Source organism: Pongo abelii, chromosome 10 (assembly GCF_028885655.2).
Source record: "Pongo abelii isolate AG06213 chromosome 10, NHGRI_mPonAbe1-v2.0_pri, whole genome shotgun sequence".
Classification (NCBI taxonomy): Eukaryota; Metazoa; Chordata; class Mammalia; order Primates; family Hominidae; genus Pongo; species Pongo abelii.
Window position 1 is genome coordinate 5,052,064 of NC_071995.2, and position 71,872 is coordinate 5,123,935.

Consider the following 71,872-nt stretch of genomic DNA (forward strand, 5'->3'; position numbering starts at 1 on the left):
CTGTTTCCAAAAAAAAAAAAAAAAAAAAAAAAAAATTAGCCTCAGTTATTCGGGAGGCTGAGGTGGGAGGGTCACCTGAGCCTGGGAGGTCAAGGCTGCAGTGAGCTGAGATCACGCCACTACACATCCAGCCAGGGTGACATGGGGAAATCCTGTCTCAAAAAAACAAAAAACAAACAAACAAAAAAGAATTTGACCAGTGGGTGTTTTCCCCTGTTTTCTAGATGGAGAAGCAGAATGGAAGATGCACTCAGGAAATGACTGGAGAAATATGACCAATGTTATAGCAAATACATCTACAATTACTCACAGGAGTCACTAAAGCAGGTTTTACTCCTTTGTAAATGTCTCTTCCTTGTAGCTCAAAGCATCAGTTCCTAAAGTTCCTAAAGGCATATGTCTTTCTTCTTTCATCCAATATACCTTGAAAATAATAACAGTAGTAGTTTCAGAAATACCGAATTACATTTACACAATACTGTAAAATTTACAAAGTTGAGCATAGGAATTCATGCTTGAAAAAATATTAATTCTGGACAAGTGATTAGTCAGGTAGGATGACAGGATTTGGAAATGAGGGAGTGAGTATTGGTCATAAATGAACAAATATCTCATTGGGCATGTTGGAGGTCCTGCTCTTGGAGAAAAGCTGCCATTCCACACTGCAATACTCTGGAATGCCTCGGAACCTTCCCTTGCAAATTAGAACAGGGATTGAGGGAAGGGTCATTCAGAATTTGGAGCTAATTAGATCATCTAGCCAATAGGAGAAATGTTAGAAAGAACGGGCACTTTTTTGGTGATGCTAACTTGCATCATGCACTGGTTTTGTGAACGGGCCCAAAGAACTCCTTGAAGGGAACATGACACAAACCTCAGTGGAAGCTATTTAGCCCTGTTCCTGGGACCGGGCCAACAGCCTAGTGCCAGCGAAAACTGTCTCTGTCCCCACAAGTCCAGCACTTGGCAGGCGCCACCTGACCTTCTGCCTTGAGTTCAGAAAAGATTTTTTTTAATTCACATACTCTAAAATGCACCTGTTTAAATTGTACAATTCAGTGGTTTTAGTATATTAACAGAGTTATATGACTATCATCATTATCTAATTCCAGAACCTTTTTATCACCTCAAGAAAACCTCATATCTGTTGGCAATCACTGCTAATTCCCTTCCTTCTGCCCTCTGTGCCCTGGCAACCACTCATCTTTTTGTGTCTACAGATTTTCCTATTCTGGACATTTCATATAAACGGAGTCATACAATATGTTGTTTTGTGCGTGTGGCTTCTTTCCTTTAATGTCTTACCATTTATTCATGTTGTAGCTTATGTCAGTACTTCATTCTTTTCTACAACTGAGTAATAGTCCATTGTATGCATATAGCACCTTTTGTTTACCTCTTCATCTGTTCATGCTTTCAGAAGGATCTTGGTACTAGTCTGAGCTGAACTTGAAAGCTATAGACAATGAGTTTTTTTTCCATCTCCTAACATAGTAAAAATTAGTGTTTTAGGAAGATTATTGTGGTGGGCCCATAAAGACCAGATCTATGGTGAGGCAGACACGGAGGATGATGAAATTTGGAGCCTCATTCTATTAAATAGGAGAGAAAAGTCAAGGTCACCTAGGGAATCTTTGTGCGAGAAACAGGACTCATTCTCTCTCTCTCTCTCTTTCTCTCTCCCTGTCTGTCTCCAGTTCTGACCATAAAGCCATAAGGCCACAGGCTTTAAAGAGCGGCTATCCTGGGGTTGAGGGCCCAGTGGTGGTTTCAACCTTGTCTCATATTTCTCCCGGCAGCTCTGTTGAAAATCAGCCGACCACACTCCTTCCTGGAACATGCATCGCTGATAATTGCCTCTTGCACAATTATCTGCCAAACCCCGTTGTTAATGAAATGAATGATTTAGTTATCCTTGTTAGTAATGGCCCACACTGCACAAAGACCCATTATTGCATCCATGAGGCTGGCAGGAGTGCCGGCCAAGGCACCTGTGAGCCATTCTTACAATTAGCTCTCTTAACAGCTTGATTGGAGAGGAGAAGGCTGCCAGTGACCACAGGGGTGCAGCCTGTCCCCTGCATGGTCCCCACGATGCATCAGGAGCTGGGAGCATCTAGGGGCAAAATAAGAAATGAGGCCAGGACTGAGCTCTTCGTTTGCCAATTTTGACCTGCAAAGCCTGGGGCTGCTTCCCCCTAGCACAGGGGAAGGACAGCCTGAAGGACTGTGGGGACATGCATCACGTCAGGTTTCCTTGGGTCCAGGGAGCAGCTCGGCTGACCGGCAGATGAGGTACCTTGAAGCATATTGGGGTGTCCTATTAATAAAACACCTCTCCCCATCACACACCATGGCACAGCTCCTCCCCCTCCCTCAACTCCTCTGTCAAAGAGAACATCTTTCCTTTGCTGGTAATACTGGGCGTTTTCTCCCCTCCCTCCTCGCTCCCCAGTAGTGGCTGTACAGTACTGCTCCTTCGTTTCCTGTTAGGCCCGATCTTCCTCTAGTACTCATTCCTGCTGCTTTTCAAGGGAAGGGAGAACACGAGCAAGAAAAGTAGACAGAAATGGGCATGACTGGAGCAAGTAGAACTGATCAAGGTAAATAGAGACATAAACAGAGAAAGTAATTTGAAGGACACTGTGTTAACACACACAAGAATGTGTACACACACACACACACTTGCACATACATATTTCATCTTGTCTTCTGGACAATGACATTCAGGAATAAGTTCTTCAGTTTGGGAAATAGCTGCCCAGAGTTGTGACTGAGAAATGTGTTTCAGCTTAAAGAGACTAGACTAACATGTGGTTAAGGGACTCTTGCGAAATGAGCAGAACCAAGTGTGCACTGAGTGTGCACAGAGGCAGGCATTAGAGGCTGTGTAACAGGGTGGGTGGTCTGTGCATTGACCTGGCTTCACTCCTTCGACTGGTTGTGACTCTGCATAAGCCATTTAATCCACAGCAAAAGATAGATGCTTGAAAACTGTTCATACATACAGATTTATTCATGTTGACAACCTCTGCATGCCACTCAGTAAAAATTTCCCGGCTATTTACAATAATAGCGAAACAGAAGGATAAAGTAAATTATGTCAGAGGAACATAATATGTAAAAAATATAACAAAACTAAAGATGAGATTGGCACCTGAAAATCTCTCTATTATGACTTGAAGGCCTACTAATTTGGCCCTGAGAGGTATGGCCCTTCCTAATTTTGACAGTGAGAAATATATCGCCATGGGTCTTGATATAGAGGACCTGTGGAGGCAGAGAGCAGTGCCCTGGATAACGCCCCTCCAGTGGAGAAAAGACCCGATTATGACTGCTACATCCCTCACGGAAGATGGCAGGGGAGGCCAGCACTCACGCCAGTACACGCCAAAGTATCGTGGCCCAAATTATCCAGCTTTGTCTTCGCTGTCTATACCAGTCATGTTCAATGACTTATAAAAAGCAGTGATACTCTTCTAGTCCAATAAAATCTTGCACAAGCACAGATAAACCAGGGCGGGTGGGTCATTGTTTCAGAGGGGGAAGGGCTGACCATTTTCTTAGGGCCTCTCTTTCCCCACGCAGAGACTGGTGAGGCCTGATGGGGCACCTTTGCTCTGAATCCCAAGCATCTGAAAACTCCTTGTCCAATCTAGGTGAAAGGATGGATATCAGAAAGGAAGGAGGGAGGGAGGGAAGAAATAGAGGAATGAAGGGAGGGAGGAAAGAATGTTGGTTTTTATTGCCACTTGCGCAGGATTCTTGTGGGAGCCAGTAGGGAAGTTGTTATTTTGAATCAGATAAATTGGGGCTTCCTCTTCTTGTTCATCAAGACCACTCTTTGGCTCTTTTCATCCCAATAAAACAAACCACCATACACTAAGAGACTGAAGAGACCATACGGTGCACTCTTAAGCGTCTGGGCTCCAAACCAAATTGCCTGGGTTTGAATCCTGGCCCTGCTACTTATTGCTGTGTGATACTGGACAACTTACTTAACCTCTCTGTGCCTGTTATCTCATCTGAAGAAATAGGTGCTGATAGTACCTACCTCGTGGGATTATTGTGAGGAGAAAATGTGTTAGCATGCGTACGATGTTTAGAATGGCGTTTGCCACATGGTCTGGGAATAAATGTCAGCCGTCATTATGTTGTGGGTGTATAAATACACTACTCCTTGCAATGTCAGTTTTTGCTCACACAATTTCCAGCCCTCTGCCCTCAGGTGAGCCAGCCTGTCTCATCTCAGGGCCTCACGGTGGCTTAGTTCCCCCCGGCAGTGGGAGCAGGTGGCTGAGCTGCAGCCAGGGTTCTGAGAGCGTGGTGGGTTGGGGAGGGAAAGGAGTGAGGTTTGGAGTCCTTTTGCTGTTTTGCTTGGGTCAGAAGGAATCTGTGGTAGCATGCAGTCATGATCTTATTTTACAGCTGCAGGATGTTGGGAGACAAACTTCTCCCTAATCTATATGATCTATGAGCCCAAACGGCCTTTAAGAGGGGGCAGTCGCAGGGGCTCAGTGACCTCCTCCTTCACAGCAGCTATGTGATGTGGCTGAGCTCTGAGAAAGAGCACTTGGCTATGGTGCAACTGGCTTAAAATTCCTAGCCCCATTCTCTTGATCTGAGTTGCTTCTGGGGGATGAGCGTGGCACCACGCCGTCTCAGGTGCTATATAGGGGACTTCCCAAGAGTTTCCCGTGTCAGTTGTAAGGTGCTGTCTATACATGAGGGGACGGTTTTATGAAGACACAGGGGAGAGTTACCAGCAGAGTGATGGCCAAAGCTTTGAGCTAGATGGTTTTCATCTTCCTGAAACATCACCCTAGGCTTTTCCTGATGTTTCCATCAATCTGTTAGGTGCAGTATGTGGTCGTGTCCCTCAGGGAGTTTCCCATTTACTCTGGAAGACCAAACTTATAGGCTACACTCTGGGTGCAGACAGTGCTAGTCCTGTGGGGAGTTGGGAAAAAGGAGTGGGAGGCTTTGTGGCTGAGGAGGGGCTTCAGGGCAGCAAGGATGATGGTTGGGTTTGAACAGTCAGTGGAAAAGGAAGTGTGGAAAAGCCAGAGAAGTAGACACGGATGTGTGCATGCCAGAGAGGGCAGGGAGACAGGGTTCATGGAGCGGGCAGAAGCAGCACATTGACCTCTGCTTCTGCCAGAAGATCAGAGGGGATATCGAGGGGGTGGTCTGGTCAGAGTAAGGGCAGCCTTGAAGCCCCAGCAGAATAATTTTGACTTGATTCTATGGAAAATGACATACAACAGTGTAGGAGGGCTTGTCTTCTAACTGAAACCAGCTGGGAATCTTTCCCGATAGAGTCAAGGGCAGGGCAGAGCAAGGGCCTTTGTCAGCATGTGCAAATGTACACGCATGTAACCAGTGTGTGTGGCCCACCGTGCTTCTAAACCTACCTCTACCTCTTCTAGTTCTTCAAATCCTTAACCTTCTTGTCTGTGAGCATCAACAATCCAGGGCTCACACAGACAAGACCACAGTGTGCCATCTTGTCAGAAGGAGAAACTGAGGCACTCTATTCTAAAGAGGCTGGTTCTAGGACCCGGCCTTGAATCACTGTGGAGTAAGACCCAGAGTGTGGGCTGCCAGGCCCTTTCCTTCAGGTATCCGGCTTCTAAAGTTGGTTCTTTTCCTGTATCTCATAAAGAGGGAAAGGATGGGCCTAAGAGAGGTTATTTGGACAAATGGCCATTGTAATTGCCTCCTATCAGGCACAAGTGGATAGAGGCAGGTGTGGGGAAGAGGGCTGCCTGGATCTGGGATTCCCAGTCCCCCATACTCCTTGGCCTATTGTTGAAGGGGAGCTAGAGGAGGGGTGTGGACTTAGCAGATTAAGAAAGATAAATGCTTACTCTTTAACAGTGGGAAAGAGGGATGGAAGAATAAGATTGAAATCTGAGGCAATAGGAGTGGCCTAGCCTGGTGGAGGCAGGAGAGGCACGTGTGCTCTACATGCCCGTCCACGTCTCTGGTCTCTGGTAGGGTGGTCCTTGCTCTGAGCGAAGAGTGTGGGCCACAGGCCACGGGGACGCTGCTACCATTGTCCTCTGCCCTCGGAGTTCTCTCCTCCCAACCCCACTGCCTCTGGTTCTCTTTCTCCCTTGGGCCATTAGAATGGCAGGGAGCCCAGCCAGGGCCTGGACAGCGGCCTCAGCTCCCTGTTCTCAATAATTGTGTGTGTGTGCATGTGTGCGTGTGTACGTGTGAGTGCCTGTGTGTGTGCGTGTGTGTGGGGGCTGGGGCTGGGGTCAACAACAGATCAGAGCACAGGAGTAGAGAGCTTCTGGGAGGGTGGGGTCACCCATGAGTCACGTCCTGCACCTTGGAGCCCAGAGGACCCTTCGCTCAAACCCACCACCAGCTGGCAACACCAGAGCAGCCACAGCCGCTTTCTTTGCTGCCCAGAGGAGCCTGGGAGAAGCCAGAAGTGTAAGTCAAGCTGCGGGGGACTGGGTGTGGCTGAGCCCCATGACAAGTAAGAGGAGCCAGGGATGCTTAGGAGGGGCAGGCACTGTGCAGCGAGAGAGGAGGGAAAGGGGAAGCGTTTGTGCCTCTCTGCCCTCTGTCCGCCTCTTGCTGCATAGTAGCCACATCCATGTCTCTTGTACCCTGCAATCTGGAGGCCACTGCCAGAAGCTGGAAATCCCAAGTACAGCAGCAAAAGGTATGAGGATTGGCACAAACTTATGGCCAATGGAGGCTCCCCAAAGTGCATGGAAGGTGGTGGTCCAGTGTCTAAAGTCAGGAGTGCTGAGGCAACCCCATAGCTGGGGGTCCTATGGGAGAGACTGAGGAACTTCAGTTTCTGGACTCTCAGTCAACTGTGTTACCGAGGAGGGGAAGGGGAAGTAGATGGGGTGGTGGTTTGAACAAGACCCAAATCCTGCTTCTACTTATAGGTGCTCACAATGGCCAGTACCCTGGAAAAGCTCTGGAATAAATACACCTGGGCCTTAGAAAGCAGAGGCAGGAGATAATGCCATCCAGTGGGAGCTTTCATTTGTTTCCTCAGCCAGCCTCTGTGTCAGGCTTTTTGGGAACAAGGGCTGGATGAACAAGGCCTTGGGAGTTCCTGTGGGGAGGGACTGGGGATGAATGGGCAGTGTGGCTGGCCCGGTGATCACTTGACTCTGCTTGTCTAGGCTTGAGGATGGATTCTTGGCTACTGGTGCATTGCCACTCCCTGCGACCCTCCTCCTTGTCTTCTATCTTCTCCTGGTGGCATCAGGCCTTGCTTCGTGTCCCAACAGGAGCCTCTGGGGCTGGCACAGCCCTCACCGCCTACAACCTGGGCCTGGTGGTTCTCCTAGGGTGCCTCTGGGAGGTAAGGCTGGTGGGCTGGGCTTCCTGGAGAGTTCTAGGATCTTTTTTTGGAGGGCTGACCAAGGGATAAATAAAACCATGATATTCCTACATAGAAAATTGAAAAGCCTTCTTGATGGGGTCACATGCAGAAGCTGGGATTCTGGGCCGTCTTTGGCTGCTCAATCCCTGTTACAAACTTTCACGCTTCATTTCCTCACATGAGAGAGTACCGGTCAGTGGCAAGCCAGAGTTGAATTCCTTATCCCTCCCACCTCGTGTGGATCCCCAGTCTCCTGTTTCTACCTGGGCTCTGTTCATCTCTGCCTGGTTTTCTGATCCCCAAATCTGGTATTCCTTTCAGACCTTGCAAACAGTCATTCAGCAGGTGTATATCAAATATATGCTTTGTGCCAGGCTGTGCTTTGGCCTGCAGAATCCCTGTTGGATAAGGCCCCCCTGCCATCCAGAGGCTCACAGTCTGGAGGGGAGACAGGTGTGGGCACAGGCAGTTGCAATGCAGTGTGTGTTGAGTGGCCAACAGAGAGGATGTATCACGCACCAGGGGCAGGCAGGATGGGGCAGCAACCTGCTCTCTGGTCCAGGGGTGAGGGTGTCAGGAAAAGCTTTTCACAGGTGATAATGATCATCACAGATGTGTTCCCATGTTGATTACAGGCGAGGAATTGGTGTCGGCACTTTATGAGGATCGGCTCATCTAATCCTCATGATAGCACTGTTTGAGGCACAGAGGGGTTAAGTAACTTAGCAGGTGGCAAGGCACAGAGGCAGAGTGCAAACCAGGCACCCTGACTGAACAGCTTGCAGCCTCCTCCTCTATCTCTTCCGCCTGTTTGTGAGCTAGCAGGGAGGAGACAGAAGAAGCAGGTCTGGACCGCCCCACCTCTTCCAACTCCTCTTCGTCTCTTCCTTTCTTATTGCTCAGCTACAGTGCATCCTTCACCCTACTGACACAATAATCTACCCCAAGCACAGGGAGGGTGGTGCCACTGCCTGCTAGGAGCCTCTGATGCTTCCCATCCTGCACAGGCTGAAGCTAAACCCCCTTCATGGACACATGAAGCCCTCTAGAGTCCTCTCTGGCCTTGTCTTCCTCTCCGCCTCATCTCCCTCTAAACGCTCTCAGCAGCCTTGCACACCACCCTCATCCAGCACAGGCCTGCTCGCCAGCCCACACAGCCATGCTCAGCAAGTCCTCAGGCCTGGGCACATCACTGATTTCCTGCCAGAATTGCTCTTGTCCCCCAATCTCCTGACAAATTCCTGCATATCCTTTAGATTCAGGTCAGTTGTCGCCTCACAGGAAGCCTCCCTGACTCCTCTGAGGCCAGGTTATTTGTTTCCTTGCTTAGCCATTCCCAGCTCTGGGTACAGTCCTGGACTCTCTGAGGTGGGCTGGAGCCACTCCACCCGGGGGTGAGCACCAGGTGTGGGTCTCCCCGCAACTTCATGTTCGGTGACTTTGTGCGAAGTAACTTGAAGTCTCTCTACCATGGTGGTGGTATTTACACTATTTACACCATAGGAACTGGCAAACCCTGCAGACACCTCCCCCACCTTGGGAGACTATTAAGGATATACTGACCCCCCCCACTGACTGTGTTCTTTCTCCAACTGTGTCACCATTTTCGTATGTGTCTTTCTCCCTTCCCAAGTGGCAAGTGATTCAAAGGCAGGGCCTCTGTCTTATTTATCTGTTTAAAGACAGAGCCAGCATACTATCTGGTAGCACAAGAGGGCTGCCAATAACTCATGAGACGTGAGACATGCCCTAGAGAATTTGTCATTTAATTATGGCAACCAGGCACTCTCCTGCCACCCCAATCCCTTGAAAACTCTGCCACGCCCACGGTCAGCTTCCTGCTCAGAAACCTCAGTAGGTACTTTTGCATATATGGCCAGAATGCCACATCCCACAAGGTAGGGATTTGTATCTGCTTGGTTTTATCAATGAGATCCAGTGCTCAGAACAGTGCCCAGCACGGAGAAGTGCTTAGCACCTTTCAACACATTATTGTCAAATAAATCAATAAATGATCAAATTCAAGCTCCTTACAACAGCCTTGAAGACCCTTTATTCCAGTTCTGTGGCCTGCTTCTCCTTTGGTCAGAGCCTCCGCACCAGTCCCGCTAATCTCCTAGTTAGCCCCTCAGGTCCAGGTACCACATACTCTTGCCCTGGCATGAAACTCCCACTCCCTCCCCTCTGTCTGCCCAAAGCCTCCTCATTCTTTGATCTGACTCCTGGAACACCTGCTATTTTCTACTCTCCCTCTAGCACCAACCTGTAAGGTTAGGATTTTTTTCTACATCCTCAGCCAGGCTTTGAGCTCCTTGGGGCAGGGCTGGTGTATGGACCGTCTTGGTGTCTCCAGTACCTATCTCAGGCTTTCATGCATAGTAGGCACCCTGGGTGGGGTTGTAGCCTATATTTGCCCACATTAAAAAATTAGAGACCAGCAAGATGTATGCAAGTTGCCGCCTCTGATCTTGCCACCCCATGGAGTTTCATTTTAGCAGTTGTTCACCAAGTGTCAGCAGAGGTTGCATTGGGGTGGTGGTGTTCAGGAGCCCGAGCCAGTCGGGGCTCACCATGGTGGCAGCAGGCTTTATGACTTGGTCTTTTCCTGTTTCCTTTTCCTCTCAGGTTGTGGCCACCCCGCTGCTGGCTAACTGCAGCTACTTCTGCCAGCCAGTGGACTAGAGATGGAGCAAGCATGGAATGAGGGTATGGCAGGGAGCAGGAAGCAAGCCTGGAGAGGGTTAAGAAGAACAACTTCATAAGAATCAGAGGGCAAGGAGGTATCACCTGAGCCTTTTGATGAGCGGCAGGGGACTGGCTGATTTTGGAGTCAGATAACCTAGGACCTCAATTTGGATCTCAGCTCTGCCAGTTACTTGTTGTGTGACTTCTGAGTGGCACACCTAACTCTTCTGGGACTCAATTTTCTTATCTATAAAATTGAGATAATAATACCTATTTTATAAAGCAAAATGATTGAAAGACGATGGACTCAGATAATATATGATAGATAATATATGAAAGTGTTTAGCACAGGGGCCAGCACACACTGAGTAGTAGCTAAGTGGTAGTGATTTCATCACTGTTAGCTGTTCTCTGTTTCAACTGGAAGCAGAACAAAAGACTCTAGCTGAAGCCTGTCTCCAGGTAGCTAAGGCTTGTCACCAGCTGAAATGGATGTTGAGTCACTGGATGTTGGTGATGGGCTCATGTCCTGTGACTCAAAGTATGATCCTTGGGCTGGCAGCATCAGCATCATCTGGGAGCTTGTTGGAAATGCAGAATCTGTGCTCCATCCCAGGCACACTGATTAAGAATCTTCTTTTCAACAAACAAGATGCCCACACGCTCATTAGATTCCAAGGTTCTGGGCTGGGGCACATTTGGAGAGTCCTTCTGTGGTCACTCCAGTAGCTTCTCCCCTTCTTTCCTGTGCGAACAGGCATCTTCCTGGAGACAGGTAGGCACTGTGGAATCAGCAGTGCGTAGAACAGTGAGGAATTAGGGCTGAACCCAGCCCAGGTGGGACAAGCCCTGGCACCAGCCGACTGCAGTCTGATGGAACTTCCCCTTCCTGCCCAGCAGATGGCGAGCGTGTGCTGCTGGTGCCTCTTTCCAAAGGATGTTGAATTGTTTGACAGGTAAGATCCCGGACCCATGGGCTCCTGTATATCCGTCAGCCAAATCTGGGGTGGTGTCTGACTCTGCCAGCAAGAATGCTCTCCAGGTTTGCCCAGGCAGCCATGCCAGAGACTAATTTCAAAGTAAAGCCTTGGTCCAGTACCTGGCTGAGGGAGGACGCTCAGCCACTGAGGTAGCATCCCCCTCTGCCAGTTCCCCTGGTCCCTGCTTTCTATCAACAGAAGTAGGAGTAGGCATTTGCCCCATTAGTATCCAGGTTCCAGGTAAAATTAAAATGGAAAATTACACAAATTTTAAAACTGACATGACATAGCAAGGGTCATCAGACAGCAAAAGCCATCCTTCCATGTGAATAAGAAGAAACCTTGCTGGTAAGGCCAGGAGGCTTGTGGGATTAAGCAGGATGGGGCAAGAGCATAATGTTGGTGTGGTTGGTGATGAAAAGAGCATGCTCTTTCTTCTCAGTCTCTTGCCAAAACGGTCTGAGCAGAGATCACATGGGAATGTGTTGTGTGGGTGTCCGGATCTTGGGCTGACTGTTCAACACCTGAATTCTTACCCCAGTGCCCTGGGGGGGGCCAGGATCGGACATTGGAAAGAACCCAGTCTCTGAAGACAGACTGTTGTGATCCCAGTTTGGCCACCTATTAGTTGTGTGCCTTTGGGCAAGTTACTTAACCTTTCTGTGCCTCCGTTGTTTTTTGTTTTTTGTTTTTTTCCTGAAAAATGGAAGTAGTAGAAGTATAAACTGCACACAATTATGTGGTATTTAAGTGATTATTTTATACACATAAAGTAGAATAGTGTTCTCTTCCCTCCTCTTCCCACCACACATCCCTGCCCAGCATCTAGAAGACCACCTGAAGCTTTCACATTATGAGACCTTAGATCCTGCGAGGGTTTGAATTTCAAAAGCCTCAATTAAAGCACACAGTAGGTCATAAATTGGTGTTTGACTGTTGTTATTTCCGTTTAGTTTTACTCTCTCTTGCAGTAAAACAGGTAGAATTACCATATCCCACTCTAAGGGGTAGTTGAGGCCCCTGGAGAAGTCTGAAGAAAGGAGACCTCCAGAGTTGATGCCATCTCTTCCTCCTCTCCAGGTGTTCTTTACTTTATGAATGAAACCAGAGCAGCCCACCTTCCTGCATCTCTACCACCATGGCACCATGCCCTGTGAAGGGTGAGCTGGAGTCAAATACGTAGCAGGCAGCCAGGTAAGTGATGCGCTCCGTGGACGGCCCTGCTCCAGGCCCTTGTAAGGCAGGTCTACTAGGCTGGTCTGCTGGGCTGACTCCCAGCTCAGGAGACCTGCATCCCTGGAATGTCATGGCTGGTCTCTAACTTTTCCCTTCCCTGAGGCCATGAGACCAGGCCTCTGCTCCCATTTGTCCCTGTGGCTCCTCAGAGCTCTCGGGCTACCCCTCTCTGGGATGGGGAGGTGGCTGCTGGGAGATGCTCATAGCAATCAGCCCAGAGAACAAAAAGGTAGTAGAAACATTCTCATTTAGCATCTCAATAACTCCAGCCCTCCATCATCACGATCTCAGATGGCTCATGCCGGACCTCTGCAAGATAAGGTCTTTCCAGGGATTCTCTGTAGAGATTGCAGAGGTGCTCTCTGCAGCTTGGAGGATTGAAACATCAAACAGAACTCCCACACCACAGCTAAGCCCAGCTCCACTTATTTTCCTTTATCTCCCCACACCCCACTCTGCAGCCTTCTTCATAGGGATGCTTAATTCTTTGGTCCATGTCTTCATGTATCTGTATTATGGACTGGCCAGGTTGTGGCCGCCTATGTGGCCCTACTTCTGATGGAAATGATATCTTACCACCCTACAGCTGGTAAGGAGATCTCATTGGCTCCAGGGGCCTTGGCTGAACCCTTGGTTCTATTCTTGGCTTGTCACTCTATACCAGTGACTTGGCATCTGCCCATAAACCAGCCCTCTCATCCTTAGATCTTCCTTAGCTTCCTAACTTGCAAGGGCCTCGGTAGCCATCTCATCAGATCCTGGAACCAACCCTAACTCACTGACACAGTGTGGAACTTTGAGCAAGTGGCTTCCGTGCTCAGGTCTCAATGTCATTATCTATAAAATGAGGGCCTCGGCCAGATGACCTCTAAGCATTAATGTCCTGTGAGTCTGTGATCACCGATTGCACCCTCCAGGTGCCTGGATGTCTTGCAGTTTTGGGAGCACCACTGCCCCCCAGATGGCGATGACAGCCTAAAGTGTCCCATACGGGGCTCTGGATAGACTGAGTTTATCATCAGGGCCACCATGACATGGCTGGATGGGGGAATTGGGGAAACCAGGACCAGGAGAAGGGTCAAGAAGATTCTTGGGATCATAGGGTGGAAAAAACTGACTGCTCTCCCTTCTCTTTCTTCTCACACTTTCTTTTACCCAGGGTCAGTTTGTGGCCACTGCTGCCCCCTCTTCCTACAGTCTCCTCACTGAGTGCCCCTTCCCTGTTGGGTTCAACATGTCTATGCTCCTGTAAGCCCTCAGCCTCCTCGTTCTCTTCCTCAACTTCTACCACCAGACACACCTGAGAGGCAAGCAAGAGAGGCTAAACTAGGAGCAGGACCCAGGGACTGAAACCAGCACAGCATCCCCACAGAGAATTGGGTGGAAGGCAGCATGGCTTCCAGCTTACTGGTGCCGAGCAGATTCCTCTGGGTCTCCATTGTATCCTCTGAAGGAAGGAGGAGGATTGCCTTCTGTCCAGATCTCAGGATCAAACAAATAGGCCCAACTTCCTGTGCTCACTTCAGTTAGAGCACTTCTCATGTGACTTTGTAGCTTTGTGTGCGTCTCCTTCCTCTACTAGACCTAAGCCCCTCACTGGAAGGACTCTCTTATTCTTGATGTTCCCCACATCTGGAATTTCAATAAACATCTCAATAAACATCTCAATAAACGTGTGTGCTTGGATCCTTGGATCCCATGACTGCAGTCATAACCTTGGTGAAGAAGAGGGCTGGGAGTAGGAAAGAGGTCAAGGTTGGCTTGATCTCTAACCTTATAGTGGGAAATTGTGACGGAGAATATTTAAGAGTGGGTGTGGGTCTGTTTGATTTCAGGTGTGGCTGTGTAAATAGTTAGCCCTGCATATATTTTTGTCTATTCACAACTGCCTGCGTGTGTATTCATAGAGTTGTGCGATTCTGTGTATGTGCATGGGGAGTGGGAAAAGGCCATGTGCACATGTCTGAATACTTGTTTTCAAATATACATGCATGTTTCCACTTGGGTTTCTCTCCATTTGTGTTGTTTGCCTGTCTCTTCTGTAAGTCTCTGAAAGTGCCACATTGGCAAATAAAAGCCACTGGGATCAATAATTCTCCTGTCCTGATGGGAGACATGGAAGCCTACTGAGAAATCTCTGAATACATGTTCCACTAAGAGCTTCCAAAAAAAATGGGAAAAAAGGAGAAATGGGGCACACCCATCTTCTTCACAGAGAGGGAAACTGAGGACCAGCAAATGGGAATATATGACTGAGATACTATGGCAGAAGCAAATAATGGCTGAGCTGTTCAAACCCAGAATAGGATGGGTTTCTTGAAAGCAGTTTGCCAGGGAGCTGTCTCTATGTCTCCAGTATGATGATTTTTCTCCTTTATAATTGCTCTTCGGCTGTTTTTGATCCCTAGGTAAGTTCTTATTTTGCCATGCCTCAACAGTCAAGAAAATTAAAGAATTGCTGAAGGTTATGCAGTGCTATTTGGGGACTGTGTCTCCATCTGGCCTTTTAGTTAATCAACCCAAGGCCAGGCAAGGCTACATCCTGTGGACAGAATACTCAGAGAAAATTCCCTCTAAATTACGCAGGATGTGAGCACATTCCACACCTTTTCCATGCACTGGTTGAGTGCCTTTGGGCGGGGGGTGGGGGGTGGTGAGGTGCTTATTTTAAGGCAAACTTTTATATATTTTTTAAACACAGGAGTAAGGTTTGTTCATTTGCTTAGCAGCCAAGGGAAGGGAAAAATTAGTCACTTCACAGTTTAGCATTAATATTTGCCCAGTTCTTTGTGGCTGCCTCTGCCTGATAAAGCAGCGCAAAGGGAAATGATATGCTCCAGGTCACGTCAGAATGGAATGAGACTTTTGCTGGAGAGAGCCTGTGTTAGGCAGTGTCCCAGAGAGAGTTTGGGGAAAATTCTCAATGGACTGAAGGCCCTTCATTTTTCTATCCTGTACTGCTATGTAACAACTCCAGCTCTGATACAGGAGTGCTTTGTAGGTATTGTTCATCAGTGTAGGTTGATTGTGTGAATATTATAAGCCAGGTTGTTTATATTTAGCAAAAATACCAAAATTCTTAACTAATATTGTAGACGTTCAACTCTATGAACTGTTTAAGATAATGACAAGGAAGGGTGGTGGTACACATTTAAGTATATAACATAGCAGCGCTGGGCTACTGCTCAGAGACAAGGAGGCCCAGACTACTGGGTGGGAAGGTTCCAGAGACAGAAGTAGGGGGCAGGCCCCCACCCCCTATCTCCCATGAGCTTCCAACAACTGACGGTTTGGGCTCCTGGCTATCACCTCATAAATCAGAGTACATCTAATTGAGAGATAAAAACCACCTCCCAGTGGCCTTCGTTGTCCTCTTCCTGCTAAAAATTCTGTGGGGACCTGTCCTCCCCACCCACCCCCATACATACTCCACTGTCCACTCAGCTGACCACATGTCCCCAAGAGCTGCTGCAGCCTGACCAGTCCTCTTGGAGCCAGGAATCAGAAGAAAAGATGATTTGATTTGCTCCTTTCCTACCCTCCCTTTCTCTTTTTCTTGCAATTCTCCGTATACATGGAGGAACATCTTTCTAAAGAAGCGAGTGCTTGCTTTTTGTCCTCGGTCCCTGAGTACTCTTTGGGCAAAATGTTTGTTACAAAGGAAATGGAGAGCTTTAATAGGGCTTTTGAAATTCAAACCCTCCCAAACAGGATTTAAGGTCACCCAGTGTGAAAGCTTCAGCTGTTCTGTTAGATGCTGGACAGGGATATGTGGTGGGAAGAGGAGGGAATAGAACACTGAGAAATAAAAGACCCTGGTTTCAAGAATCTTGTATTTTAGTGGGGGTAGGGCATACAAAGGTGTCTGAATAAAATTAGGGGAGAGTGACTTAAACCAACCATGCATAACAGCCATTATAAAGTTAGAGACACACTCGCGAGGGAGGCAGTTCTGGATTCTCAGAACATCTGAGCTCAGAATCTACCTTTGTCCACTTCCTGGCTGTGGGAGGGATGCTGGGCCGTTCACATCATTTTTTTTAGTGCATTTTTCATGTATAGAATCAGGATAGGAGGTGCATTTGGCTCTAATAAATATACTTTGGTAGAATAATAACACAGTCATTACAAACCCTTCTTGAAAAATATTTAATAATTTAGCAATGCAATGTTAAATAAAAATGTAGGAAAATCTCTATTTTGAAAAGAATTATATATAAAATATAAACACGGAAATGTTCACTAGACGGTGAAATTATGGATGTTTTTTATTGTTTTGTATTTTCCTGTTTTCTACAAGGCCTATTTTTTACTCATAAAAATTTAATATTATAATGTGATGAATCCAGGATTGTTATTCTTTTTTTTCTGATGATTATTGAAGTATTTATTTGATCTGCTAATCAGGTCTTCATTATTGACATGAATGCATACTTGACCCCACTGTTGACCTCTCATGCATTCAACACACAAATATTGGGGGTTTGCTGCCTTCTAGGCACTGAGCTGGGTCTTGGGGGTCCAGACACAAAGACCAGACTTGATTTTCATTGTAAGGACCATGTAAATGCTTACAAAGTAAAGCCTTTAGCCACATCCACTGCTCTAGGGAAAGTAAAAAAGCCTGTCTGATCAGAGGGTGGGAGTGAAAGGATTTTGTGCAAAAAAGCAAAAAAAAAAAAAAAAAAAGTGAAAATGGGACTGGTTGCTAATCTCCCTGAATCAAATCTCCCTGTGGCAACCTCATTCTTGGGCTTGAGGTGAACTCCCAGAACATCTGAAGCATTGTGGGCATTGTGGCCAAGTGTAAGTGTAAAACCTCTTCTTAAAAACCAGTGAAATGTTGCACATTTTAAAACACCAAAAGCAATGGCAACAAAAGCCAAAATTGATAAATGGGAACTCATTAAACTAAAGAGCTTCTGCACAGCAAAAAAAAACTACCATCAGAGTGAACAGGCAACCTGCAGAATGGGAGAAAATTTTTGCAATCTACTCATCTGACAAAGGGCTAATATCCAGAATCTACAAAGAACTCAAACAAATTTACAAGAAAAAAACAAACAACCCTATCAAAAAGTGGGCAAAGGATATGAACAAACACTTCTCAAAAGAAGACATTTATGCAGCCAACAGACACATGAAAAAATGCTCATCATCACTGGCCATCAGAGAAATGCAAATCAAAACAACTATAAGGTATCATCTCACACCAGTTAGAATGGCAATCATTAAAAAGACAGGAAACAACAGGTGTTGGAGAGGATGTGGAGAAATAGGGACACTTTTACACTGTTGGTGGGACTGTAAACTAGTTCAACAATTGTGGAAGTCACTGTGGCGATTCCTCAGGGATCTAGAACTAGAAATACCATTTGACCCAGCCATCCCATTACTGGGTATATACCCAAAGGAATATAAATCATGCTGCTATAAAGACACATGCACACGTATGTTTATTGTGGCACTACTCACAATAGGAAAGACTTGGAACCAACCCAAATGTCCAACAATGACAGACTGAATTAAGAAAATGTGGCACATATACACCATGGAATACTATGCAGCCATAAAAAATGATGAGTTCATGTCCTTTGTGGGGACATGGATGAAGCTGGAAACCATCATTCTCAGCAAACTATTGCAAGGACCAAAAACCAAACACCGCATGTTCTCACTCACAGGTGGGAATTGAACAATGAGAACACTTGGACACAGGAAGGGGAATATCACACACCGGGGCCTGTTGTGGGGTAGGGAGAGGGGGGAGGGATAGCATTAGGAGATATACCTAATGTAAATGACGAGTTAATGGGTGCAGCACACCAACGTGGCACGTGTATACATATTTAACAAACCTGCACATTGTGCATAGGTACCCTAGAACTTAAAGTATAATTAAAAAAATAAAAAAATAACAAAATAAACATTATGCACCTCTAAGAACTAAATTTTGCACAGACCATGGACTCATTCCATGTTAATAGGGAGGTTTCTTGGAGTAAGAATCTAAGGAATGTTAAGGGAAAAAAAATTAATCAATGATATGTGTTAAAGCAAGATAAGGATGACTTTATTAAAGACCACTGTGAAAGGTATGGGGACCACTGCAAAGGGGTCTGGCTGTTGGGGAGAGAGATTGGGCTCAACTCTGAATATATCATGGACAACTGGAAATATATAGCCAAGGAACAGAGTGGGAGGTCAGTGGATGGAAAATTACTAAAAGGAACATCAGAGTACGAGGCATTCTGTCTAAAGTGGCCTCAAGGACTCTTGCTGAAGATAGGCCAGGGTGAACATACATTACCAGGGACATTTGAACTGAGTGCCCCCATTTTTTTCTAGGAAAAAGAGAATGAGTTATTATTATTTTTTATTATTTTCTCTTCTCTCTCCTTTCCATCAGTTCCCTGTTTCCTATCTAGTCCTTTAGGAATGCAAATATAACCTTTCCCCTCCCCCTCACCAGACATTCCCTGCAGGGCAAGTTCGTCTAACTGTGTGCTCCAAGATAGATCTCTCCTCCAGAGCTGACAGTGGATTTGCAGGCCAAAGCATACCCTCCAGGGAACTGTCACCTCCAGCAGGTGGCCTGGAACTGCCACCCTCTGGGAATTGCCTCAAGACTTTCATCCACTGGAAGGGCATATCAAAAGCATGCCAGCTTGACCCCTTTTCCAACTTATTTCTGCCCAGGAAGGTATGACTCAACGGTCTGGTAGATACAGCACCAAGCTTGCAGGAGGAACCCCTGCCCTTGCTCACTTTCCCCCGTACCTTGTAAAAGTGTCTGTTTTCTGCTCCAGAGGTGAAGCAGCACATTTAAAGGCAAGGAATTTTGTGCCCCTTCCCCAAGCTCACTTCGGAATAAATTCACTATTTTTGTACCAAGCCTTACTCTTGTTCATTGGATTCTGCATGTGGCAAGAAACTGGCCTGCGTTTTGGTTACAACATAGTGGAGGACGAAGAACCTTATCAGAAGTGAAGGGTGATCAGGTATCAAAAATGGGAGATTATTTGCTAAAACTAGACCTAGGAGTACACAGATGGACCTAGGAGAAGGTTGGAAGCCTGATTAAAATTTGGTCAAGCAGAGACTCTTTGTCAGGGGAGGCCAATAATAGTCTTCACATCTATACCAACAGTGCATTGATAGTACCGAGTGGTAGCTATCTTCGAACTACAGCTCTATCAAGTTTCAGATGACCTTAATATCTAATGACTCTTATTAGTCATTGAACAAAATGCCCTCCATAAATGAAGAGACTTGTCAAGAATTAATATATTGACAGAGCTAGGGTTGGGACCTCCGCTTCTCGACTCCCTATCTGGGGCTCTGTGTCCTAATGGACTGGGTCAAGATGAAAATAATTTCTTCTTATAGGGCAGTTCGCACACCCTGGAACTGAATCCTATCTTGTAATGTAACTTATCCTACTAAAAAAATTGATATTAGGCTTCTATATTCTACTATCTACCACCATCCTGTGTCTTCACTTCCCCTCCTTCTTTTACAAATAGAGTGCTTCTGTGGCAATCAAACTTACCATTCAGTTCTCTGCTTGCAAAATATCAAGATGGGATCAGGATGAGAAGAGGGGAAAAGGGAGAAGATGCAGAGAAAGAAAGGTAAAAATAGACTACTTTTAAAAGAAGAGGAAAAAAACGGTACGTATGCGTATTCAGATTCTCAAAGAGCCAAAAAGGAAACACAGGTGCGTCTTTCAGAGCTCCAGAATCAGATCTGAAGACAGAAGACTTCTAAAGACTGTCCGGCGGTCTCCACAATTGCCTACAGTCACGTTTCTGTAACTCATTCTTCATTATTGGTACCTCCTGGTACTTCTGCTCCACCATTAGCTGGTTTCTAGAACTGGCCGCAAGGTCACTGATGATGTTTATGACTTTCTTCTCTGCTCTATTGTGAATTTGGATGTCTTTTAGCTCTGCCTCAGATAGCAAGGATTCTTAGCCTAGTGTAGAAACACATTTCCTACATGTTCCCTAAAAAAAAAATCACAGTTACACTTCAATTAGACACCTAAATGTGTATGACTAGTACCTTAGTATACACTATACAGCCTCGTTCTTTGAAGAGCCTTTGCAGGGATTGAATGTGGCACAAAATAGATGAAACGGTTATAAAAAAGTTATGTTTTTATATCAGAGTTGAGAACCTTGCGGCTTGTGAATATGTGAACTCACTGTAAGGGGCTCGTCTAGGTTTTTAAACAATTTCTGTGGGGGCTTTATAACGTGTGAAGTGGGCTAGGCTGAAATATGTTTCCCAGAATTCTTTTCCCTACAAGTCCCCAGTTAGAGTGGGGAATAAGAGACATTTTTGCTTGAAATTTGAAGGACAAAAGTGAAGTGGCAGCTGTGTTACTTTTCACTGTCAGAAGGTGGGGCAGGTGCTTCTGCAGCTCAGGCACATTGTCACTCATCTGTGACTCATGCCCTTGGGGTGGCGGCAGGTGGGCCTGCACATGTTCTGCTTTTCTCTGAATCCTTCACCAGCTTCTCTGATTCCTGGACCAGGTATGTGTTTTAGCTCCATGACAGAGGGAGCCACCTTCCCCTTTAGGACCAGCACGTCATCAGGGTTGGAGGCAGTGAGGACAGAGTTACGGGCTCCATTCTGCCCTGAGGGGCCCAGGTTGTCTCTGCCTTCTCCCACATTACATCCACTTTCCCTTCTTTTTTTTTTTTTTAATTTACGAAAAGTAGGCTATGTTTATTAGAGTCACACACACTTGAGTATCTCAGTGTGACTCAAGACCACAAAAAACCCATTTCTCCTTCACTTCTGCGTCCTGGGGTTAAGACCTAGACCAGCAGGCATACTGCTTGAGGTCCATTCACAGGTTTACAAGTTTTTCACTGAGGGCAATCTGTGACTGTGTGAGGTTGGCCAGGTAGGTCACCATCAACAGGTCATTGATGTTACTGTTGAGCATGGTCTCGAAGTCATCGGGAACTATTTTGGGTACTTGGTTAACCAGGTTCATCAGGAAGTGGCCTACTGACACCTTTCCAGACAGTACATCCTCTGCATATTGCAACACTGTGCTCAGGGCATCCTGGATGTGAGCTGATACCCCTCCTACTTGCTGCAAGTCACCTGGGAGTCCAATCACTCTGTTGGGCTAAAGCAGGTCTTCATGATCAGGTCAACTCCAATGCATTCAGTGTCATAGTATGCATATTTCACTGTCAGAGGTGTGAACATCACTCCCATGGTCCTCCCAGGCTTTCTTTCTCGACAAGATGGCCACACCGGCGGTACCAGCAAGTTCTCCTCCTGCCACGCCAGCCCCAGCCCCGGCAGCGGCCCCAGCCTCGGCCCCAGTCTCAGTCCCAGCACCAACGCCAGCACCGGCTGGCTGCGGCTCCTGTTCCCACTTTCCCTTCTTGATGCCTTCCCAGGGGCCCTGGATTTCTAGCATCCAACAGAAAGACAGTAGCCTTATAGAGACTCTCAACCAGCTCCCAGGATTGCATAGGGTCAAATCCCTGTAACTGATTATTTACTACACATACCTCTTAGAGGTTCTGCGTTTCCTTGCACCCTGACCAATACAGCCTCCTTGCAATGTACACAAGCTTCACAGACTCACTGAAAACCTGGAGTAAGAAATGGGGACAAGGCCACTGCAGTTCAGCCCAGGCAACAAGAGTGAGACCTCATCTCTTAAGAAAAAACAAAAACAATGACCCGGACGTGGTGGCTCACGCCTGTAATCCCAGCACTTGGGAAGCCGAGGAGGGCTGATCACAAGATCAGGAGACTGAGACCATCTTGGCTAACACGGTGAAACCTCGTCTGTACTAAAAATACAAAAAATTAGCTGGGTGTCACGGCACATGCCTGTAGTCCCAGCTACTCGGGAAGCTGAGGCAAGAGAATCGTTTGAATTGGGGAGGCCAAGGTTGCAGTGAGCTAAGATCGCACCACCACACTCAAGCCTGGGTGACTACTCCATCTCAAAAAAAAAAAAAAAGAAAGATGTCCTGAGGCAGTACATGTACCTGCATGAAAACCGGAGTGGTGAGAGTAGCTGACAAAGGTTACGTGGTCTTCCTGAGTTTTCCTACTCGGTAGATGGACAGTGATAAGAATGATGGCAACAGAGCATACCCTAACTGGGGCTTGTGGGGTCCCAGTTACTTTTCATGTATCATCAATCTGGGTGATAACCTGGCGGGCTAGATGCTATCTTCTCCTCTTTCAAATGAGAGACATGAGGCTCAGAGAAGTTATAGGACTTGCTCTAGGTAACACAGAGCATAAATAGTGTCATGGGATCCAAATCCAGATTTTTCTACTCCAAAGCTTGTGATCTTTCCCTCTGCTTGTCTGCATAGCCCCTACAGCTTCCTAACTCACAGGAAATTCCTGCGTCCTTTGGTTGGCTCTATTTATAGTCTTTCTAAAGAGGAATGTGTTGGGCCCTCTTCCTGGCATGAAATCTATCTTTAAAATTTCATTTATTAATAAACACATAGGGCCTGTTTTGTGCCAGACACTGGTCTGAGCAGTTTACAAATATTAACTAATTTAATCTTTACAGCAACTCTGTTATATTACTACTGTTAATATAGTAGTAATAGGATTAGTGCCATTTTACAGAGAAGGAAATGAAGGGAGAGGGAAGCTAAGTGTTTTGCCCAAGGTCACACAGCCAGTAAGTTTTGCAGAGTCAGATTTCACACCCATCACCAAGTATTGCTGCCCTTTCCTTCAGAGATTCGGACTTCTCATCCTAGCCTGTCTCCTCTTTCCTGTGAATGCTGAGACGATCATGGGCTCAGGGGCTCAGAGTTCCCCTAAAGGAAGGCCCTGGGTGAGCCTGAATCTTTATAAATGTCCATAATGAGGCGAAAACTGGCATAGCTCAGCTGTGGCTTCTGGTGACTATCAGTTCTGTCTCAAAAAGCAAGCCCTTCTTTATTTCCAGTGTTTCTGAAGTGCTAATGGCCTCCACAAAGGCTCCTTCCTTTGAGACTGAAAATCAAACCTCTGACGTTCCACACCTGAGTCTTGGTGGCCTTAACTTTCCTTTCTCTCAACAGCTTCCTTCTTACCTCACTCCTTCTGATCTCAACCAGGCTGCACAGATCTGACTGAGGCCGGAGCCAGGAGGCAGCAGGTGGAGCTGTCTTGGTTGGCTGAGCAGCCAATAGGCTGCTCCCTCTTCAGAAGTCACATAGACGATCAGGGTCTGAAACTTCTGCCTCTTGAAGTCACTTGGGTTTGACAAGATGTAAGGCATTCCACCTTTTAGAGATTCTTGTGTATGAACAAGCAATGTCGTGGGAGCTCTTCAGGGCTCTCAGTCATTCATACCTTATCATTGGCTTTTCTCCAACTGGCCTTGAATAGTACTTGATGTAAGTAAGGCCAGGGTGGGAGAAGGGTATGGAGAGTTAGCAAGAGAACCTCAGTGAAAAACATCCTCTGCTGTACAGTCCTTCAGAGGAGATGCCTCAATAATGGCATAGCAGTGACCAGCAGCCACCAGGGCTCTGCCGTTTACTACTCAAGAGACCTTCGACAATTCGCTTACCTGCATTAGTCAGTTTCCATATCTACACACTAGAATTAACAATAACATCTACTCCTTAGGGCTGTTTTGAGGATGCATCATTGTGGAGTATGTGAAAAACGTAGTTCAAGGTTGGGCATATAACAACAGCTCAAGAAATGTTAACTATTATGATTACATAATAGGCCCCAGTTTAAAGGCAGTTTATTTTACACAAACCCTATTGTAACCATGAACTCAATGTTGTATTTCCCATTTTATAGGTTCAAACATTAGACAGGCTAAATTAGTTGCTCAAACCACATAGGTAGTGGTCGGAAGTGTAGAGTGGGACTCAACCATTGTTTTCTGCCTCCAAATGTCATGCTCATTGCATGGCCTAGAGAGGATGCTAGCAGCCAGGCCCTCCTCACCTCAGCCCAAAGACAGACAGACAGACACACACACACATTGCAATTTTGCCTTATTCCTGGGCTCTAGGAAAGCAGCCTTCATCCCTTGGTAACTGTTTTTCAATGTTATCCAGTTTAGTAGAGTAATACCAGGGAGCTGAGAGTCACTAGGCCCTTCACAAAGTCAGCCGTAGGTGCATTTGCCAGTCATTTCTTTGTCGGCAAAGACAAAAGCTTTGAAGCTCAGTCGAAAAATGCAATGGGTGGTGGCCAAGCCTCAGCTGAGAGTGTGAAAGTCCTTATTACGATCCTCAATATCATATTCCCACAATTGGCATCAGCCCACTACAAATAAGGAAGTTATTTCCCAAGATTAGTGAAAAAAAAAAAAAAAAGAAAGAAAAAAGAAAAGAAAGAGGGTGGGAGAGTGGGGGTTTCAGCATTGGGCTGGGGAGGGGCTAGGAAGACGGCAGACATTAAAATAGCAGCAAATGAATACCGTGTGCTTTCAGACACGCCGCGAGATTGGTAATTCTGCTGAGATAATTGCCCTTCCCCAGATTACTGTCTTTATCAGGGAAAGAAATGATTGCTATGTGTGAGAAATCACACTGTCTCTTGCTCCATGAGAAGTGGCAGTGATTAATGAGAGACCAGGCTTCCAATTCGCAAATATTCCGTGCATGCACCGGACTTCAGGAGTAGAAAGACAGCTTTCAGAGAATAAGCAAACACGATAAACTCTTCCTCCACAGACCCGGAGACTGAGGCACCTCGTGGTGTGACTCAATCTTCAGTATCACCTTTCATCTTCCTGGAAGTCCGGGTCTAAATTTTTATGACTTGATACTATTGGCTGCTTGGGGTCTTTTTCTCTACATCAGAGAGTTTGCCTGCTGGTGAGACCACTGGACTCCACAGATCTGGGTTTTAAGCCAGGGTCTTAGGTTGTTCAGCCTCTGTTCTTCCTCGAGAGCAAATCTCCAAATGTTTGCTGACAGTAAAATGTGATGATTTAACTAGCTGATCTCTTAGGTCTCTTGAGTCTCTGGAAGTCTCATCCTATGAGTCTCCCTGCATACTTCGGAGGGGCAAAAAAAACAGTGTGGTAGCAGAATAATGGTCCTCCAAAGATGTCCACATCCTGATCCCTGGAACATGTGGACATGTTACCACATGGCAGAAGGGATTTGGCAGATATAATTAAAATAAGGATCTTAAAATGGAAATTATCTTGAATTATATAGGTGGAACCAATGTAATCACAAGGGTTCTTAAAAGCTAGAAGAGGGAGGCTGGAGAGTCAGAGAAGGAGACGTGACAAAGGAAGCAGAGGTCAGAGTGATGCAGTTGCTGGCTTTGATGATGGAGGAGGGGGCCATGAGCCGAGGAATGTGGGTGACCTCTAGAAGCTGGAAAAGGCAAAGACACAAATTCTCCCCTGAAGTCTCCCAAAGGAACCAGCCCTGCTGACACCTTGACTTTAGCCCAGAGAGACCTGTTTGGGACTTACGACCTCCAGAATTGCAAGATAAAAATTTTGTGTTGTTTTAAGCTACTAAGTTTGTGGCAGTTTGTTACAGCAGCAATTGGAAAACTGATATTACCAGGAAGGCCTGGACCAGATGATGAGGGTCTCTTACTGTGACACCCACCACTTAGGGTATCTGCCATGCTGAGGCTGAGACCCAGGGAAACAGTTTGCCTCACTTTCCACTAAGCTAGAAGATCATGGCCACATCATTGGGTGAACAAAGATAGAGGCCACTAATTACCCCAGTGGTCACTATAGACAATTAATGCAGATAATTTGGGGACTGTGCATGTACTTGTCAGCTGTCAAATTGCACAGACTAACTAACTAGCATTAACAATACCAAGTATAGTAATTGAGTACTTATGTTCCATCAGAGCTTTAATACTTAGGGCAACTACAAGAGGTGGGTACTATTGGTGTCTATTTTACAGATAGAGAAACTGAGTTGTAGAAAGGCTGAGTTGCACATGAGTAAGGCATATTGCTGGAACTCTGGCTGGGTCTACCCCAGTCCATATCCCAAGCTCTTATCTAAGAGAATTTTTCTCCCAGCCCCAGAATTCCTTATGCACCATGGCATCCAGTAAAAAATCAGCCCTGTAGGGCAGTGTTCTAAAACTTTGACAGGCATCAAAATCACCCAGAGAACTTGTGGAAACAAATTCCTGGGCCCAGTCTCCAGATGTTCTAATTCAGTAGGTCTGGGGAGGGGATTAGGAAATTGCATTTCTGATACATTTATAGGTGACCTTGACACTGCTGGTCCATGGACTGCATTTTGAGTAGCTGGCCTCTAGAAGCCATTCCATCCCAGCCCCCAGGTCCAGTTACATCAAAACCGTGGTGGAGCCTTAATCCCATTACGTGACTAAACCTACTTTTTGCCAAATCGAAATAAAGAGAACTTAGTTTGATAGGACATTGGGAAAAATGGGTGCAAACGCTAATATTACGCACATCTTTGTCTGCCTGGACTGCAGGAATTGTGTAGCGACCACATGATTTTTCCCGCCTTAGAAGGGATGTTGCTTACATAATAATAAAATTGTCTTACGTTTGCTTAGCATTTTTAAAATAAAGTACTTTAAAAACTATGTCTCGATACATAAGTTAAATTCATAAATATATCTTTATACAATGTGGACGATAATCTAGCCAGAAAAGACATATATTCAACTGAATATTGAATATATTCAAAAGTAGTTAATGAATGCCTTCCTTGGTCTGGGCACCTAAGCAGAGAGTTAGAAAATAAAAGTTGCAGTTGTTCTTGAGGACACAGAAAACAATTCAAACAATGTCTAGCCCTAAACTACAAATGAAACCATTAGTTCATAATTTCACAGTTAGGTTTTCATGTTATGGGAGTAGAAACCTTTGAGATGTCTGAGGGAGGAAAAGATGGACAAGAGAAAAATAGAGTCTGAGAGAGGATGACAATGCACCTCTAACCCACCAGCCTGCCCGTGGAGGAGGGAAGGGAAGGAAAGGAGAGAGAGAAGAGCAGTACTCACAGGGCAAGCTGTCCCTTGAACCCCCAGCCCCTGTGTGTTTAGGATGCTTTATTTTCTATGTCTGGCCTTTGAGAATGCACTGGATTTAATGAATCCATTAATGAATTTATTCCTGGATTATATCTAGAGAGGGAGAGAGGAAAAGAAGAAATCAAGCTCCAGATGGGAGCCTTGATTTGTGTGAATGGGCTCTCATATTAATCTTTCTAAACAGGAAATCCTAGTAGCCCTCGGAGGTCTCTGTCAGGATCTGGGTCGGTTTAAGCATAATCCCCTGCTCTCCCCCAACCCTCCGCCTCATTCTTGCCCCTCCTCCCCGTCCTGCTTCCATCTCTCAACATGCAAGTGACCAGCCACCTGCCCCCAGCACAGGCATGCATGTTTTGTTTTTGTGTTTTGTTTTACTCCATCTTTGTCACTTCCGTCAAACAGGAAAGGAAGGTCACTTCCAGGGCTTCCTTCCCAAGGTGTTGGATTAAGGGGCCAGTGAGAAGGGAAGGGGAGGGAAGGGAAGAACAGATTCCCCCTTCATTAAAGTGTTTTTTGTTTGTTTGTTTGTTTTTGTTTTTGTTTTTCTGCAGATCTATGAGGCGAATGCATCCAGGATAGAGAATTAGGTGAGAGACAGCTTCACTCTTTTGCTGATTAATACACTATTACCAATTATTGCTTGAAAATCCATCTTTGCCATGCATTATGGAATAGTGATGTACCATGGAATTATAGACTCTGTGATATTTGGCAGTAAGACCCAGCCTACCAAGGACCGGTTAATCAAGTTCTCCTTATTTATGTATGTATGTATTTATTTATTTTTAAAGAAAGGTGCCTTAGTATGGTTTATTTTGACCAAGCTGTCTTCTCTTTGGCTCTTGCTGGCCCAGCCTAAGAAGTCCTGAGCCCTTGTTTCCCACTTCCAATGCCTCTATGTTGAGACCTGAGGTGACTATAGCTCTGTTTATTATATGAGTAACACATAGATGCTTCCTGTATCTATGAACCCCCTGCACCACAAAGGACGAAAATCAATGTCTGACAGAAAGACTAGTGGCATATTTTTTGCCTCCCTCTGTCCCTTTAAATGCTTTAGATGATGAAAGATGCTGGCCAAGGAATGGTGGGGAGGTTGGAGAAAACAAGTTTTCGCTAATCTGGGGGTGACAGCCTCCCTCATGGAGAAGATACAATGCTGGTTTTGCTCAATTTTCTTTTTTAATGGAGGGAAAACTTGGGGAAGTCAGGCACAGGTGTAATGGGGGTAAGTTGGAATAACTGGTTTACCAGAGGAATAAAAAAGAAGCTGGAAAAGCAGCTCCGAGTGCACTTCTCTTACTCAAGCTCTCTGGGCCGTGCCTGGGTTTCCTGGTGGAGCCCTGCCAGAGCTGGCTAGGGATGCTTTAGAGATGTGGTCCTTTCACCAGCAACCTCTCTTCCTATTGAAAGAAAGGAGCAGAGGGAGCCTGAGCCCCGAGACTTGGACAGACTGGCTAGTATCTTTACCTGGCTGGCAGGGTGTGTCAGACAAGGCCACTGCTAGGATCCTGTCCTCACATTTGGCTTCCTGCATCTATGAACCCCTTGCACCACAGAGGAGAAAAATCAATGTCTGACAGAAAGACTAGTGGCATATTTTTTGCCTCCCTCTGTCCCTTTAAATGCTGTCCAATGGGGAAAGTTTTTCCCTGACCTAGATGAAAATCCAGCAGGTCTCCTTGTTTTGTGTTACTCATATAATAAAGAGAGCTATAGTCACCTCAGGTCTCAAACACAAGAAATTAAACTGTACAGTCCAAAATATGAAATTGTTGCTTTTGCCCACAAAGTTGAAGTGGTCTGTGATAATGCAGTGGTATACAACCTGAACAAATGGTTATAAGTCTTCAGATGGTTAGGTCCCATCTCTACAACCACTTTGAGTACTTAGCTAATCTCAGAAACCACCTTTCAGTTCCTATCCCCAGGTTTCCCCTCCCTCCCTGCTCCAACAGCTGAATTTCTTTCCCCTAGTTCAATTGCATTCAGTACATATTTAGTGAAATGCATAATATGGACATGGCACCATGTTTGGTGTTGTAAAGAAAATCAAAGATCAATAAAAAAAGTTCCTTGAGTTCAAAATATATCTCTCTCTCTGTTAGCTCTCTCCCTCTCTCTCATCTACCTACCTATCATTTATAAATAGATAAATAGGTAACTAGAGAGTAGCTAGCTAGAAAGGTAGGTAGGTAAATAGACAGATAGATCAATGGATAGTTAGATATAGTGTGGTAGATACCATTCATAGATGCGATAGCTAAATAGCTAGATACATACATGCACACATACATACAGATAAAAATCTATTCTTATGGGAATGTGATCTCTAGACAGGTGCATCAGTATCACCTGGGGGCTGTGTGAAATGCACTCTAAGCCCTACCCTGGTTCAGAGTCTGCATGTTAACGAGATCCTCAGGCGATGGTGCACATTAAGCACTGCTATGAAAGAGTTAACCTCGTAGGATTAGATAGATAGTAAAGAATCAGCTTTCAGTTATATAATGTGCGCTCTGGGAAGAAGACAGAGATCAACTTAGGAGTGTAAGAGGTTTACTGGGAGATAATGAAGAAAGATAAAAGTGATAGGAAGAAGAATTCATTAGGGAAAGCATTCAGATTATGATGCTGATCTGGGACTTGTGAAAGGAAAGAGGGGAGGAAGAGGGGTTGGACAGAGTCTCAGAGTGCAATGTAGATCTTTCAAAGTCTTGGCCAATCTGCTGGGGAAATGCAGAGCAAAGATTGCCCGTTAGTGGAAATCTGCACTGAGTAGAAATGGCCAGGTCTTTGTAACCCTGCTGTGCTCAGAGGGCTACCCCGAAGGAGTGTGGCCCCTGCACTAAAGCTGAGGCAATGCCAACAGCTGGAGGCTGTCAGCTAACTGCACTCTGGCAGTTAAAAAGCAAATTCTTTCTTTAAGGGAGATTTGAGCAGTATACCTCCATGGCTACCACATGTGACATCTGCAGGTAATTTTGCCAGAAACCTATAAGAACTGGCAAATGCATGGGAAACAGATTTAAGGAAATACCACATTAAAGGAGGCCTGGGTTTTGTGCTTTTCCTGGACTGTTTATGTTGTACTCTTACTCTTCAGGGAACAATCTCCCAGAAAGCCCCCGAAAGACAAGCTCCAGAGAATTCTTTCCTCTGGGGAGCCTGAGGAGAACCCATGTGAACCAATATAGCATCCTTATATTTACAAGATGCATGAATCAGTAGACAAGACTGTCATGGGTCTCTGACCTCACTTTCTGCAAGCTCAGTAAGTCCCAGGCTCCCCAGGAAAAATACCTGATCCTGACTGGCAACCTCAGAGCCAGAGAAGAATAAAAGCCCACTGGAGATGAAGCAGGGAAGGCACAGATATGGGGAAAGGGAATGCAAGGCCCTGTGGTTAACCAGCGATGCCTTCACATACTGATTTTCATATTCATACCCTTCCTTACTCATGCACATCTGCAAAGACAGCCAACTATATGCACAGTCACACACAATGAAAATACTTATGTACACCAAATTCACATCCACCTTCACATATAAACTCTTAAAAAGCCATATGCACACATACTTCTCAAACCTTGACCCAAGTTTGTGTGTCTATGTGCTGCTATTGCAACACACACTTGTGCACCCAGGACCAAGTTTCCAAATCACACCCTTTGGATAGAGACATTCATTGACAAGAGGTCCTAACTTCATGCATATAAATCTGAAACAATATACAGAAACAATATACAGAAATAGACAATGAAAACAGACATTCAGAAACACAGCCACTTTATGATAATTTAAAACCAAGAAACTTCTGGAGACTGTGTCTGGCAGTTCCAGACACACACCTTGAAACAGATTTCTCTTGGTTACCAATGCCTGCTAAAACCCTGCAGGGGTAGAGACAGGGCAGGAGAAGATTTCCTAGTGTCCCAACCTAGAAAGATTAATACGTTACATCAGCCAACCTCCTGCCTCCTGCAGCAGGGAACTAAAGTTCTCAGGCCAGATGTTGCAGTGAGGGAGTGCTTGTATCAGGAAAAAGGATTATGCATTTCTATAAAGGAGTGAAATATAGGGGACAAGGGCCAAACTCTGATTGTTTGAGTTTGAGTTCCAGCATCATCACTTTCTACCTGTGTAAGCCTGGGTGAGTCTGTCAATCTCTCTGTGCCTCAGTTTCTTCGTTTATAAAATGGTGATGATAACAGTACTTACAAAATAGGTTGCTGTAGGAATACACAGAGACAATATTTGTAAAGTGCTGAGAATGGGCTGGTGCATAATAAGAGCCAAGTAAGTATTGGTTGTTATTATTCCACTCTTGGGAATTCTCCAGCCTTAGAGATTGGACAACCTCCCTGGCTCCCTCTCATAAGCCACCTCCACCCTCAGCCTCCTTCATGAACCTAGATGCAGTTGCTAGCTCCAAGATTCACCAGGCAGGATTAGCCCTCACCAGGATTGTAAAAATCGCTTCTCCCCTTCCCTGCTGTGGTTTTTGCAAATGGGATTCGTTGGAGCAGGTGGAGGGGTTCTGCTGGGTTGAGACCAGACAGCTCATCTCCTGACTAGGCTGCTTGCCTGGGCTGCCACTGGGTCTGTACTGGAAACAGGCTAGGGCATGGGAATCCTGCAAGGTTCCAACCCCCTCGTACATTTTTGAGGATCTGTAGGAAGACGGGAAGAGAGATGCTTCTCCATTGATATATGTATTTCAAGGTCCTTAACTACGTGGCCCCCCTCCCTTCTGTAATCCTTCCCAAAGAAATACCTTTATTTCTCCAAAATAAAAAGGACTGGTGTCTCCCGTCTCTGTCTCTCATACTCCGACTCAGCTCAAAGCCTCGTCCCTTTAGCCCAAGGCACTTCGTTCCCCCTGGAGTCCACTCGGCTTCCAGCGGGTTCCCAGGTGAACTGAAATCCAGAGCTATTCTCATCTGGTTGCCCTGGGAATTTCAGCGCTGTCGGTACAACCTGTTCCTCCATCCTCCCCACTCCTTCCCTCCCTCCGCTGGGCTGCACCCTTCTCAGCCCCTCCTTTTTCTTGCTAGGGGCCCCAGCTGCGCCCTCCGGGGAGACACTCGCTGCCACGAGACCCGGGAGGGGAAGCGGGAGGAGGGGGAGAGGAGGGGGAAGGCGGGGGAGGCGCCGAGGGTGGAGGCCAAGCGCGGCGCAGCCAGAGAGGGGCGGCTGAAGGTTGCATCTGCTGGAAGGAGGCTTTTCGGCTGCTTGGTAACGGGCTGCCAGAAGAGAGAGAGGCAGAGAGCAGGGCAGCGGCTTCTTGACGTCAGGGCCAAGCGAGGGGATCGCGCCAGCAACCCCAGCTCGCCCCAGAGAGGGGCCGGCCGACCGCGGGAGCGGAGCCTGACACCAGGCGCCCGCGGAGCGTGAGTAGGGGGCGCGGGAGCCGGTCAGCTGGGGCGCAGCATGCCCTCTGCTCCCGCGCCATGGAGATCGCCCTGGTGCCCCTGGAGAACGGCGGTGCCATGACCGTCAGAGGAGGCGATGAGGCCCGGGCAGGCTGCGGCCAGGCCACAGGGGGAGAGCTTCAGTGTCCCCCGACGGCTGGGCTCAGCGATGGACCCAAGGAGCAGGCGCCAAAGGGGCGCGGCGCGCAGAGAGACGCGGACCAGGGAGTGCGGCCCTTGCCTCTGCTGCCCGAGGAGCTGCCACGGCCTCGACGGCCGCCTGCCGAGGACGAGGAGGAAGAAGGCGATCCCGGCCTGGGCACGGTGGAGGACCAGCCTCTGGGCACGGCGTCCCTGCAGCACCAGCGCGTCCACATCAACATCTCCGGGCTGCGCTTTGAGACGCAGCTGGGCACCCTGGCGCAGTTCCCCAACACACTCCTGGGGGACCCCGCCAAGCGCCTGCGCTACTTCGACCCCCTGAGGAACGAGTACTTCTTCGACCGCAACCGGCCCAGCTTCGACGGTATCCTCTACTACTATCAGTCCGGGGGCCGCCTGCGGAGGCCGGTCAACGTCTCCCTGGACGTGTTCGCGGACGAGATACGCTTCTACCAGCTGGGAGACGAGGCCATGGAGCGCTTCCGCGAGGATGAGGGCTTCATTAAAGAAGAGCAGAAGCCCCTGCCCCGCAACGAGTTCCAGCGCCAGGTGTGGCTTATCTTCGAGTATCCGGAGAGCTCTGGGTCCGCGCGGGCCATCGCCATCGTCTCGGTCTTGGTTATCCTCATCTCCATCATCACCTTCTGCTTGGAGACCCTGCCCGAGTTCAGGGATGAACGTGAGCTGCTCCGCCACCCTCCGGAGCCCCACCAGCCTCCCGCGCCCGCCCCTGGGGCCAACGGCAGCGGGGTCATGGCACCGCCCTCTGGCCCTACGGTGGCACCGCTCCTGCCCAGGACCCTGGCCGACCCCTTCTTCATCGTGGAGACCACGTGCGTCATCTGGTTCACCTTCGAGCTGCTCGTGCGCTTCTTCGCCTGCCCCAGCAAGGCAGGGTTCTCCCGGAACATCATGAACATCATCGATGTGGTGGCTATCTTCCCCTACTTCATCACCCTGGGCACCGAACTGGCAGAGCAGCAGCCAGGGGGCGGAGGAGGCGGCCAGAATGGGCAGCAGGCCATGTCCCTGGCCATCCTCCGAGTCATCCGCCTGGTCCGGGTGTTCCGCATCTTCAAGCTCTCCCGCCACTCCAAGGGGCTGCAGATCCTGGGCAAGACCTTGCAGGCTTCCATGAGGGAGCTGGGGCTGCTCATCTTCTTCCTCTTCATCGGGGTCATCCTCTTCTCCAGTGCCGTCTACTTCGCAGAGGCTGACAACCAGGGGACCCATTTCTCTAGCATCCCTGACGCCTTCTGGTGGGCAGTGGTCACCATGACCACTGTGGGCTACGGGGACATGAGGCCCATCACTGTTGGGGGCAAGATCGTGGGCTCGCTGTGTGCCATCGCCGGGGTCCTCACCATTGCCCTGCCTGTGCCCGTCATCGTCTCCAACTTCAACTACTTCTACCACCGGGAGACGGACCACGAGGAGCCGGCAGTCCTTAAGGAAGAGCAGGGCACTCAGAGCCAGGGGCCGGGGCTGGACAAAGGAGTCCAGCGGAAGGTCAGCGGGAGCAGGGGATCCTTCTTCAAGGCTGGGGGGACCCTGGAGAATGCAGACAGTGCCCGAAGGGGCAGCTGCTCCCTAGAGAAGTGTAACGTCAAAGCCAAGAGCAACGTGGACTTGCGGAGGTCCCTTTACGCCCTCTGCCTGGACACCAGCCGGGAAACAGATTTGTGAAAGGAGATTCAGGCAGACTGGTGGCAGTGGGGTAGGGAATGGGAGGCTTGCTGAACATGGATATCTACATTATACCGCAGAGTATTTGAAGTCACACTGTAACCTCAGTCTACCCCTCTCCTTTCACTCGTTTCCTCCCTCCCTCGATCCCCCCATTTTCTCTATTCTTTCCATGACACCCAAGGGTCGCCTATTTTTAAAAAGTACCACATTCCATGACGCAGGAGCTGTTGAAATGGTGAGCGCTGTGAGATGGATGTATTTGTAGCCAGTCTCCTATACCCAGCAGAGGGATAACCCAAACAAAAATGACTCTAAATAGCCCAGATCCCAAGAGATTATGTAACTCTTCCATCCATGTGTTCCAAATTTGCTTTACATATGATTGTATTTGTGTATAGGGGAAAATATTATTTTTATGCCTGGTGAGTGGCTTTTTGTACTGTAGTTCAGATAGAGATATTTTGGATATATTGTCAAGATACATGTATTTATGGAAGAAAGAGTTGTCCTGATGTTTTTCTGTGTTACTTATATTAGAGTCAGAGATCTTGGTATGGGCTGTTCTTGTTCCTGTGTCTCCAAGCCTCTGTCTTTTCTGGGATGTGGTATTGGTGCTTTGTGTCTAGGGCAAAGAATGTTCTTGAAGAAAGGCAAATCTGACTTTTTCTGTGCGCCTTAAACAATTCTTGTAACTTTCCTCAAAAAGCATTTTAATGATATTGGAGGAATACTTCTGATAATTTATTGTTTTTATTTTTATCCCAGGAAATAAAAGGTTACCTTGTTGAGGCAAGTGTTAGTTTTTCTGCAGCTGATACATTTTCTGAAATTTTTAAAAATAGTCTGTCACTGGCTGTTTCTGGTTTTGACATCAGAGCAAACGCATTGACTGGGGTTAGAGGAAATCTGAAAAGCTCATGATTTGCTTGGCGACGTCTTTTCAGTGTACCCCTTGGTGCCTCATAGACAATGGTGGGTGAATTTTGTCCAGGCTGTTCATGGCACGGACATCCCTGTGAGATGCTCTCTGAAGCAGTAGTATTAGCCCTTATGGTCAGCCTGGAGTAGGGAGGGCACTTAAAGGAAAAAGGGGATCAGACCCCTGACAGTCTTGCTTGGTCTCCGGGCACTGGCTTTCATTCCTTTGTTTGCAGGTTTTCAGGCCTCCTCAGGGTGGCTCTCAGCAGCTCTGAGAAACAAGCCTGATTCTCACAGACATGAAGCAGTCCTGGCAGCCCCAGTGTGCGAGTCACAGAGGGACCTGCGCCGGTTGTTCACTGCCCTCTTGGCATGGCTGAGGAGCACGTAATGTCTTTATGGCAACAGCAACGGTGAGAGGCCAAATGGAAGGCTTTGCTTGCTCACGTTAAAAGCTGTTTTCTGCAGATTATGGCCTTGCCCCCAAGTGATCCCTAAACTCAGAACAAATCTCCTTGTTCCCTTGTCACTGAGAGGCTGTGGCAAAACATTGCAATTGGCATAACACTAGCTAGCATTTCTCTCTGGGATTAGCTATCTGCTGATAGGAATCCGTAGGGCTCTGGATTCCTGCTGTTGCTTTTTCTGCTGAATGATCCAAAGCTGGGACTGTTTTACATCCTCACCAGGGTGGGCTGGTGGGCTGGAATCACACCTCCTCCAGGACAACAGTGGGCTTCATGGCTAGTTCTCAGGGTGTGGCCAGGTCTCCCTGTGGGTGAGAGGAGATCTATAAATCAATGCCTGGGAATTGTGAGTTTAAATAAAATGGCCAGCACAGTAAGGAAAGCCAGGGTCTGTGGGTGCCCAAAGTCGTTTCTAGCCAGAAGCTTTTAACACCAAATCTGAGGAGGAAACAGAAGGATTGTGCAGACAGGGCTCTGTTGATTTTCACTGCATGCTAAGGCAAAGGAAGAAGAACAGAGACATTTTATTTATTTATAATTTACAATCTGCCTAAAAGCAGGGCATCTTGCCAGAGCTCAACTGTACACAGTCTCACCTCCAAGCCCTCTCTGCCTTTAAAGCTAATGTTTGTAGTTTAGCACACACCTAGTGATTGGGACAGGGAAATCACCCCTAGGGCTCCAGCTTTCCTTAAAAACAAGCGATGTCACCACCTTTGACCAGAAGGTTTATTCCTTTAGGCTCAAGCAAATACTGAGAGAGAAGCCCCCCAGGTCTTCCATGTGTCCAGGTGCCTGACAAGATATTAGTCCAATTAGAATGGACTGCATCTTTAAAATGTCCAGTAAATGGCATAATCTTATAGAAATCCTCAAGGATAGAGTGGAGGGAGTGAGAGAGTGAGGCTCCCTGTAATTTCTTTTTTTTTCGGGGAGGATATTGCGAAGCAGGTTTCCAAAAGGGAACAGAGTGGTTCCAGAGGGAACCCTGGAGTCCAGCATCTCAGTCCCCTGTTGTAGCCTTCAATCCTGGGGACCAGTGATGTGTGAGATCTGTCCTGGAGCACTGGTTAGGGGGGCACCCACTAGGCAGTTCAGAATATTTCCATCTTGCCATATTCTCAGTGCACCTGTTGCTGTGATTCTGGAAACAGGCTCCACTATTGCACTCCAGCCAACCTGCTTTGCCTTTTGATGCAATTAGCAGGGAAGGGCTCTGAGAGTCAAGACTCTTCCCCAGGCTACCTGAGGTAAGGAGCCCTTTCCTGCCGCCTCCCACCCTTCCCTGCTTCTCTGCTGTTATTGATTTCCATAGCCTTTACCTTCCTGAGGAGATTAAATCAAGGAGCCTCTGCCAAGCCCTTTTATCCAGATGTTGCTTCTGGGTTCCCATGGGAGGAAACCACTCCTGAGTTTATAATCTACCAGCTTTGGCAACCAAGGCCCAGAAAGCAGGTTGCAGTTGGGTATAAGGACAGCAAAACGTCTGGCTCCCTCTTTTTTACTCCCAGCTATTTTTCTTCTCCTGCCGAAATGCTTGCTAAACCTTAGGTAATTACAGGTTCAGGAAAAAAAAATTTACATACTTTAAAAGTCTCAGTTCCTCGTCTTGCCCTGCTGGGGACATCCCCTAGATGAGAGAATGAAACAAACAAGGAGCCCTGGTGGAGTTTTTCCAGAGAGTTGGGATTTGTGTTATTTTCGTGTGAATGATGAAAGCACTCCCAGGCTTAGCATGACACAGAGTGTTTCTCTTGGTGCAGGGACACCTTTCTTCAAGTCCCCTCCAGAAGTGGCAGATTTGTGCACAGTGGATATTGACCCTGGGTGAGGAACATGCGTTCTTCTCTTGTGTGACCTCAGTGGCACAGATCTGCTCAGCAGCTACTCTGGGCCCAGCACTCTCCTGTGTGTGGAAGGACATACTGGGAAAAATATTAGGATGTGATTCCTGCCTTCATATAGCTGAAGTCTCACAGGGGAAGCAATCAGTATAAAGCAAAACAAGTCATGCAAGATAATGTGTGTCCAAGTACCTTGTAGGGGGTTCCAAAATGGAGCTATGTGGAACAGAAGTGGGAGTGAGAGAATCAGTGAGGATGAGGGTAGAAGAGAAAAGCTCTGCAGGCCTTGCAGTGAGGCTGGGAAGAAGGGAGGGCATGCTGGATGAGGGCAGGGAGGGCAGTGGCTCTGAGGAGAATCGCTGCCGTGTCCCCATCACTGTCTTCTGGGATGGAGTCCAGAGTTCAAGATCGGTGACTGTAGTAGGAACTCCAATTTTACCAGTAGCTGGGGGATGCGGCAATTGTTCAGGGGAGGGGTTGGCAACATTTCTGAAAGAGCCAGAAAGTAAATATTCTAGGCTTTGTAGGCCAAGAGGCAAAATTGAGGCTATTGTGTAGCTACTTATATAACCATATACAATGTAATCTTTTAAAAATGTGAACACTTAGCCTCAGCTCCAGAGCTGTACATCCCTGTCACATCAGTTCACCAGTTTATCAGTCACACGGAGGCTGCCTCCTGGGTATCCAGTCATGCTTGTGAAGCCCTGATCTGTCTCCCCTGATCTGACTTTGCTCAGTTCAACTTGCATTTATTGCAAATGCCAATCTTTGGTTTGGGGAGGAGGTCGCATGCTGGCATTTCCTAGCCCACGGTAGACCTCGGAAGAAAGATTTAGCTTGCTTCTACCGCCTCATAAAAATTAGAATTTTTTTTTCTACATGTCTGTGGGACAGGCTGCTCTATTTTCAGGGAAGAGAAAGAAGATGCCAAACTGGAAATTCTGCCTATGACTCTGGCCAGTGGGTTTTTCCCTGAGCTGTTGGTGGAAGTGGACCCCCACCACCAGAGCATAGGCTTCCTTCTCCTGCTGGCCTTAGACTTTTTCTGGAGGGGGCATTTCACCTGCCCCACCCCCCTTAGCTGGTTCTTCTCTGGCTATAAAGGTAGGCCCTGGGCCAGGTGGCCTCTGTGTGCACATGGTGTGTGTATGGTATGCACAGGTATAGCGGTGTCTACTCATGTAGCAGTGTGCATGGGTCTGGGGCCAGGGTAGCCCAGCCTGGAGTGACTCAACTCCAGACCACAGGCCTCCAGACAGAGGAAGATGCCTGTTACCTTCTCTTTTACTTGTCATTTATTTTCTAGCATCAAATTTTCCTCCAAGGGATGTTTCCGCTAGAAGGAAACTTACAAATAATCTGGTCTGTCCCGTTCATTTCACAGATGAACAAAGCAAGGCTCAGAGAGAAGAGGAACCCACCCAAGGTCCCGCCTCCAATTAAGGCAGGATTGGCATTGTTTTCCCTGACTCCTAGGCTTGATTCCTCTCAGTAATTCCACTCCATGTCTTCTGCGTGAAAGCCTCCCAGTTCTCATTCAGCTGCCCTACCTACGCTGCTTCCTGAGGCACATCCCTGCCATGTCAGTTTATCTGTATCCAAGCTGCCTTTGAAGCCCTGATTTGCCTCTTCTGATTTGATGTTACTAATTTCAACTTGTGTTTATTTCAAATTTCAAGGCAGTATAGGCAATGGAAATATGGCACAGTAATGAACAGGGCCCTCTAAAGAAGCATCTTACTATCTAAGGGGGGAAATGGAAACGTTGCAAATCCAGTGTACTTAGTACTATCATTCATTCATTTGTTCAAGTCATTTAACAGATATTTACTATGAGGCAAGCACCGTGCTAGACTCTGAGAATAACCAGCAAGAGGTTTTCCCTGATTGGATTTCCAGTCTAGTGGGGAGGATCAACAATCAAGGAAGCATGAGGAGATAATTTTCAAATTAAGGAAATGAGCAATGTCAGTTACGTTTGGGGGACAGATGTGCTACTTAGAGAGATGCATGGCTACAGAAGAGGAGACACTTGAGTGAAGCAAAAGAAGACATAAAAAGAGACAATGAGTTGGGGGCAGTGGTGCTGGGACTATAGGGACTTTCATGGGGAGCCTAGGTTTTCTTGGAGAGGCAGAGGGTGGAGATGTCAGACAGAGCTGGGACCTGTGGAAAGCCAAGTAACTGGAGTGCTTTGGGCAGGATTTTCAATCCCAGGGCCAGCCCTGGCCACTCACCATCAAGAAGCAGGAAGATAGCCCTGCCACTGCAGGCAGCAAATCCAAAGAGATGCAGCTGGACCACCTCACTGAGGGAGGCACAGCATAAGTTTCTGCCGAAAGGCAAGGAGCAGGTTTAAATCTGATTTTTTTTTCCTTTAATTTGAGGGGGCAGGCAAAGGACCTCAGATACCCCTGGCTTGTTTTACCAGCTAGCAGCACGCTCCAGTGGATTCTGGGTATGTGCCAAAAAGCAGATACAAACCACCTGGGGATCCTGGAGGAGGCAGGTCCCAAGGTGAGGGGAAGGGTGCAGAGAGAGCAAGGAGTCCTAGAGACCTAGAGTTCCTCAAAACTATTCTAAGACCAGGAACAGGAACCGAAAAATCTGGGAGAGGGTGTGGTGGGGCCAAGAAGAGAGCATCAGGAAAACCAAACATCTGTGTGCAAAAAATGCCATTTCTCAGAAATTCACAATGAAAGCTTCACTTACACCTGGATGGGGAACTTGATTTGAACCCTTACAAGCATGCTCATTGATGTTTCAGACTGGAGTGCTCCGGAAGACAATGGAGTTTCCCCTTTTATTCTGCACACACCACTCCCTCCTTCCAGCAACTCTCTGGTAGGCATGGGATTTTTCCCGTCCTGTAGCCCTGCCTTTGGGAGAAGTGGTGAGATGTGGATTGTGCAGGACCTGGACATCAGTGCTAACTGTCAAAGGGGCTTGCTCAGTGCCCCTTCCTCTCATTGTGCTCTCTGTAACCTCTTGTGCATGACATTGTGTGCAGTGAGGATGTCACTTCTGCCTCCTACAGGAGTCTCAAGTCTCAGAACAAGCTTGTCAATCCTAGGTAGTGTGGTGGGGATAGAAATGAGACAGAGTCTACCCTCAGGAAACTCACTGACTGATGTGGGCATGCTACACCTGCCTGTATATGGAGCCACACATGTAAAAATCAAGGACAAAATCTAAAGAACCAGCTATAAATGCCACAGAGAAATATAATTGCACTTAATGGTTTTGGGGATTGATCTAAGCCTGGCGCAGTTATTTGAGCCAGGATTCCTGAAAGAGGAGACCTTCAGAAGCAGTGTGAAAGAAGGGTCACATATAAATCTGTGTCTTTATTACTGTAGATCTTCCCCACCCTCCTGCCCCATGAATCCTCCTCTCAACTCCCCAGGCCTCTCATGTCGATGGTCACTCTGTCCCTTGAACTGGCTATCGCCTAGGCTGCAAGCTGACCTGCTCAGCAGATCCTGTCTCGTCACTCACCATGGCCATCTTAGCTCATGGCCTTTGACACAGATTGAGCCCATTTGCTGCAATATAGTAAGAGATCAATAGTGACCTGTTGAATCTTGAGTTTACATTTTTTAAAAACAAGCTTTGCTCCATTTTTTTTTATGTCTTTGGTTTTGTAGTAATTGGTCTTCTGGAACCAGGCTACTTTTAGGAGCCTTCAGCTTTATTATTTGGTAATCCTGTGAATTGTGTTCCAATATAAGACTTACTCTTAGGAATTTCTGAATAATGTGACCCTATTGCAATTGTAATGTTTATTATAAATTTCCAAATCTCTGCCATTATAAAACTGAAGATTTATACAGCAACTTTGCTCCAGAGTCCAAACAGCTGCCCCTTAGGCATGTTTTATAAACAACTGAGATTACTACAACCTGAATTGTAGCTCTCAGTAATCCATACCAATTACAGGGAATGTACATAAGACACCAATGTATGTTTGTTTGCTTTCTTCCCCAGCAGATTAAACTTTTCATTACTGCAATCACTTGCATTTTTTAAAATGGACATCCGTTAGGCCAATTGAGGAAAGAGGTCCCAATTATACTTAGGTAACCAAGGCATCCAGTTACAATGATGTATTCTCAGCGATACCCAACTTGGACAACTGAGTTTGCTTGTGCGTTTGGTCCTCTATTATACTCTCTCTGTAATTTCATGTTATTCCTATTTATGTTCTTCTTTGGTTGTGGTGAAGCTACCTATCAACTCTACGTCATCTGGACACCAGTTTTAAATTGGAATCTAGGACAGCTGATGGCAAACATGACCTCCACATGGACTTTCTGCTTCCCTTTCACTGCAACCTCCAGTCTACCCTACACCTGACTTCAAATTCATCTCTCCAGGACACTACTCTTATCATGTCATGCCAGCTTTCCTGAATAGAATAATTTCAGTTCAGTCCCTTTGGTCTGACATTTTTTTTTTTTTTTTTTGAAACAGAGTCTGACTCTGTTGCCCAGGCTGGAGTGCAGTGGCATGATCTCGGCTCACTGCAACCTCCGCCTCCAAGGTTCAAGCAGTTCTCCTGTCTCAGCCTCCCTAGTAGCTGGAACTACAGGTGCCCACCACCATGCCTGGCTAATTCTTTTGTATTTTTAGTAGAGACAGGGTTTCACCATATTGGTCAGGCTGGTCTCGAACTGCTGACCTCAGGTGATCCACCCGCTTCAGTTCTCCTTAATGTGATGCCAAATATATCTTCTCCTCAAAGAAACTCTCCTTAGTCCCTCTCGTCCGGTGCCATTTCTCCTTTTTTGGTACTTCTATCACAAACGTATTCTGCCCCAACTGTGGTTAGTTGTTTTTCTACTTCTACTTCTTCACCCTTTCTTGAGAGCAGATCAGAGCTCATCATCTTCCTATGTATATCCCAGTGCCTAGAGTTGGGCTGTGGCAGTAGCAGGTACCTAATAAGACTTTCTGGACTGAATTGCCTCCTCTTCTGACTGAAAATACCATCACTTCAGTGCCTCCAACATCAAATGCGTTTGTTAAACAGTTGATACAGACATTCCTTGGCGTCCAGGAAGCTACAGGAGAACGGTCTTTGTTTGATGGTTCCCTTTGCTGTGCCTTGACTCACCATGTGTGCAGTCCAGGTGGATGATAACATTTAATGTGAGCTGGACTCCTAGAATTAAAAAGAAAGAGAACTCTATGGACACGGATTCAGGGGAGTGTTTCAGAGACCAGGCAGAACTATAAGGTGAGAATGAAAGAGAGGATGAGCTGAGGGATAGAGCTAGAATATTGGACATGTTCATACTCTAGGTAAAAAACAAAAAATGTTGGTGAGAGATAGAGTGACCATGTGTCTCATCTGCCAAGGACAACCACATATACCTGTTGTTCAAAAAGTGATTTTTTTTTGTTGTTTTTTGTTTTGTTTTGTTTTTTGAGATGGAGTCTCGCTCCGTCGCTCGGGCTGGAGTGCAGTGGCGCGATCTTGGCTCCCTGCAAGCTCCGCCTCCCGGGTTCACGCCATTCTCCTGCCTCAGCCTCCCGAGTAGCTGGGACTACAGGCACCCCCCCCATCATGCCCAGCTAATTTTTTGTATTTTTCAGTAGAGACGGGGTTTCACCGTGTTACCCAGGATGGTCTCGATCTCCTGCACTCATGATCCGCCCTCTTCGGCTTCCCAAAGTGCTGGGCTTACAGGCGTGAAACAATGAAGTTTTATTGATTATTTATAACACTTCATCCCATCTTCTCCCATAATGTCCCAGTTTGGAAGATGAATGAAATGGTCACCTGAGAGGAAGTAGTGGGTAGTAAGGGTGATATTAGTTTCTCTTTCCATTATTCTCTGCTGTCATTTTCGTGGGGCAGCCCTGGGTGCCCAGGTTCGTTAATAATACCAGCGGCAAGTGGTGCCTGCAGGGCCAAGGTCTACCAGGCCACCACGCGTATTCTGAGCTTTCATGTGCCAGAGGCTATGCTAGACGCCGGGATTTAAGCATAAATATGACATTAGGGGGCTGTGGGCGACATTTAATTAGGGTTCTCAACTCCAATCCAATAAAATACACTTCTCCAATCCTCATCCCAGGACTGGGTAAATCTGTAGAAGTCCTAAGCACTGAAAATAATATCATGCTCCCCCATACATAGTGCAAAAATAAAAACAATACCAACCAAAATGTGAATTAAGAAAATCCCTGAAAGTTCTAGTATTTCCCTTAGTGCTTTTATTAAAATATCAAATGTCAAGTTATTTCAAAAAATTTTGATACTCTGTTTAGCTGGTGCCCTTAGCTCAGGTTTACTGAGGTCCAATCAGGCCTCACCCAACATCCCCAATCCCCTGCAATCATCAAGGGGTCCCTCCACTGAGCTCTCTTGGCCACATCACTGGGCCCAATCATGGGTAAAGTCAGCTCTGTCTGGGTGGCTTTTCGGAGTGAGAAATAGGTTCCAGATGTTGACAGTTGGTGGCCACCAGGGCAGACCTAAGTCTGTGTGGAGCTTGCAATTTCCCAGAGCCAGACAGAGGCCTTTGTTCTGCAGCTTTGTGTGTGTGTGTGTGTGTGTTTGAGATGGAGTCTTGCTCTGTCACCCAGGCTGGAGTGCAGTGGTATGATCTTTGTTCACTGCAACCTCTGTCTCCTGGGTTCAAGTGATTCTCCTGCCTCAGCCTCCTGAGTAACTGGGATTACAGGCACCCGCCACCATGCCTGGCTAATTTTTGTATTTTTAGTAGAGATGGGGTTTCACCATGTTGGCCAGGCTAGTTTTGAACTCCTGACCCCATGTGATCCTCCCGCCTTGGCCTCCCAAAATGCTGAGATTACAGGTGTGAGCCACCGCACCCAGCCACTGTTCTACAACTTTGAAGGAGGCTGCTCTGATGCCACCTGCAGAGGGGTCTGGTTGGTGGGCTCTTTTCTGAGAAAACACTGAGAAGGCAAAGCTGAGGATTAAGTGATCTCTGCTGTTAATTAGTGATCACCCATCACCGATGCTGGGCATGGCCACCTTTAGGCTATAGGCTGCAGAGGTGATTTAGTGTGAACACTACATTTCTGAGACGAAAGAGACTGGCCTGAAATAGGAAAAATGATATGGTCCTTTTGAAAAATGTACATTAATGAGACAATTGAATTGTATCATAAAAAGCATGTGAAGAAACCATAAATTTATTATATTTTTTAAGCAAATGTATGTTTATGGACTTTCAGGCATATAAATAAATAAATGTTCAAAGGAGTCAACTTGGAGAAGGTCATCTTGGAGAAGGTGATTAGAAAATGTTGCCATTGCTTCAAACATTTTGGAATTCTCATTGGGAAGACATTCAAATTCTGTTTTTGGAGATGACTAATATCCTCTTTTCAAATGACAAGTTCCCATTGAACTTTAAGTGACAATAAGGCTAATTGTCACTCACACTTTAGTGTGAATTAGTTAAATCAAATGCAACTAACTATAATCTGACAGTCTAGGAAATGGGAGTTTAAGCTGAGGAAAGCAAGGCAAGGAGAGCTTGGAAGTGAATGCTGGACAACAGAGCGGGATAAAGAATTTTGGGAAGTAGAAAACAGGGCTTCCAGAGAGCAGCTGAAGAGTGAGCTGTGCCCCAGGAGGGAGAGCACAGAAGGCTGGGAAAAGGGGCCGAGGTGGAAGAGAGAATTGGGAAGACGTAAGGAGGAGCCTTGGGGCTGGTGCAGGAAGCGGCATGGAGTCAGTGCAGCATTTTAGTTAGGTGAGTGAGGCTTGGAGACAGGTAGGTCTGAGTTCGAATCTCAATTTGTCATTTATTAGCTATGTGACCAAATGCAAGTGATACCTTTCTAAGTGGCCTGCTATAAAGTAGTTTTGTGCAACTATGAAATAGAGATAATAATACGGCCTTCTTTTAGAGTTGTCATGGGACAAGTGTAATAAACGACATAGATGTTTGTCAGAAAGGAAGCCCTCAGTAGAGGCCAGTTGTTGTTACTATTATATAAAGGTACAGGAGAAAGCCTAGAGCAAGCTCTGCCCCTTCAAAATGGGAACACCATCAGATTTAGTTCAACACTGTTTATCACGGGTGCTGCACTAGAGCTGTAAGACATAAAAAGATGAATGAGAGGGAATTATTTGCCCACAGTCTACTAAACAGCACAAACTAAGTGCACACATAACCAAAACTGATACAGAAATCAGTTTGGGTTACAGCAAAGTTTGGGTCCTCAGGAGTGGGCGAGGGTCAGGTATGGGGGGTGCTCTCAAAAGAGCCTTTCCCACGGAGGATGCTGTGTCTGAGATGGGTCTGGAGGGATGGAGGAGGTCCGCACAGCTGGGGAAATGCAGACGGAAGTCCTTGAGAAGAAATCAGCTTGAGCGAAGGCACGGAGGTGAGGACATCCAGGTCTGTGAGGGGACCCTTTTGTGCTGTGCAGTGGGAATAGAGCTGTCATAACAGGACATGTAGGACCCCGAATGCAATGGTGCCCTCTCACCTCATCTCAGCATGAGCTTCATTTCCAACATGGATCTGAGAACTGAGCTTATTCCTGCTCACCGCAGCACAGTGTACAGCATTTGTCAATATTAAAATGAACTTATAATGATTAAGAAGCCATTTTAAAAATCTGCCAGTTCACAAGTTTCTCTCCAGATGAGCTACACAGAATAGCAAGTGCTATTTCTTTCACTACTTGATTTGCTCAACCTCAGAAATTAAATCCTTCGGGGATTGGCTCTTTTCTGAGATAAGTAGCCATATTTGATTGGATAATGAAAAAAGTGTGAACATGAGGGGCTGGGCATAGTGGCTCACAGCTGCAATCCCAGAGCTTTGGGAGGCTGAAGTGGGAGGATTGCATGAGACCAAGAGTTTGAGACCAGCCTGGGCAGCATAGTGTGGCTCCATTTCTACAAACAAACAAATCAGCCAGGTGTGGTGTTGCGTGCCTGTATCTCTAGCTACTCAGAAGGCTGAGGTGGGAGGATCACTTGAGCCCAGGGATTCAAGATGGCAGTGAGCCATGATCACACCACTGCACTCCAGCTTGCGTGACAGGAGAACCCAACTCTAAGTTTAAAAAAAAAAGGTGTGAACATTTGGGTATAGTGACACACCAGATAAAATTTAACATATAGATTCCAACAACCCAAGGTCTGAAATAAGTTTCACCTCTGTATCCCTCCTAGGAACTTATGAGACGTAAGATCAAGTAGAAGGAACACAGTACAGCATAGGAATTGAGACCAGGTGGTTTGGAAATACAGTGCTTGGATTTGAATCCAGGCTCTGCTTCTCCTTTTCTGTGAATATCTGTTTGTATCTGTCATGTAGGGATAATAGCACTTTCCTCATACAGTGGTGATGAGAATTAAAGGAATAGTGCACAGCAAGGACATTGCTTGGTATATAGAAAATTGTGAGTAATGCCACTCATCAGTATCATTCATCATTCACCATCTACTACGTATCAGGTGCTGTGCTTGGTGCTATGAATAAAGTATAGCCCTTGACCCAGAGTCACAGAAAGTTTCAGAGGCAGCAGCCCTGTATTCATCCCCATGTCCTTTGAGTTTCTGCAGGGTTTATGGGCAGGCCCTCTCCTGAAGGGAGTTTATCTCTTCTCTTCTATCTCACCACTTTTGACAGGCTGTTGATGCCACCTCTTCAGAAAGACTTTCTCTGGCCTCCACGTCCTGCAACCCCATCACCCCCTATCTCATTACCCTACTTTCTTCATAGCACTAACTGTTCTCTGAATTTGTATTCTTTGTTTACTTGCATATTGCCTCATCCTCCTACTAAAATGCAAGCTCAGTGAGAACCAGGACCTTGCCTGGCTCATTCACCCTCTGTATTCCAGGCACACAGTGGTGCGTAATAAGTACTTGTTGACTGACTCGCTACTAAATGAAAGAAAGTCATTAGAAGTTGGTTTGGGGGTGGTGCAGACCTGACAAAACCACTAGATTGTAAGTGGCTCTTTGCGGACAGAGGCCACATTTTCTTCTGTTGTCTTTCTTAGTTGCCCATTAGGTTCTGCACACGCAGGGGAACATGATGAACACTTGTTAGTGGACTGGCTGAGTCAATCAGAACAGAGAGGAGGTTTACCTGGATGGAGTAAAGGGAGTAATGAGATTATGGGTCTTGAGGACAGAAAAAGGCATGGAAAATTGTTTTCCATGCCGGGGAGGTATTATTATTGTGGTAGGGTAAGGGTAAGTAGATTTACAGTCATTTTTACTGTTGATAAGTTTAAAAATATGGCCCATGAGCTTATACAAGAAAGCTGGAGGTTTCACAATTTTCCATTGCTTTGAAGGAGAGGTAACTTCCATCTACACTGGCATTCACCCCTTGGGCCTACGTGACATTTACAAGTCATTTATCAGCACTGAACTCCCAAGAGCTTGCTTCTCTGCCATTCTCCAAGATGTTGGCTGACACCCCCTGACAGGAGAAGCTGGGATATGTTTTGACAACCAAGTGGTTTCTTTAGCAAGCTGCTGGTGTTCTCAGGCAGCTCAGCGGAGAAAGCTTTGCCTTTTGGATCAGGACTGAAACTCTCTGGGGGTTCCCCTTGCAGATGTGCACACTGACTTCATCCTAAGGCTGTTATTCAGATTCGTCTGTGAACTCTGTGAAGCTGGCTTGTCAACTGAGTACAAAGCAGGTCTCAGGCCTCATCACTTTCCATTTTTCTACTTAAGAAAATCTAGTGAACTTGCAGCACAAACACCTAGAGACCCCAGAAAATATCTTGTGAGCCCCTTCTAAGAAGCAGAAGTGAGCAAAATACTATAGGGAAGGGAGGTTACAGTGAAATACCAAGAGTCAAACTGGGGAGTCAGTCCCTACACAGATGAAGAGATTTAAGAATTCCAGGTAGTGGGTATGACGGGCACAGCTAGCTACCACTTACTGAGCACCTACTGTGTGCCATGCATCGTGGTAGACACTTTATATATGCATTATTCCCAGTCCCTGGAATGGTGTGCCAGGTTGTAGAGCTACTGATATTCAGAGAGGATGATGATGTGCCCCAAACCACACAGCTAGTAGCCGGCAGAGCTGGGTTCGAACACATGTTCTCTGCCTCCAGACTGTGTCTCTTTCTACCCAGCCAGCCAGTCAGGGCTGGACACGGAGGAGCAGAAATCTGTATTGGTGGATTGTCCAGGCAGAGCAATGAAGCATTTGCATAGGTGGAGAGGAGGGGCTTGGGCAGAGGGGGTGGAGCTGGGTAGCAGGAAGGAGAAATCACAGCTGCAGAAGCCTGGTGAGGAGTAGACGGGAAACACACTGGGAAGAGAGGGAGGGGCTGTTGTTGCTTGAGCAGAAGGTTGGCAAGCATGTGAGACTGTTTGTGGGAATTTTGTGAGCCAAATTTGGGAAGGCAAGTTGAGGCAGGCTGTGGTAGGCTTTGAACAAACTGAGGAATTTTGAACCGATGCTATACTTTAGGTGAAGACAGCTGTGGAGGTCTCATGAGAATTAAGGCCAGATGTGGTGGCTCACGCCTGTAATCCCAATGCTTTGGGAGGCTGGGGCAGGAGGATAGCTTGAGGCCAGAAGATTGACACTGACCTGGGCAACATAGCAAGACCCTATCTCTCTAAAAAGTAGAAAACTTAGTCAAGCGTGGTGGCTTGCACCTGTTTTGCCAGCTAGTGCAAGGGACGGAAGGATCTCTTGTGCCCAGGAGATCAAGGCTGCAGTGAGCTGTGATAGCGTGACTGTACTCTAGTCTGGGCGACAGAGGGAGACCCCATCTCTAAAAAATGGAAAATAAAGCAGAGGGGAATTAACATAATGAAGGTGGTATTTTAGGAAGACTGGTGAGAATGGCATGTGGGAGAGCTGAGGCAGGGAAACCAGAGAAAAGGTTTTTCCATGGTGGAGGCGGGAGGAGGCTCCCACTTCCCCATCTGCTGCTCTGCCTGAGAAAGATTTCCCCTTCTCTCTGCTCACCTCCATTTCCGCACAGCTGCTGATGTTCCCCCACAAATAGGCCTTCAGAGTGCTCTATCCAGCTCCTGCTAGCCTGTGGCCTGACTCCTCCACACCAGGGGGCCACGACCATGTCCAAGGTTGCCTGGGAGCACTCAGCAGATCCAAGCAAGCACATGTTCATAGCCAGAAGGAAGCCTGCCAGTGTGCTGCCATCACAAGGAGGTACAAATATTTTGCTCTCTTACTATAAATGCTGCTGGTGATTCTAGAAACAACTTGGATGTTTTAGGTCATCATTTATTTCTCCTGTCCCATTCTGGGAAGGATGGGAAGTTGTTGCCTCTTGTTTTAAACAGGAGACCCAAATCACATATTCCGTAATACCATGCTTATCTTTTGCTGGAAATTCACATGCTTATGAAGGGCAGTGAGATGTTATGATATTTTTTCCCTCTACGAGGTAGTTAGGGCTCCTGGAAAAGGAAAGATTACTTTTACCAGGAGAGAGGGTGCCAGCTCCCTTGACCCCAGCCCCAGGTGATGCACCTATGCCAGATGGGAGTGTATATGGGCATGGGGAGCGGGATGGGATGAGGGCTCTGGGGCATCTGCTGTCCTGTCATCTCCACATCTGAGGGATGGCTTCAGCCTCTGGAAACTGTGTCCATTGGATCTGACAACATGGGATGATCTCATGAGTTTACCCAACCAGACAACCGCAGAATCAGAGACTGTCAGAGTTGGAAGGGGTCTCAGAGTCCAACAATGGCAGTGTTCTCAGATTTCAGGATGTGTAAAAATCACCTGGGATGCTTCCAGAAATCGAGCTTACTGGGCCCTCTCCCCAGATCTTCTAGCTTACTGGGTCTCGGGAGTCTGCATTATTAGTTGGACCTCTTCATTGGAAGCACTAATGAATCTTGTCTGATTAAGCTCAGCAGGCAGAACTGCTCCTGGGACAGTAGATTTTTGGAAAGCAAAGAAGGAGGTGGAATGACATCCTAGTGAGGGTCATCTGGTCGATCTGAATGCTAAGCTCCAGCTCCCTATGGGGCCTTATGGTGGCACTCACACACTCTGCGCCCCTTCAGAAGGATTTCTCCTTACACCTCTTCCCTGAATATCCATGCCACCACCCTTACAATTTTGGCCTTTCTAGGTCCTTGACTATGGAGTGAAAATATTGACAACTTTCTATTATTTTATAGAGGCTCTTATTTCAGATTATCTCCCTTTTTAAGAAAAATGGATAGCCATTTGTCCATTGCTAGAGGTGATAAATTTCAATCATTTTAATTATACCTAACACATACACAGTGTTACTATGTACTATTATATATTCATCCCCTGTAATAATGCTGGAAAATTGGTGTCCTATTATGATTCCCATTTTACAGATAAAGACGCTGGAACCCAGAGAGGTTAAGTAACTTGCCCAAGTTATATGGCAAGTCATGAATTACCTGGGATTGAAGCTTAGGCATTCTGGCTGCAAAGTTTGTCCTCTTCTAACCATTGTATTTCACCTGAACTCTTCTTCTTTGGACAGGCTCTGAGTCTACGAACTGACTCAAGTGTGACATGTTAGACCTCTGGAGAGTTTTTTCCTCACTAAAATAGACTGTTACTGGGATGTCCACTTAATATCTTTTGGTCCTACATGCTTTAAGATCAGTTCTCCACTGCCAAAGGTCTCCATGGTTTATGTCCCGATTCCTTCAACAAGCTCATTGTCTCTAGTTATAAGATCACTATCTCTAGGCATAGCCAAAACTTTTCTTAACAGTTATACTGCAGTTAGAAAATTATTTTTGTCTTAACTCTCAAAATTGCCTCCTAGGATAAGTATAAGGCATAGAAGCTTTCCTCTATCTTACAAAAGACAAAATTAAAACTTCTCTCTTGGTTACCCACAATCTGCAAGCAAGCTGCAGTTACCTAATATTTATTGAGCATTTATATTTGTCAGAGACTGTTTTAAGTGTGTGGTTTTGTTTTGTTTTGTTGTTTTGTTTTGTAGAGACAGTTTCACTATGTTTCCCAGGCTGGTCTCAAATCCCTGGGCTCAAGCAACCTGCTTGCCTTGGCCTCCCAAAGTGCTGGAATTACAGGTGTGAACCACCGTACCAGCCTTAAGTGTTTTCCGTGTACTATCTCATTCACTCCTCAAAACAATCAGGGAGTAGGTACTATTATTATGGCCATTTGGAACTATAAATGAGGCAGGAGAAAGATATTTGCCTAAGGTCTCATAGGAAGTAAATTGCAAAACCAGGATTTAATACCAGGCAGTCCAGCTCCAGAGCTAGCTCTGAGCTAATCCTTCTTGCCATACCTTAAGCTTATTCCCTCATGCTGTGTCAGCAGAGAAGATTAATTCACCCATTGAGCAAATATTTATTGAATGTCTACTCTTTGCCAGGTGAAGGAAAACTGTACAGTCTCTGACTTTATGTAGCTTGGTCTAATGGAGGAGAGAGACACTGATCAAATAGTCCCGTAAACCTATGTGAAATCGCATGTGTGAAAAAGCACTGAAGGGGATGTCTATGGTGCCTGAAAGTGATGGTTTACCTTCTCAGGTGTGTCGGAGATACAGACCTGGAACTACAAGGCCCCTTATGCCCAGAGCCTGCAAGTCTATCTGTGGTCACTACTGCTAGGGACCTTAAAACCTAACTCAAGCTTTGAAAGCCTTGGGGTGAAAGAAGAACAGAAAAAGCAGGACAATGTGCTGTGCAACCCTCTAGGCAGCTTCTCTTCTTCCCTCTCTAACCGACTCATTTTTCCAGCCCTGAATGGACCCCTTGAACCCTTGAGAGGAGTGAAATAGATGATTCCCTAGAGAACATCCTGGAAGCTTACTCTTTCTCTGTGTGGGAACTCAGCACCTGACCCTCTGAGGTTGAAGAAGGTTCGCAAAGTGAATCAACTGCATCAGATCTGCTGGGAGAGAAATGGGGGTCAGCATGCAGATTTCAGGGGAGAGGAGGACGGAGACTCCGTGGGAGCTGGAGTCCCCGTGGCACATCCTATAGAAGCAGACGAGGCCCTTCTATGTTTGGCTAGAGTGCCTTCTGTGATGAAGTGAGGGGCAAGCTTAGGGCCCCCAGAGGACACATTGCCTCCATAGATTGGTGTGAGCATCACCGCATAGATTCATGGGAGAGCTTTGGAAACTCGGGGGCTATAAAGGTGATTTCCGAAGTGTTTGACAATCTGGGTGTACCGTATTGGAGAGAGAAGGAAGAAGGCTTCTTTATCACCTCAGAAGGAGCCTTGATGATGAAGGTTTTCCACCCAGGTCTTTCAGTCCTTTTACCCCAGCTCAACCAAGATCTCAGATATTTACTAATACCTGAGAAGCAACCCAGAAAATAGAAAGATTTCATTCACTTAGAGCCAATTTAGGAAAGGAGGCCAATCCACCCAACCAAAGATTTATCGGAAGGGGCAAAAGGAGAAGCAGAGGGAAGGAAAAAAGAAGATGACAGTGACGGAAGAGAGAAATAGCCCTTTGAACCCTTTGGGAAAGCAGTCAGGAAGTACCTGTAGGGTCATTGCCCTAAATGCTGCTCACTGTCCCCACAATTCATGGGCAGGCTACTTCAGAGTGTGAGATAATGTGTAGCACAGGTTGTCAGCCTCTCCAACATCAAGGCCTGGACTGGTAACATAGGCAGGATGCCAGGAGCTCAGAGTTGACCAGATAGCTGGCCTTCAGCTTATCCAGCCTGGAGGATGGCATTTTCTTCTAGGCCCACCGGCAAAAGCAACTCCACTGCCCTGGGAGCCCAGGGTTTCTGCCAGCAGCACTTTCTTTTGAACAACTGGGTTGCATAAAACAAATAATGATGAGCAACTGGTTGCTACAGTGCTCCCCCACTTCAGGAAAATATGATTAGGATAGACAGAAACAAACAAACAAAAAACTTCTGTTCAGAGTAAAGATGCTGAAGGAAATGTGGCATAGATGAATTAGCACCAAATGTGGAGCCAGGAAACAAGAGTCCCTGCTTTGCCACTTACTAACTGGCAACCTCATGCAGTCCCTTAAGCTGTGTGACTCTCGGATCCCTGTTGTAAAATGGAGCTAATACTGTATGCCTTATAGGGTTTTGAATATTTTACAAATGATGTAATCTCTTTTGAATGCAAGACCTTCTAAAAACCATAAAATACTTTGAAATAAAAAGGATTTTGTCTGTTAACTTGAAAAGGAATAAAGTAGAAATGCTAAGTGGAATGATTATATTTCACCTATACTGTTGCAAATCCAGAGTGCTGTGTTGCCAGTCACATTGCATTCCATATGAATGGCATTTTCAGAGGCATGATGTGAATGGTGTCTGTATCCTTTGTAGTAGTGTCAAATCAGGCAATGCAGTGGTGTCAAGTCAGGTGGAAGAAAATCATATTTAAAATAATAAAAGGCAGTTTAGTACATAGTTCCAGTCTGTATTTCAAAAAGCTATTAAGTTAGCAAAGCATTAATAGGAAGCAATGTATTTGTAAGGATAGGTTGGATTCTGCTTCAGTAACAAAATAACCTCCAAGTCCCAAGGGCTTAAAACACAAAGATTTATTTCATATTCACTTCATCTGTCCATTTTGGAATAGCAGGGAGCTTTGGTCACTTTAGTCACTCAGGAACCAATGGTGACAAACAGCCACCACCTGAACATTATCAGCCACCATGCCAAAGGGAAGAAGAGTTGTGAAGAATCTCACAGTGATACCTAAATGTGCTTGCCTAGACATGATATATACTCCCCTTACTCCCAACTCATTGGCCAGAACTAGTCACATGACTGTAGCAAACTACAAATGACCCAGAAAGAACGATTCTGCCCAGAAGGTAGACAGCTGGAAATAGTTGGAAGTGCTAGTCATTACTCCAGTCGGTATTTGGAAACCAACATGATCAGAACATCAAGTAGCTGATTGTGAAGGCACAGGTCCCCAAGTGATGCCCAGTGTTCAGAAATCCTACCTTCCAAAATGATGCCAAGGAACGATCTAGTCTTTTATTTTACTAGATGCTCCATTTGTTTATTGAAGCCAGTCTTGTTGCTATGTGAACTAACTTGAACTATTTCTCCATTTTTGTACCTATGGAATCTTAGAATGGCAGAAGTGGATGAGATTTCAGGGCTCACTCAGTTTCACAGACAGAGAACAGGCCTGGAGAAAGGCTAGCTAAGGGTCTCCTCTGAGTCACACGGCTACTGAGGGGCTGCCCTAGGACCAGAATCCAGCCCTCTCGTTTAGGTTTTGTTCACTTTGCACCACACTTCCTTTAGCCTTTTCTCTGGGGCCAGATGTTTCCATTTCGTGGTACCAGCTCTCATGCTATTTTTACTGATACAGCTGGCTCATGTAATGGAATTCATCTGTATTCCTCCTTTTATCAAATACTGGAATGTCTGCCTAGTGAGACGAACATACCCAGAATTTTAGACCAGCAACTTGTGGAGTGGCCTGTTTCTAAAGTATTCACTAGCTCATTTGCTAGGACTCTGGTTGACCTGTTGAGTTTGCATGAGAAAGCACTAGTTGTAGCTATTACACCATTTATAAGACTGGCTTTTTATGCTCTGATAATGTGTTGTAATGCTGTGTTTTGCTACTTGGTTAACTACAATAATTAAAACAACCCGTTATCCTTTGCTAGACTGTAAACTCCATGAGGGCAGGGACCATTTTTGTTCAGTCTATTACTGCATTTCCATCCCCTAGGCACTCAGTAACATTTGTAACATGAATGATTGTTTACTGTAGGCCACATCCTACGCTAGGTGCTTACTAAACAAGATATCTTGTCCTCACAAGGACCTTGCTGGGTAAATATAATGTCCCGTTTTACAGATGAGAAAACTGAGGCTGAATAGTAGAGGCCATGTAGCTAATAAATGGATGGGTCAAGGTTTAATCTAGGCCCGTCTGGCTCCAAAGACTACATTTTTTTCTACAATACTAGTGATTTATCTTTTTCCCCAACCCTCTTTTGTTTACCATATTTTCTTTTTTTTTTTTTTTTTTTTTTTTTGAGACAGAGTCTCACCCTGTCGCCCAGGCTGGAGTGCAGTGACGTGATCTTGGCTCACTGCAACCTCCACCTCCTGGGTTCAAGCAATTCTCCTGCCTCAGCCTCCCGAGTAGCTGGGATTACAGGCAGCCGCCACCACACTGGCTAATTTTTGTATTTTTAGTAGAGACAGTGTTTCACCATGTTAGCCAGGCTGGTCTCGAACTCCTGGCCTCAGGTGATACACCTGCCTCAGCCTCCCAAAGTGCTGGGATTACAGGCATGAGCCACTGCGCCCAGCCAATATTTTCTATGATTTTAGGTAGTCTTCATACACCACATTTCTACTACAAATTCTCTCCTTCCCTTCTATTTGCTTGCCCCAGGCCCCTCCATGCTTAAATCTCTTCAAATAATTTTTTGTTATTTAATTGATTACTTAAATGTAATTATTTTATTATCAATTTTAAAAAACCATACCACCATACCATGGAAATCATTTTTTTCTTTCTTGAGACTGGGTCTCACTCTATTGTCCAGGCTGAGGTACAGTGATGCAATCACAGCTCGCTGCAGCTTCAACCTCCCAGGCTCAAGCAATCCTCCTGCCTCAGCCTCCCAAGTGACTGGGACTACAGACATGTGCCATCACACTTGGCTAATTTTTAACGTTGTGTAGAGACAGGTCTCCCTATGTCACCTAGGCTGGTCTTGAACTCCTGAGCTCAAGTGATCCTCCTGCTTCAGCCCCCCAAATTGCTGAAATTATAGGCATGAGCCACCATGCCTGACCAGAAATAATTTTCATCACAAAATCTATATAGCTAAAACTGTATATCTCCATTGCTGATGGGAATCATATTTGTAAGTTGTTTTTGTGTTATTTTTCCATTGTAAGTTTTCATTCATGTTCTTCTTTCTACAGATGCTTGTGACCTCCCATTAGATAGATACTAAAAGATATGTTCCAAAAGGTTTGTGTGTTAGGATAACCTGTTTAAATGTTAATGTCAAGTTGGCAGGCAATAAGCTGACATCTATTATTTGTGATGCAATTGATCCATCTGTGGGCCTTGCAGGTGGACCGTGAATTCCTTGTAGGTGGACCGTGAATTTCTTGTAGGCAGTAAGTGTCCCCCCTTCAAGCCCTCCACCTAGCACAGGTGGTCGTTGGGAATATCAGTTGTTAAAAAAGCTTGACAAAGGTCACACCTTTTCATACTTCAGGAAGCATGTCATTCTATACAAAGGGGAGCTGTGCAAGAGTGGGGAAGAATCCATGCTTACCTGCCACTTCTATTGGGGAAACAAGTCAGAGTGCATGTCTGCATGCAATGGTCATCAGTGTTATCTGTGTCTGTCAAGGAGAATAATGACTGCAATGAGGCACTCCAGAGGTGGGTGCATTCTTCAACTTTTCTTTATTGCTGTGTAATTAATCCTTCTCAGGTAAGCTGACTTTTCTCCATTGGTATTGTCCTGTGTTTATGTGTACCAAGCTCAGTTTCTCCCATGAGAATTGGTTTCTCCTTCCTCTGACCTCCCATGACATTTTAACTCCATGCCTCTGTCATGAACATCTGTGTTTATGTCACACATCCTTTATGAGTGCATAAGCTTCTTAGGCTCAGCTTCATGGCTTGAGCATTATAGTTTGCTTTATGTTACCCAGAAGAAGTGTCTTTCACATAATAAGTGGATTGTAAATCATTGTTGAAAATATTAAATTGGGGCATAATCACATTGGCATTATAACCTCAGAAAACACTCCTGAGAGAGTCAGCTGGGAGTTTAATCGCTGGAGTCACGTGCAAATGGCTTTGGACTGTGCTCTGCTATTCATGATCTGAGTTAGCCTGGGCAGGCTATTTAACCTCTGTATTTTCTGTTCCTTTATTTGTAAATCGGTGATTAAAAAATACCTCATTGAGGAGGTTGCTGTGTGGACTAATGAGATAGCATAAACAAAATACTTAGTAAAGTGCCTGGTATTTCATAAATTATAGCTGTAGTAATAGTAATAAAAAAATAACAATAACTGAGGCCTTTGAAAGAGTTTTTTTTTGAGACAAGGTCTCACTCTGTTGTCCAGGCTGGAGTGCAGTAGTGTGATCATGACTCACTACAGCCTCAGCCTCCGTAGGCTCAAGCGAACCTGCCACCTCAGCCTCCTGAGCAGCTGAGACTACAGTGGCACGCCACCACGCCTGACTAATTTTTTTTGTATTTTTTATAGAGATGGTGTTTCACCATGATGTCCAGGCTGGTCTCAAACTTGTGAGCTCTAGCAATCCACCCACCTAGGCCTCCCAGAGTGCTGGGATTAGAGGTGTGAGCCACCGTGTCCTACCAAGATTTTTAATATGCAGAAAATTGCTGCTTAGTTATTTCAAGTTTGTCCTGATATTTGTTCTTCAAGCCATTTTGTAGATACTTGTTTGTTCTTTGACAAGTGATCATTTACACAGTGGCGGAGAGAATTGAGTCTTACAAATGTGTAGTTCTTAATTTGTTTCACTGAAGGTTTCAATCACCCATTGAAGCTGGATTAGTACCCAAGACCCGAAGAATGTAGATGAGAAGATAGGACCTTGCATGCATGAAAATCCCATTACAAAGCCCCCAAAAGAGGCCCCACGAAGGTTGGAAACTAGGTAAAGCAATACCAACAAGAGCTCTTTTTGTGCTGTTTGTATGCGTGCATGAGCCTAACATTAATCAAATCCTATTTCTTGCTCTACTTTTTTTTGATCTATAAAATGTGGAGATATGGCTTTCCCCAATAATCAGAGATAGTATGAAGATTTATAAAATATATTTGAGAATTGAAATATATTTTTGAATCTTTTAGGCCTCTCAAAAGAGACGAACTATAGAAATTCAGTGTATCCTCATTGTTGGTATGAAAGTCATGTGACTTCAAATTTAGAGAAGAGAAAATCTGGGTCCAGGTCCCGCCTCTGTCACTTGCTTGAGCAGATTGTTGATTTCTCTGAGCTTCAGTCACTCATCCCAAGGTGTGGCTGAAGGAACCCCCTTATTTTCTGCTTTTCCTATCTTAGGGAGGGGTGGGGAGGACCAAATGAAGACGTTTCTGCGAGAGAGCTTCAGGAACTGTCAAGTATTTCTCTAACCTCAGTTATTGCTTTTGTTATTATTTCCTCGGCTCTGTGTGTCTCTGGGGAGGGAGCTGGAAGGAAGAAAGGCTCAGGCGGTTTGAGGAGGGTGTGGAGTGACATTTCTCATGAGGGGGCTATTTTGGGGGTGGTCCTCAGGCACCTCCAGCTGATGGAGCTGGTGTGAGGAGATACGCCTGTGACTTTTATCTTCCCAGTGTTGACCTGTTGTGGGATTTTTCTGGCCACCTTTTTCCCATCCTCTGGGGCCTTATCTCGGGAGCATAATGAATTCAGCTTAGAGGAGGGCCCTGGGGGAGGGTCAGCTGACCAGCCTTGAGGGGAAGGAGGCCCACCCCTTCCTAGAGGTGATAGAAGGACTCATGGCAAGAGGCCAAGAGCCGAATTCAAAACCCAGGTAATAAAGCCAATGGGACAAGAGATCTGATCCTCTTCATTCAGATCTTTCAAGCAGCTGGGGGCAAAGGATTTGTATTTCTATAGTTTATTTGTAAAATGCATAGTTATTTTTATAGTTTTGGTAATTGAGTGTAATGATAATGTTATGGTTTGACTTTTTCTAAAACCTATCAGGCAGAGAAACATTTTTAAATTATTGTCTTTTTTTCTCTTTTCTTTTATTTTCCTTTCTGTTTCATCCAACATTTATAGAGCTTCTGCTATGTACCCAGGACTGTGGTAGGTGCCAGGAATACAGAAGACTAACACCTCCTCTGCCATCTAGGAATTTTAATGGGGTGAAACTAACGGGTGGATGGGAAAGAAAGGAATGAACACTTGCTGAATATTCTTACTTAGCACACACCGTGCTTTTCATTTTCACATATATGTATTTAATTTAAAGCTACAAACAACCTCCATAGGGCAGCCAATACTACTACTACCAATACATATACATATTTTATTTCAGCCTCAGAATAACGCCATAAGGCGAACACTATTATCCTCATATTATACATAGGAGACCTGAAGTTAAGGGAGCTCAGGAACTTGCAGTGAGTGGCTAAGCAGGCATTCAGACTCCAGTTCCCTATGTCTGAAGCCCACCATGCCCCTCTGCCTTTTCTGAGCTACCCTGAGGATCCCTGGCTGTAATCCATGGACCAGCCGGGCCCAAGGTCCATGGGCTCAAAGCTCTTTGACCTTGAGCAGAGACTCCCTCTCGGACACTGAGTCCCAGCATAAGGCTACAGAGCAGGCTGGAAACAGGAGCTGGGGGCCGATTGGGCAGGGACCTGTGAGCCACAGGAAGGAGTTTGAGTTTGCCTGGTTTAACATGGGGAGTGAGGAGGAATAAATGGGAAGGACTGTGTGCTGGAAGCGAGAGAGGCTTCCCTCGTGCAAACTCATCATCTTCATTCCGGATTGGTTGAAACCTAGACTCTTTATGCCTCAGTTACGCTGGCTGCAAACTGGGACATTAGAGAGAGAGAGGGAAAAAGGAGCTTGGTGTTTCTTCTTTTCCAGCTGTTGCCCGGCAGCAGGAATCCTGATTTGAACGCAGGTGACCAGGGCTCCAGTCCTGATCCTTGCATTTGCCAGCTAAGTGGTCCAACTGTAGGCAAGCCAGCTTTCTGCTTTGTCAGTAGGAGGTTATTTTACACTTCGCCAATAGGGGGTTATCCTGAATACTGAATGAGGCAATACGGAGTAAGTGAGGTGACTGAAAACTGAGTGGATAAATGTGATAGGAAATTGTAATGTTCCTTCTAGCGTGAGGCCACCATACCTGCAGGGTACTGTGCCCTGGTGACCTGCCAGCCTGGTATCAGGATGGTGTTTGGAGTCAGAAAACTCGCATTTAAAAATAATCCACTCTCCTAACTAGGCTAACCACGTCAACCAACAGTGTCTCATTCCCTTTAATTATAAAATGAGAATGATCATTCTGGACTAATTATGCTCGTTAGAAGTATGAAAGTAAAAGCATAGAAAGCAGTTCTTGCAGTTCCTGATGCGTAGCAGGCTATCCATCAACAGGGTTTTATGTTTAATCTAGGGGCTTGGGCCAGGAGCACTCCCTCTGGCTTTTGGAAGGTGAAGATTATCATGGGACATGTACATCGGTCTGCTTGTGTTAGCTGAATCTTCCCCAATATTACAGAGCTGGACAAGAGCTTAGAAATCCTCCAACCTAAGCCTCTCATTTCACAGATGAGGAAGTTGAAGACCAGAAAGATAAAGTTCTGTTAATAGCTGTAGATGGAGTTAGCTCCAGGGCCAGAATTTGGTCTTCCATCTCTTTCCTCTGAACCCAGCTCCCAGACCTCCACCTTACTGTCACCTCTGTCTGCTCCTAGCCCGATGGCAGTCTGGCAAGCCAGCTTGCTTCTAGTGGCTCTGGGCTGCTCACTGGAGCAGAGAGAAAGTGCTGGAGAGGGCCGTGCTGTGGCTGGCCCGAGGAAGCATCAGAAGTAGGACCTTGAGAGGTTCTGGCAGCGGCGACCTACTTACAGAAGGGAAAAACAGAGACTGGCTATGGTGCATTCAGTTGTTGGAGAGGCTGGCTCTGCTGTGATCCTCTTCTCAGCAGACAAATGTGCTGCCATTGGGCCTGAAGAAAAGTAACTAGGGTTGGAGTATTGTTCATGGTACCTTCAGGCTCTGCTGTCAGAGGTACCCATGCTTAGCTTAGGCAATCATCCAAATGGAAAAGAGAAAGCAGGAGAAAGAAAGAGAGGAAGTGCGCTGGAACCCTTTTTGTGAAGGAAAGGAATGGGCGGGTGGGGAGTGGATGCTGAGACACCCAGCCTAACCATTTCTACTGCAAACTCTATTCCAAATGGTGACAACTAGAATCTGCAATGCCATGCAGATTCTAGTTGGAATACAGTTTGCAGTAGAATACTTTATACATGGCTTTCATGTTGTCTCATTTAATTCTCCATAGCAACACTAATGTGGGTATTTTTTTCTTTTGACAAATGTTTACTGAGCTCCTCCTATGTATGGGAGATAAGTATTGGGGCCAACCATGTTACCTTTGTCTTGAATTACCAATCACATTTTATAGATAAAGAAACTGAGTTTCAGTGACTGACCCATAGTAAGTTATCAATAAACAGAGTCAGAAATCAGGTTTAGGACTCAAAACCTTTCCATCACACCACTAGGGGCATCACACATCTCCCTCTTGCCCCGACCATCACACCAGAAGGACCCACAGAGGTACATGCATAAAAGCCTTGCATTTACAGTGTCCGGCTCACACAGGTCCACACATTGAGTCCACATCTCCTACTTGTGCTATTTGTGAAAATACAACTAAATGCAACTTTGCCTTGAGATCTCATCTATAAAAATGGAATCAAAGGCGTCTCCTATTCTGTCTCTGCTTCCAAGGATCGGGTGTGGTCAGAGTTATACATTCAGATTCCTAATTCAAGAAATATACTTATTATATAAGCTGGACATCAATCAGCATCCATCTATTGAGCATCTTCTAAATGCTAAACAACAAACCAGACAAGTGAAGGGAACATGGGCATGCGGAATGGCTTGCAATTTGTGTAAGAATTGGGGAAACCAAACCGGAGGAGGCCAATACTGGAGGCTGCTAGACAGGAGAGCAATGAGCTGGGTCTGAAAGCACTGGATGCTGGGATGCGTGCACAGGGGAAAAGTGAGCATTCCAGGCAAAGGGAGCAGGCTTGGCAAAGGCAGAGAGGTCCCATCCATTGTGTATAAGGCAAAGGCTGTTACCAGAGAGGCCTAAGCACGTGAATACCCAGATCTCAAAACACAGAAATGGAGGCAATGGCCCTGGAGATCCATACCCTAAAGAGGTATGGGCTGTAATGACAGCAAGCCTTGGAAGGTCTAGAAGGGCACAGACCTCTAGGGCCCCACCCTTCAGCCATTTTGGATGCTCTTCAATTCTTGGCATGAGGCCTGGAAAAGGGGGGGAACCCTGCAACCTTTCCACCAGATGGCAGTATCTCCTAATGCGACTGTCCCGGGGGCCATGGAGGGGATTTAGCTTGCAAAGTGCCTGATATTAAGATTTAGAGTCCCAGGAGGCCATCCTTGTAGCCACAGTTCGGGCTTCTGGTTCATTCCCTCCCTCCATCTCCCATGTGCTTCCAAGATTTCATCCTGGGAATGGAAACTGTGAAGCTGTCTGAGGAACCCTCTTCAATTCATGCGGAGGATGATCACTCCCTCTCCTTTCTTTCGTGGTATCACCCTCTCCCCATTTGAGAATCTGAATGATGCTGGCAAGCTCATGCTTCCAGTGAACCACAGTTACTTGTAAAGCGGAGCAGCTGGATCCCATTTGTGATCTGTGTTCAGTTTTGCCTTAACCCAGTGCAAATTACCCGATGACCACCTCTGAAATGTGCCTGCCTTTCTATCCCCCTCCTGTGAGCACCCCCACCTGTGAGCTCTCTACCTGTGTGCACCCCCACCTGTGGGCACCTGCACTGGACCCCTTGAAGGTGGGATGGGGGGACAGGTGGGAGTAAGGTCAGATGGAGCCACAGATGAGCCAGGGACAAGATGCTTACTTAGCCGCTCATAGTGCTACACACAGGAGCAAGGAGCAGAAGAAGGGACAAAGAGCAGAAGAGGGGCAAGGTCCCCAGGGATTCCCAGTGTGCTTTAATCCCATAATCTGCAAAGTGCTTGGGGCCTTTGGATCAGTTTCAGAGCATGAAGGCAGTTCACATGCAAATGAGATCATTTGTCCATTCCTTGAAGTCAAAGAAGGTGGCAACCTTAAGAGTATAAATGAAATTATCTTCCTGTTCAGAGAAAGATTTTAAGACAACCACATATATTATTCAAACAAAGGGTGTTATTTAGCCAAAAATGCCCCAAAGACACATCACTCAGAAAGTGCATGCTTCACCGAGGAACATAGGGCCTCCAGGACTTTGGTCAACATTAATAGTGGGGAAAAAGGATCATCAGAGTACAAGACAGGCAACGGGATCTAAGGCTGGTGAAGGAAGGTGCCAGCTGGTTTAGACTGAGGCTCACCTCTAATCATGTGGTAGCCCAGGGCATGCTCCACCATGAGGCAATTTCGGTTCTTCTTCCTTTTGATATCTCCAGACCCAGCTCTTTCTCCAAGCACACTTGGATTGTTTTTAGTCACATGATTCCTTTAGAGCTCTGCACCCTCTTGCAGTCATTGGAAAAGCGATTTTATAAGCTAAAGAGAAGTGTACGTCAGGACCTTGGGCCTATACCTTTTGACATCACTGCAGTCGGTGCTTGTGTGTGACATAGTACATGCAAGAGAGACGGTATGCCATAGCAGAGATCCCATAGATTTGTAATCAGAAGACTGGAATTGTAGCCCTAGCTTAAAGACTGAAGACTTTAACATCTTCATGCATTTGTTTCTACAAAAAACTGATAGCAACTGAGTGGTTTAAATCCCAGGATTTTTGCAAACCTAATGAGTTCAGGTTGGTGAAAGCACGAGGTAAACTGTAGAATACTACCATTGTTACTAAGATTTCAAGTATCTCCCAGATCTTCTTCCAGTTTTATGGGGTTCTCCTTGGGAAATGCAGAAGATACCTTCCCCCATCCCTGGAACAAGTTCTGCCACACACTGAATGCAGAGGGACTGGGCTTTCCACCACAGTGCATTGTGGGACTCCCTCAGTTCCTCTCCTCCATCCAGGGTTGTCAGCGGTGTGCAATTACCCAGTGGGCTGAGCTGTTCTGTGGCCCACGGCACAGTAGCAGTTGAGGCTCAGGCTGGTGCTACCTCTCTGAGCTGTAGTCTCTGCTGTCCCTTCCACGGACTGCACTCAACCTCTGTACTCATCATAAGGAGCGAGTAGAAAGTCCTTACACTCTGGGTCTTCTACCTTCTTGGCCTGTTTATTAGTCGTTTATTTCTCTTCCTCTCTGCTCATAACAGCAGCTGAGAGAGTTTCCTGGAAACTTCTAATGAAGACTGTGTGTTCTCATTTGAGTTCCAAGCAATAGGTGCTCCTGCTGTAAATTTTAAGGGTCATTTTGCTCAGTGTAGCAGTGAGTAATTCCACTCCAGGACGTGAGTGGGTGTAAACTCTAAGGATTAAGCTGGACTGTACCAGGCTCAGCCCACCTTCTCCAAGAAGCTCTCTGGATCCCCTAAGTCATGTCCCTCTGAAGTCCAGGGTACCCAACCCTGGCTCTGTATGACTCTCTTTTCACTCATCAGCATCTGCCAGCTATCAGAGAAGTGTTGGTGCAGGCTGCAGGGGCAGGGAAAGGCTTGGTTTTTATTGATTCTTGAAGTCTCCTCCACCCTGTACATATTCCAAGCTTTGCACTTTGCAAAGAGCAAGCATTTAATAACATATAAATTGAGAATTATCTTGAAGAGGTGAGGTTCCCACCCATGGCATTCACAGTTTTACGAGGTGGGAATGGGATAGATACAGAGATGGAAAACCCAATCGTTAAATCAGGAATAATGGAAACATTAGGTTTCTTCCATCCCAACATGCTGTGGTCTGTGGGTAAGTTACAAACTCAGGCCTCTACTCTGATTGATCTTTGTCCCTTCCAAAGGGATGCTAGAGTGAATGGGGGTTTGGTGTGTCTGATCCTTACTTTTTGGAAAAAGGAAAGTGTAGAATAAAAGTTTTGCAGCAGCAGGAAGTCAGGGTGCAAACATATCTGTTAAATGTTGGGAGTAGGTACCTCTGGATCCTGCTGATCATCCCTTTCTCAAGGAGGTGAAAAGAAAACAAGAGGGCCGCAGAGGGCTGAGGCCCGGGATTTTCTAATTGCCCCATAAGAGGATCCGGTCTCCCAAGAAATCTGCAAGGTGAGTTGGCTCTCCTGACGCGCACTGTTGGGCAAACAAGTGTTGGTCCTGTGACAGCACCCTGGATGTGGGCCAACTCCAACCCAGCCCTGGAACTCGGGAATCCATAAGCGCCTGATCCAAGTGCCAGATTCAAGCCCTAAGAGAAAGATTCCAGGGCAGTGAGGCAACTCTTCAGCCCAGACCTCAGCCAGCACTCCATGTCCAAGGCTTGGCAACCTCTCCACAGCAGTAAAGGCAAACGAGGTTGATCAATATGGATCAGTGTTGATACACCTTGAGGTCATAATGTGGAGTGAAAAATACAAGATGCACTGCAATAGCATCCATGCAAACCTTTTAACCAGGTACGTGCACTTGTAGAAAAGTGGAATCCATGCATGAGAAGGATGGGCACTGACTTCGGGAGAGCAATTTCCTCTTGGGAGGGAGGGTGGAGAGTGAGACAGGGCTTCCAGATAGGCTTTTGTGATCTCTGTAATTTTGTTTCTAAACATAAATACTCAGAACAAATGTGTCAGGGTGCAAAAACATCTGTTAAATGTTGGCAGTAGGTACAGGGATTATTTTCTGGTTATTTGAGAAATTTCATAAGAAACCATTTTTTTAAAAGGCCTGGGGGAAGGAAGAATTCTGCCAGTGAGAAGCTGTATCTACACCATTTACTACTACCTGGTGATCTCCTTTCTGATTGCATATCAGAGCCACCTATGAAGCTGCGGCCCCAACTCAGACATATAGTAGAGTCTCAGAAGACGCAGTCCATGGTGATTCTGACCCCTCCAGGGTCAGCTCAGATGTCGTAAGAACAGCTGCCCTGGTCTACCTGACTGTAAAGTCTATACTGCAGGGTCTCTCAACCACCTCTTATACTCAATGTCAGCCTTTGGAGGAGGTCAACTTCTGCTCCCGTGTCAGAAGCTGCACTTCTACACTAGGTTTCTGCCAGGAGGCAGTAGTTCCTGCTGTTGGGAGAACCCCAGTGGTACTGTGCTCTGGCCACAGGCAGTCAGAGCATCTGAGGTCATAGGGCTGGATATAAACCCAAAGCTCTCCCACTAGTTCCCTGGCAGGCTGCAATCACTTCTCACACCCCAGGCATGATGCAGGCAGAAACAGCCCCCATTCAGTGGTCCTGGATGGTCTTCCTGTGGATGTGTTGGGGTCTCCCAGCTCTCACAAGCAGGGGTTTTTCTTTTATTTCATTTCAGACCTTCAAACTCCTCTTCTGAATCTGTTTGCTCTTGTTGAGGTCTAAAAGGAGGTGGAGAAAAGCCCCCAAAGGAATCCATGCTAGTGCTTTCATGAAATGTGCCTCGAATTGCAGGCCTGGCTCCAGGGCTCACTATTTGTGTCTTGTGACCTTGGGTGCTCCTCTCTGGGCTAGGAAAGGCCCTTCGCTAGAGCCTCCCTGCCTGTCAAGATGTCGTGGGGAAAGAACACTGCGGGAGACCCAAACATCAGGGTGGCATTTGCGTCTTTCTTGTAGTCAAGTGATCAGTATCACTTTTAGGTTCCCAGCTCCTTCCTCAGGGACAGAATGCAGTACTATGCACATTGCAGGTACCCAGTGTTTGTTGATGAGAGGAATGAATGAGCGAATGGAGAGTTTTGAGAAGCACTACACAACTTGGGAGCTAAGAGACTGTTATAATTAGAAAACCAGGGCTGGTGCTGGGAACCCAGTGGAGGGGCTGGTTCCCGGTGCCTCCCTATCAAACAGGGCTGTCCAGGCTCCCAGACAGCTGGGCCGGAGCCAAGACTCAGCACACTGGCTCTCAGTGACGCCCTGAGGGAAAAGTCATTCATCATAGAAGGTAATGGTGTGTGGAAGGACCTGCCTACCCTCCCCCACCCCATCTTCCACAGACTAGTGGCAGTTTGGAAAGAATCTGAGTTTCCCAAGAGAAGAAAGGCCAATTTTAGAACAGTTTTCCTTTTTTTCTAAGCAAGCTGGTGCTTAGGGCATTCTGTACCGGTCCCATGCCGAGGTATTTGAGCCTCCTCAGACTCTGACCCAGACCACTCCTGCCATCCCAGGTATCAGCTCCCCATCTCTCCATCTATGCCTTCTCTCTGTGTCACCCAACCCAAAGGGCAGCAATGTTAATCGGGTCACTCCACGGCAGCCCTTAGTTCCCTAACCTCGGCCATGGGTTTGGTGCTGGCTCCCCCAGCTTCTCTGCAAGGAAAAGAGCCCTTATGAAGAATCACAGTGGTTCCTTCCTCTCTTCTACATCTGTCTAGGATAGGTATACATCACAAGAAGTAGAATAATAGGAAAATAACTTGCCACTCAAAATGTGGCCCCTGCACCAGCAGCCTCAGCTTCATCCGGGAGCATGTTAAAAAACGCAGAACCTCAGAACTGCTGAATCAGGATCAGTACTGTAACAAAATATCCAGGTGATTTTTATGCCTGTTAAAGTTTGAGAAGCAAGGTTTTAGCCCAGCGATTCTCCAAGTGTAGTATGTGAACCAGCAGCATCAACCTCACCTGGGCACTTGTTGGAAACTCATGCTCCGGCCCCACCCCTGACCTGCCAAATTAGAAATCCCAGGGAGAGAGTGAAGCAATCAGTGTTTCAAAGCCTTCCAGATGGTTTGAATGCACACTGAAGTTTGAGAACCACTGCTGCAGTGGATGCTTCCACTTTAAAGATAATGTAAAGAGCAAATAGAATGGCATTGAGTCAAACCAAGGTGGATGCAGCCAGGATACCACCAAGTGCTCACTTTGGGTCTCAACAAAAACAGGAGCCCCAGGGTCCCTCTCTTCCCTTCTTTTAGCAGAGATTCAGAATTTGTAATGTGGAAGACACACATCTGGATATCTGGAAGGATGGGGAGGGAGGGTCGGGCAACTTGATGAGGCGATCAGGCAATGCAGCTTCTGCCCCTTGAAAAGAAGGCTCAAGGCAACCCACCTGAATCCTTCCACCGTGGCAGCTCTGAAGCCATAACAAACCATGCTATGATTCCCTGGTTATCTTACAGCTGCTTCCCTATACCGCCCCATGGCCACTCCACCTCCAGTTTTGAAACCTCAAAGCCCGTCTGTGGCCTTAGAAGCCCGAGCTGTCCTGTGAAATCACGGTCTCCCACACAGCCACGAGTTACTCTCTGGGATTCAGGGTCCTCAGCTGTCAGACAAGGAGTGGGGCTGGGTTGTAAGGTGCCTGGTCCTTTTGGAATTTCTGGCTTTTGTCCTGGGATGGCTTGGGGGCAGCTTTGCTCAGGGAGGTCAGGTGTGGATGAGGTAACTCTCATGGTGCTTCCATCCCTTCAATTGTTATGTCAGGTGTTTAACATGTTTGCTGACTCTCATGCCATTTCTCAAGGTGGTCTGTAGGGTTTTCTCTTGAGCTCCTCTTTACCTGAACTGTTTAAATGCAAATCCTGGGCCACTTGGCTATAGGGTCCCTGGCTGGTCAGCGTGGACTTTGGCTTCCGCAAAAGGTCTCAGAATGAGGATCGTGGCCTAGAACCAATTTCTATATTGATGTCCTCCTTCATCATGTGTATAGTATATTTTTGGACACCAAAGTCTTGTTGAACACAGCCTTGCAGATTTTTGCTTTCTCATGGGAGCCTTCTCCCACCCAGAACTCCAAGTAAAGACAAACATCCCTGCCAGCTCCCTGGGCTGGAGGGTAGAGATTGCATAGTCACTTTTTACTGAGGTCATTGCCCTTTGCGAATGAGTTGGAGATTTTGTAGTTTCCTTTTACTGAAGATCATAGCTTAGCATAGGGTTCTCAGAGCCAGATCTGTATGGCTTTCTCTCCTGCCCTGGTGTCTGATGAATGGAGCCTCTGGGCCCAGTTCAGGTCTGGTCTAGACATTCCTTCCCCCAGCCCACCCTTCCATCGGGAACTGCCTCAGTAAGAGATCTCCCCATTCTGGCTTTCGATTAATCATTTCAGACATCTATGGATTTTTCTTTCTCTTGCAAGCCCAACTACATATGTATTTTTTAAATGTATGTTATTTGGCATTTTTATCTGCTGAGGTGGAAGCTTACACTAGCCCAGCTCACCACGTCTCCGTAACTCTAAGTCCCAGACGACACTGTGTTGCATGATTCATTTCTAGACAAGAAAGTCATTTATTGGAATTAGCAGAAAGAATCTCTCACCAGTCCGGACTTCCCCATGGGGTTCTACTGATGGCGGAACCAAAAGCAGCAGACAGGAAAATCTCTTTTCTCTGCGTTCCCTGCTCTAAGGCGAGAGGACCGAGCCACCTAGGAGCTTCATTCCTAAGACGCTCCATCCTTGGAGGCTGCCACTCTTTAGCCCCTCCTCCCCTGCCTGGGAACATGCTTGGGTCTCTCTTCACAGTCCCCCATTGGCTGGCGGAGTGTACGGATGGACAGTGACCGCCTGGTGACCCAGCAGGGCGGAGGGAAGCTTTGGATGAGAACCCCCGGCCTCCCTGAGGACGCCTGAGGGTGGGGAAATAATCTCCCTTCTTCTCCAGCCATACAAGTTGCTTATCCCGGTTTCAGTTTTCTATGGTTTCGAAGATATATCCAGATTTATCTGTTACGATGTAATTGAGGTAGAGGTAGAGGTGCTGACGAAACGGAAGAGGGTCAGCTAGTTTGTGGGGATTTTCCTTTGTAGACCAGTATTAATGTGCGCTGCCCTTAACACTGAACAAGAGAAACCAGGGTTTTATTAATGTTAAAATTTCAGATAGAAGGTATGCTTTGGCGTGGAATGGGATCATTGCCGACATTGACGAAATAACACAATACATTGGGATTTTGAGAGATAGAAAAGAGGAAAAAGGAATTTCTCATCTTTCATAGAGAGAAGTTAACAGACACTGCCCACATTTGCAAGGAAATACTAATCTTAAAATTCTAAGTATTTTAAAAGTATATTTATGTTTAAAGTAATTTTAGGTATGTTATTTAATGTCACAAAGATAAGTACTAGGGAAAAATTAAAATAGTTATCAATAAAAATTAAGGTATAGATGGGAGAGAGTATGAGGTTGCAGAATTCAACAAATTCCCTATCTGTGACATTTGGTAGACAATATTTTCTGTTAAAATTAGGTAAACCAGCAATAGAAGCATAAACCTTTTGTTTTCTACTATGATGGTAACGATGAGAAGAACAAAAGCCAGAAACTAGTCATTGTGGTTATCTCTGGAGGGCAGAGGAGGGAGAATTTTCTTGTTTCATATCTTTCTGTGATGTAGCTATTTTTTAAGATCATGGGCGTGCAATTATTTCTATAATAATAAAAACCACTTAATGCGTTTAATGGGTCGGAGATAATTGTATCTTGGTCAGCAGAATCTAGACAGAGAAATGTTTTGATTTCTGGAACTGCCAATTCTGTCTTCTTAAGCAAGATAAAGCCACGGAGGTCAGGAGGAATAAGCTGGCGCTCTGTGACAGCCGGGTGGCAGAGGGGGCAGATAAGGCTCGCCTTGTTCCGGCGGAGGGAGCATGGGAGTGAAAGAAGAAGGCCGAGTGCGTGTTAAAGGGTCATGCTACTGCGGGCACATTGTTTCTTCAAGGGTCAGGAATATTGTGTCTAGGAAGACTGTCTGGAGAATAAGAATTTTTCTACCTAGAGAACAGGAAAAAGAGATTAGAGAAACACCCACCCACCCACACACACACACACACACACACATGCTAGAATGTTGTTACTGTATTTTTCTCTTGGTTCTGTGGTTCCCCACATTCAATAATTGGCCTTTCTGACTATTTCAGGGCCCTATATCGGAGCTCTTAATTTCTTTAAATTAAGAAATAGTCTAGAGAAAACAAAAGACAAAAGATGTGTTAGCTCAGATGCCATTCTGTGAAAAGGAAGCATTCCCCAGCACAGGTGAGATTCCTACATATGTAGAATGATGGCAAATACAAGCTGAGACTCTAGGTCCTGACTCTTAATAGGGAGCTCTTTGTTCCAAAGGAAACTTCTTCTGCAGTGTCCCTAAAAAGCACAGTGCCAGCGCCCCATCCTTCTGCAATTCCCACTGTGCCCTGACCATTGCCTGTGCTTCACAAAGCTTTGTCTGGGAGCCTGAGGCTTTGGTCCTTTAGGAACCTCAGTAGATAAGCTGGAGTTTCCCAGTAGGTTTCCACAGTGGTACTCAAATTTCTGATTTCTTCTTCATTCATTTTAACATAGAGAGATGTCCTTTTCCTTCCCCCCGACTAAGGTACCAAGAACT

At 46.3% G+C, this 71,872-nt stretch overlaps 1 protein-coding gene and 1 pseudogene across 1 annotated transcript; one reads left to right on the plus strand and one right to left on the minus strand.

The window, feature by feature from the left end:
- Positions 1-21,116: 21,116 nt before the first annotated feature.
- Positions 21,117-23,542, minus strand: LOC100432552 (eukaryotic translation initiation factor 3 subunit F-like; annotated as a pseudogene).
- An 8,933-nt stretch (positions 23,543-32,475) lies between these two features.
- KCNA5 (potassium voltage-gated channel subfamily A member 5) lies at positions 32,476-35,842 on the plus strand. Its single transcript, XM_002822795.3, has one exon. It carries the CDS (start codon positions 32,742-32,744, stop codon positions 34,548-34,550), a length of 1,809 nt encoding a protein of 602 aa, XP_002822841.3. The 5' UTR covers positions 32,476-32,741; the 3' UTR covers positions 34,551-35,842.
- Positions 35,843-71,872: the final 36,030 nt, after the last annotated feature.

Coding starts and splice junctions, on each gene's coding strand:
- KCNA5 (XM_002822795.3), top strand. CDS start 32,742: ATGGAGATCGCCCTGGTGCCCCTGGAGAACGGCGGTGCCATGACCGTC.